The 72089-nt window shown below is 36.1% G+C and overlaps 1 protein-coding gene across 3 annotated transcripts; it reads left to right on the top strand.

Moving 5' to 3' along the window:
- The first annotated feature begins 24070 nt into the window (after positions 1-24070).
- On the top strand, positions 24071-53005 carry HPGD (15-hydroxyprostaglandin dehydrogenase). Of its 3 annotated transcripts, none has more exons than XM_074821406.1 (7): positions 24071-24119; positions 26776-26899; positions 30846-30952; positions 41502-41598; positions 48886-48962; positions 50928-51091; positions 52156-53005. In XM_074821406.1, exons 4-7 carry the CDS (start codon positions 41541-41543, stop codon positions 52289-52291), a joined length of 435 nt encoding a protein of 144 aa, XP_074677507.1. In that variant the 5' UTR covers positions 24071-24119; positions 26776-26899; positions 30846-30952; positions 41502-41540; the 3' UTR covers positions 52292-53005. The 3 variants fall into 3 exon arrangements, with proteins under 3 accessions (XP_074677507.1, XP_074677505.1, XP_074677506.1); XM_074821404.1 differs by lacking the exon at positions 24071-24119 and adding an exon at positions 26402-26564; XM_074821405.1 differs by lacking the exons at positions 24071-24119; positions 48886-48962; positions 52156-53005 and adding an exon at positions 26402-26564 and having other exon boundaries at positions 50928-51065.
- The last annotated feature ends 19084 nt before the right edge of the window (positions 53006-72089 follow it).

Below are 72089 nucleotides of genomic sequence, written 5' to 3' on the forward strand. Positions count from 1 at the left end.
TTGATACAATGAAAAATTTCTTCTAGAGACCAAAAAAATTATTTCCAGGAACCCAGTTCACAATCTACTTCCATGGCACATTCAGGAATATAAAACAGCAAGCACCACAATATGTGCTGAATATTTAACCTACTGTCAATGAAGGAACAGGAGCTATTCTGGACAAGTTCCTCCTTCTGCTTAAGACTGTGTTTCCCTCAGGTTCCACTTGATTTCTTTTCTGCCTCTAATATCCCTCCTTGTCCCATTTTAAGAGCAGAATTGTAATTTCATTATTAAAGTAGTAATGATGTAGTGGTTTTCTAAAAGAGCAACTCCATTAAGGTCTGTGAGAAAACTTTCTGTATCTTCATGATGTATGATAAATGCTAAATGTACTGCAGTTAACTGGAAGCTCCTTTGGGTAATCATCTGCATTTTTAAAAAAAGCATATAAAATTTTCAACAGCACAGTAAAAAAATTAACTTCTAAAAAGCATTTATGGCTTCAAGGACATCTGCAATCCTGAAGTAAAGAGTGGAGAGAGGTACATGACTAGAGACTCTTCCCTCGTTTGTGTTGGATGATGCTAGCCAGACTACGGTAGAGAAAAGACAAACATTACTTACATGCTGTCAACATCCCATCTTTGCTTCATTTATCTTTGTGGAGGGTCAAGTGTCAGACAGAAGTCACAGCATAGCACTGGGATAACATGAGGTGTCATCTCAGCAGCAGGAGAATTGGTGGCTTCATGTCTTAGGGAAATGGTCTTCCTCCACCTCTGTAAATTCACATCTGTACCTACCTGTACTAGAAACTCCAAATCCCCACAGGAGTTGTACACTGTCTTTCAATTTACTGCTAGCAAATGCTCATTCAATGAAGACTGAGCAATTCAAACTGATTTTCACCTCCCATCTTTCCTTTGTTACCTTTCTTCTGCTTTCCCACTCTGCTCCCAGTTTCTCTAAGAACAAGATTTAGTCAGGTGATAAAGCAAAGCATTTTAAATCAAAAGCATTTAAAGTTCTAAGGTTTTCCATTTCAAAAGATCACAGATAAATTTTGCTGTTGAGTTTATTTTTACATTCTCAAAATATGTGTACAAGGCTATTAAAACAACTATAAATATGACTAATGAGTTGTCAGAAGAAAGCAGGACAACATGCAATACTGTCAATGCGTTTCTTTTAATTTTTGATATGATGTTCCATGGAAACTAGACTTAATATGAATGTGTTGTCAGTGTATATTTTTCTGTCTGTTTAGTTTCTCCTAATAGCTCTTGAACACTTTGGCAGACTTTAAACAAATCTGGTGGTAGTTTCCATGAAAATAGATGGCCAGGGAGAAAATCCAGATCATGCAGTTTTTAAAAGTTTGAGAAAAGATGCAGAGTCCGTTCAGACATTATTAAACACAAACAAATCTGCATGGGAGAGACATCTTATAAATATGCCTGTCATAGAAAAAGTTGCTGTCATTTTTAGAAACCAAAACAAGTCAAATGTGAGGCACACATTTCTAGCAAAACAGGCTAGTCCTTGTGATCATTGAGCTATTTGGACCAAGAAACCACAATATATTTGAAAGAAATTAAAAAAATTTACCACTTTTTTGTGAAAACAAGCTTTTTGAAAATAAGCTATTCCTTGCTGGACAAATCAAGCATTATTATTTGCTGTCACTCTAAAAATTATGTTGATCCTCGTAAGAATTTAAATTTATTTTGGTTCTTTAACCATTGATTTATGCCCAACCTAATGTTTGCTGGATTGATTCACAGGATTGTAAATCATCTAGGGCAACACAATTAAAACTTTAGAAAGTGCTATTCAACTCTGAGTTAAAAAAAAATCACTAAGACCTCGGTGCTATGTTAATTCAGGAAAAGTTAGTAACTAAAACACTTTAACCTTTATTTTCTTCCAGAAAAACATTTTGTTTTATCTAACTATACTGTTCTTAATAGACCTTATCTTAGCTTTGTGTCAGGTGTTTGCCCCTACATCTCTGTTCCCTGCAAGAGAAAGACATCTTAGAAAATCTTCAATAGCTGGGTTTATTTTTCCTCAGGATAATGCTGTCAGCAGAGCAGAGGTTTACCTGCAGGGAAAACATTACAACATATAGCAGTACATCTCATATGAGTCTACTACATAAAAATCAGGTGCTTTTAAGTTCATATCCCCTAATGTTCTTCTACAATATAACTTGGGCAGAGCTCTAAATCTTTCATTAGTGACAGCCAAAAGTAAATAATCTACTGTAAGTGATGTAATTTTCAAAGTTTCTTTACTTTCTCTTTGCAAATATCGTAACAAATCTTGATGGCAGTTTTTATAGCTGACACCCCACAAAATCCATATTGCAAAAATAATTTGCTGTTTTTAAAAAAATGTACTTATTATCTATAAATATCAATAAAACCCTGGGTTCCAGTGAATTTATGGTCAGGTCACCCACAGATTAATGGGCTTTAAGACTAGGAGGGACTATTAAGATCATTTGTTATGACCTGATACACATAGCAGATCAGTAGCAGTTCAGCAAGTAAATGCTGCATCAAGTCAGCAACTTGCTCTTCAATCAGAATATATCATTGTACAGAAGAAATCAACTTCTATCAGTAAAATTTTAGGGGCTTAATGGGAACATGTGCTGGGAAGAGAGCTTGGAAGACAATCTTTACACCTGGATCCTTGCTAATAAAAGCAACACAACATCAGACTCATTCAGTAAACCACATTTAAAAAAAAAAAAAAAAAAAAAAAAAAGCTGGTTCTAGATAAATACACCTACAGGGCTAGCCTTTTTGATTCTTTTGGGCTATCCATCCTCACTCAGAGATGCAAATCCCTTTGCTTCAGGTGCAGGTGTATGCTGGTCATCTTTGCAGGATGACTACTTGAAGAACACTTTATTATTAGTTAGTAATATTCTTTTAACATCCAGTCCAAGCTTTTTCAGGGTCAGCCTATATCTGTTTGTTCTTGTGCCATCATTGTTCTTTAACTTAAACAGATCTGTTCCCTTGTGGTGTTTATCCCTGAGGAGAGCAATCTTATCCCCTCTCAGCCTTCCTTTTGTAAAGTTAAACAAGTCACACCCTTCCACCTCCTCTCATTAGTCAGGTTCTCCATTTCTCCTGTCACCCTAGTAGCCTCTCTGTAAATGAACTCGTTTCAGTTCATTTTTTCGCATGTATGTGAATGGAGTTTTGACTGTCCCAGATGACTGCACACCAAGGCCTAGCACCATCAAGACACTCATTGGCTCTCGTCCTGGAATTCTCCTGGTGGGGAATTTTTCAAAGTCACATTTGCCTTTTTTCATGGCTCCATCTCATTAGCAATTTACACCCATTACATAATCATCAATAATGCCTTATACTTCTCCTCCTTAACTACTTCCAGCTAAGATGCAAACTTACAGCAAATCTTTTTGTTATCAGCCCCCGGATCATGTGCTCATAACCTTGATGAAACGCCATATAGATGACATTCTGGACCAAATTTCTTCTGGACAGATCAAACAGTAGCAAGAGACATGCATGCATGGGTAAGAACAGTTAAAGATGAAAGCATGGAATGAAATTGCTAAATCTTCGAATTTAACCACAACAGGATTAAGCGTAATGCTTGCTCATACAATAATAAGCATTTAGAGAAAGAAAGAAAAAAAAAAAAAAAACACAACTTAGCAGCATTCAAGTGCAGAGAAATGTAAACAAATATTGTAAATCAATCTACAGTGGCTAGATTCTTTTTTCTGGTAAAATGTTTTAGGTTTGGTAGGATTTTTTTAAATACCAAAATACTGAATAGAGTGAAGTTATTAAAAATTCTCCATGCTTTCATACCTTAGAAATAAGGAAAGGATGTAAAGAAATACAATTTTCACTTCCCCAAATTTGAACATATGAATAGCAAACAGCAGCCTGTGTAGAGAAGGCTGTTTGAGATGAAAGGTGTGAGTTACTTCACAACTTGCTGAGTATTTGTATCTCCCACCTCTTAAGTGAACATCCTTAGCAGTGGAAGGTGCGCTCAATTTATCCTTGCCAACAGGAGTAATTAAAACACTGCAGTGAAATGGGAATCAAGGCACCTCATTCTATAGTGAATGTCCCAGTGACCAAATAGAGTCACTCTTCTCCTTCCTGATTTTGTTTCTCACACTTTTTTTTCTGCAGAATGTAATGCAAGTAGTTAAGACAACCAGTCGGCACGCAGGTAGTCATGGTGCTCTTTCAGGAGGCAAAGGACATGATTTCAAAATCTCTCAGACAGAACAGAACCCCAGAGCCCTGAGTCTATGTCTGAATACTCTAGCCGCCTTGCAAAAGGAAACATGAACTTTCACTGGTTTTGTGAATACACTCCTTATTTTCTTTTACTTTTCTGACAAAACCTGAAAAGTATTCCTTTTGAGCAGTGTTTTGCTGAGAAGTGGGGGAAGCTCATTGCAGTACAGCAAACAACAAAACATATTTTGATTCAATAGAAAACATTTTTTTCTTTGAATTTTCTGGTTCAGCAGCCAAAACAGAAAACTTATTTTTTGCTTCCTTTTCCATATCTTAGTCACCACAACTTCTTGCAGCTGCATATTTTGACACTTTGACAAAAACTTCCAGGTCTGCCCAATGGCCGAGGAATGACTCTCTCACTTGGAAGCACTGTCTGAGGCATGGTGACACATAGCTGCTTTTTAAAGGGGAACTCCAAGGTTGAGTCTGAGCTAAGTTTTCCCTTAATTTTTAGATCCTTATAACAGGGAAAGAAGCATTCTGCAGTGCCTTGTTTCTTATATTAAAATGCTCACTGCTATCACCAAGGAATACTGGCCTCTGATTATGCATGGAATTTTGTTATTATGCTATTACCTATGATGGAGTTATACCTCAGGCACAGCCTTCAGCTCTTTCAAAAACTGCAGCTGATCAGCTAGAATTTGCCCAACAGCAATTTAAAAACAAGACTGTTTCCTTGTGCATTCATGCAAATTTAAGGGCAAAATACATACCACATAAGGATGACTGCTTTTGCTAGCTTATACTAGCTGAAGTTTACACGTCAGTCTCCCAGATCAAATCCTGAATCTTTTCTTCAGTTTATTCACATCACTGAAGAAACATTTTGCATTTATATCAACCACACCATCTGTGTTCACCATGGCTTTTTGTCAAAGCCTTTTTGTTTAGAACTGTCACATCAATGTGTCTGGCTTGTTTAATATGCAACTTTTCAGTCCCTTTGGCTGTGGTCTAGGATGTCTTCAACCCAAAACATATCTTCTAGCATCAGACATGCCCCAAAGAAACACACTCCTAACTTCCTCAAAGAAGACCACTGCTTTCTTTTTTGAAATGTTCATTATGAACATTTTCTCAAGCAGCACAAACTGTGTTTTCAGTATTAGACAGTTTAGTTCCTGTTATTTTCTGTACAGTTCTGCAAGGTCTTGGAGGTTATCTGTCCTTTGTCCTAATTTAGAGAATGTGCTTTTGCAAGCAAATAGATTTGGCTAGAGATGTAAAGCTGAAGTCAGTTCAGTCTTTTTTTAAGAACTTGGGGTATATATGATTTTTAAATTCTTATCAGTTGCATATTAAATCTGAAGTCTCAGCAGAGTAATACCAGCCTGTCAAAGTAGTGACTAAATTTTTATTAACAGAAAGTTTAAATTTCCTAAAGAATGTTTCACAAGATAATTTTTTTTCAGACCAAATAATTCCTTTGATTTATGTAAGAACAGTGCAGGCATGAAGAGTTTTCAATTACACGATTCAGCAGTGATTTTGTAGTTGGCTTTTAATGGTAATATGCTTTATTTAGAACTTCTATTTCCCAAAACATTTTTATAACTGTGGTTGTTATTTTCATTTTCACAATGAGAGGGTATGTATGAGTTTACTTTGACTTGACAGCATGAAATTATATGATGCAGTGCATACAATCAAGTATATGATTGTGTCAAAACCAGAAAAAGAGCTACTAGGTTAGAGTTAGAGGAACACATCTTTTTAGGCCATTTTCATGGTCCCATCCACAGGATTAAAAAGTAGAGGCATATGTTGCTCAATATACACTAAAAAAGTTCAGTATGGGTTTTGTAGCAAAATTTAAAGGCTATTTCTGTCTGATGCAGATACTGTCTTGAATACACATAGATTTCATTGATGTCTGACAGGTTTTTTTGGTCATTTTTTCCCTTGCATTGCTGCTTCCTGATGAAAGGAAGGAAGCAGCAACTGATGCATCAGTGTTTTGGCTCCTGAATGCACAGAAATGCCAGTTTGCTAGAAGAGCACTCTGGATTTTAAAGCATTATCATCCACCTGGAAAACAGGTCTACAGTACATCTTAGGAAACTTCTAATTTGTCATGCTAGAGGTTAACATTTTGCGCTGCCTATGAAGTTTTATTGTCATGTCCTGAAACTTCACAGAAGCTTCTCAGGATCAATCATTCATGACACTGTGCTTTTCCACAGACCCTGCTGAGAGCATGTTGTTCATCTGTTGCAAATGCACCACCTGGTAAAGTGTTCTTTTATGACCTATTCTCCTTACCATATGTTTTTATTTATTTGATCCAAGAGGCAGTACCATCCTACATACAGTTGTTGGCATGGTAGGTGGTAAGTTGTACTCTGACAACATCATCTCTGTACAGTAGTGCTTTTCTCATGGCACCACATAGCCTGGTGACTGCCCTTTTTAACAAAAGAGACTATGGGGAACCTGTCACTGGAGGCAGCAGCAGCAACAAAGCATCTAATGTCTCTGCTATTCCCAAGAAGAAAGCATAACTGTGGTCAGCATCCACACACATTACAAGGCCAAGTTCATGGCTCCGGGGTGTTTGCAATGATACTTTTGCTGCCTCTGAAAAGACTTGCTAAGGTCTGTTGAGCCATGCTGCTGGAATGAGCTGATGAAATCATAAGAAGCAGCAGTAAGTGTTATATTCAGATTGCTAGCAGACACAGTTCTTGCCTCTGTTTCACCTGAAGTAACCTTCAGGGCATATTTGTTCTGTGATTGTTTTTAATTTGTTTTAGCATGTCTAATGTCCCCACCCTTTTGGATCACAGTCAAAACATCTGCACAGCTGGCAAATGGCCATTGTGCCATTCGATAGTGTTGGGTTCAAAAGCTGACAGACTTTAACAAGTGGAGATGGTCTCTACCAAGTAATATGTCATTTGATCTCCTAGTAGGGAACTCTTCTGGCTAGGTGCTGTGAAAAAAAAAAACCATTCTTGCTAGAACTGAAAGCAGACTACTGTTACAGAATTAACTGGTAATCTCTGGGAAATGGCCAGCAACTGTTTAGACTTTGGAGAAGTTATCTCAGGTGATCCTAGACTGAGATGCTTTTCTTCTTCCACATCATTAACGTTCTCAAGGTGACAGACTGTGCCTCAAGGTCAGCGTTTGGCTTAGGTTAATTAATATCCACTGATTCTTGGGATTCATGTTGCAAAACTTCCAGATTAGCTGTTCCACTTAGCAAGCTTCCAGAAGTAGAGGACTTCTTTCTTTTTCTCCTTCTGAAGTACTGCTCAGAGGAATGCTGCCTGTGAACAGCCTGTACTGCCATTCCTAGAACCATAAACACAGCTTGTGGCTTTGGGAACTGTCAAGTTGCCAGATCAAGCAGCAATATTGCATTATCAGAGATAGTTCTTTTTCTTTCTTGAGACTAGGAAAATTAATAACTCCCAATCCTCTTTTTCATCATTCAGAAAGTAGACTTATGTATGCAGTCAGCCTGCTCTTCTGGAGAATCCTCTTCAGTGACTGTTGCTTCTACTTCTGTTCCTCTGGGCAGTCCCTTCCCTGCGCAACTGTAAACAGGCACAGTTTCAAATGGACAAAGTTACAACTACAGTAAGGGGCAGACTTCAAGCATATCTCAGTTTGCTACAGTGAACCATGTGTATCACCAGTGTGAACTCACACAGTCAACAGACACATGCAATAACATGTAACAGAAGCAGAACTTCCTGAAATCAAACCAGAATGAAATAGGAAAGCCACAATGGTACCAAACAGACAACATGCTTTTCAATTAGCTCGAGCATGCTACTAGAAATTTTTCTGAAGCCAGTACGAAATATGTGGCTTTAGTTTACCAGTATTTTCTGTGGAAAAATGCCATTCATTAAAACTTTGGACCAAATTTAGTGAAAGCTTCTTGCAATGTGCAGAATAGAGTCATAAAAACTCAGATATTTGATCTTCACAGTATTCTCTGACTGCCTGAAAAATCTATCCTCTATTCAGGGGTGATACAATGATGTTAGCATTTAGGAACAAACTGAGGAGCTAAAATCCTGCTAAAAACACATAGAAGAATAGTCACTTGATTGTACTTGTACAGTAAAGAATCTATATAGCAACTATTGGCATATAGTCACCACAGCTAAATTAAATGCTAGTAATGAATCCATTAAGTAAACTGAAATGAGTAACAGACTCTCATGTGCCAGAGGCAACATTTTTTCAAATTTTTCATCTTCCAAATACAAATATAATATCTTCTTGGAGTCATCCTGAGGTAATAATTCATTTCATACTCTGTAGCTGTAAACATCCTGGTATGACAGACAAAATATTTAAATTATTTTTGATTTATCACCTTATATTATTCCATGGCTAGGATGCCTTTAGCATGAGTTGCTCTGAGGTGAGAGAGCACTAGGCTTAATCTATAATTACTTCACAATGGATTGAGAATTAATCATTTATGTGATCTCAAACATTTCACACTACCATGAACTCATTAACTCCTTGTCTCCACCTATACATATGTATGACACACATACACATGCACATATGTGCTCTGTAACGTCAGGATAATTCTTGGATCTCAGGATTGTTAAGACTATCAACAGGATGTGACAGTCTTCATGTCACAGAGAAACTCATTTACTTGCAGGAAATCTCCATTTGTTGCGTTAAGGCAGACTTGTTATGTTTTCACTGCTGCTCCAGAAAATCTGGGTTTCTTGAGTGCCCTATATTATATCTGTCAATAGGTGTCTAAGATTCCCTAAAGCATCTATAATGATGTGGATGCTATGTTTAAGCAGAAGAATCCTTGCCATTATTTTCTCTAAACTGAAGTAAAGGGTATATTACAGAGTAGAGTGAGGGTCAAATATTTAGTTCAGTACTTGACCTTTGAGCAATAACTATTTTGATGCTTTCTGTCAAGAATTCTTAGGGAACAGAAGATAACCAGAATAGCCACTGTTCGAAAGTCAGGGTACTGGCCTTCTTTATTAGTACATGTAGACAAAACCCATGATATACTTTCTGTTGACTCTGAACAAAAGAAAAAAAATAGTCATAAGGGCTAAATCTGCATTTTTGTTTGCCAGTGACTGTACTAAAGACAATTTATAAACATACAAAGTTCTTACAATTTGAATATGAAGGTGATATTTTCTGACATTTTTGGAGAGTATAGTTTCTTAAACATCTGGGCATAAGACACAAATATATTTTTCTTTGGAAATTTGGAAGAAATGGACATTTAGTTGCAACTTTTCTATCACATGATACTCCATCTGTATTTCATCTTTATGATTTACTAAATTTTGGCTACCACATACTGTGTGTTTATTTTCTCATTTTCTATATCTTTCTCTCTAGTTCTGAGTTTCTTATTCTAGATTAATTCTGATTCCACACGTGCCTTTCATAATTACAGCATTGAAAATTCAGTTGGATTCTGTGACCAAAAAATGCTGTCTGATTCCAGAAAAACAGTGAGAACAGTTGTCTCAAAGTAGGCCGAAATTCAGCTGTATTTATTTACCTCATTTTTTCCAAAAAAAAACCCTTTTTTAACACTAGTCACAACTAGTTAACATCATGATAACTGACAATCTCCTGCTGATATATCTTATTGGTTAAATGAAAACAATCCCAAATAAGAATTCAATGGACTCACAGTTCTTTCTACTTTACTTCTGCATCTATCCATCTTATTTCATTCTGTGCTCTTCCTGAAGACTGTTTTAGCAATATCTACATGCAATAATTAATCCCCAGTTATGACAAGATGGATTTTCTAATTGGAGTTGATAATTTCAGGATTTGTTTTATTCCCCACATGGTGAGAAAGCAGCCTTTGAAAGGAATTACTTTGTTTAGAGTTTAAATGAACCATGCTGGTATATATTTTAACTTAAAAGCTTAAAAACAAATAAACAAAAATACCTCACATAAGCCTGACCATTTCTGCAGCTACATAAAATGGTCATTTAGTTTAAAATACCCAGGCATACATCAGGAAGCACTACTTAAAGTGTCCTAGTTCCAAAAGAAGGGCAGTCCCCCATACCAAAACAGTATCACCGTACAGCCTCACAACTTTGTGGTTAAGACACTTTCTAGGGAGATGTGGATTTCAGTTCATTCATTTTATGGAAAGTCTTGAACCCCTTAGCCCCATATTCTATGGGAATGCTCTAATCATTCAGGTATTCCACTAAACATAAGACAGCTCATCTCTCCTACCTACCCTGTAAATTTAAAGAAAGTGGCCAAAATAACCATATTTTGTCCAAAGTTAATGTGAAGCAGGACAGGTAAATACTTGGGCAGACAAATGTCGATTTTTAGACTACCGATTAGAGTAAAGTTTCAAACTGCTGTCAGTCTTAATCCTAACAAGATGGCAGTCACTGAAAAGAGTGGAATCTTCTGCATTAGAGGAGTTTTACTGACAAAAATATAGTCCCTAACACTGTCCAACAGGGCTTTTGAGAATTACAGTCTTGGATGTAGATGTTTAAACCATCTACAGGTCCACTTTTGGTACTTTAATATTTTTGTGGATCATGAAGTGAAACTCCCTGAGCCTTGATTTGAACTAGAATGATTCTAATACTGTAGAGCTCTACTATGAGGAAGTTACTACCACCTTTGACCCCCACGTTATCTGCAGTCAGGCATGCCAGGAGTTACTGGTGCTAGTAGTACTGTATCAGCTACCATGAGGACTGCTTCCTCACTAACAATGGTTAAAAGATGTAGGGCAAAAGGCTAGTATAGACACATCTCTGATTGTTTAGGCTGATTATTTGTTCTCAGAGCAGTAGAAGGAAGCTATACAATGAATTTGTGCAATAAATTAAAAGTGTTAAGCAAAGTGTTTTCCCAATTACTGATATTTTTTCCAACTTTGTTGATTTCTCCAGCTCTCTCTGCCTTTTCAGTTTGCTTTTTTGTGTTAGCTCTGCCTGATTAGTCGTATACCTAAGTGAATCAGCATGAAATAATTCATATGTGTCTTAGCTTCGTTGGATTACATTTAGTCATGCAATATTTGATTTGTCTTGATTCCTAGATTCCTAGTGTATGATTTTGAATTTGCACATAGTTACTCTCTAAATTTTTGACATCTTTGCTGGCTGTTGAGACATCCTGCCTTGAACTGTCTCTATTCCAGATGCCAGATGTGGTTAGTAACTTAGAGCTAGAGCCCAGAAACTAAAAAAAGGCCAAAACAGATATGGAAAAAGAACCTACAGTGGTGCCAAGATCCACCCTCACTTTTCATCTGTAGAAGGTACTCTGAAAACTTTGAGTAAACAAATGCTCCATCCACAGGCCCAGCGCTGAAAAAAAATCACCTCAGAAAAACTGCCAAAAGGAAACCTGAAGGCTCCAGCCTAGCAGTACAATTGGCACTTACTAGCCACCTCTGATTCAACAAATAGAGCTGACTTTTGTGCCTTATACCTGGGAAGCCCCTACATAACCGATTTCAAGAGAACATATTTCTACCCTACAGAAGATAGACATGAATTAAATAAAAAGGAATAACCAGGTTTACTTGTAAAAGCAAAAAGTCCAAAATAAAATAAATAAATATATTCAGGAATAGACTGACAATAAGATGCATTGCACTATTTTCCTTCTTCTTTATGAAGAATACTCATTCTTTTACATAATTCAAGCAGGTCAATATGCATTACAGAGGCAGAGAATATTTTTAGCATATTCTTAATGTCTTGTAACTCTATAATTTGTGAAAATAACACATTTATGAAAGTCTGTTCCAACCAGTGCTATTCTCTTCCTTCATCCCCTATAAAATATTGGTTATCTACTGTTTTAAACCATATTATAAACTCTGTGGTTGAATTGTCTTTAGTGTGTGGGATCATGATCATACCAGATTCTCAGTCCTTAAAAGCATAAGAGCCACTAAATACCTCCAGCTTGTCTGAAATTAATTTAGAATCACACAGAAACTGGATTTATAGGCTTGATCTTAATCTCAGGAAATCCAGGAGGAGAAAGAACAAAAACTCTTACTGTAAAAGTGTTAAAAGTATCACATATCAAAATTCTTTCTTCTCATTTAAACAAGAATAATTTTATTTAAGGTATAGAATCAGATAAGTTCATTAAAATGCCCTTTGAGATACATATATATATGCTTTTCTTGGCATTGAACTCTATCAGCCCCACCTAATGTCACCTAAGCCAGGAAGAAAAACATAAACTCACTCTGTAAATACTGTTGCCCTTTTGCCAGGTTGTACCAGTTTGGGGAGTTTGTAATGGGATAATTTATCTTTCAAATAGAAATTAGTGACATGAAGATCCGGACTATTTCCTAGGTATAGAAAGGTATGCAGGCTATGTATATGTGTACAAACACAAAAATATATTTTGATTGTTAAATGAGAGAAGGACAGAATAGCATATACATAAAGTAGGTGAAAAAAATTCAAGCATTCTTCAAAAATAATCTGTTTTCTCTTGAAAAATGTTCTGAAAAATGTGTGGAATAGTTTTAGTTAATTTAGTAGTCCTTATAGTACTGCCATAATACCAAAAACATGACTGTACTCGTTCCGAACAAAGATCCACATATTCTAAAATCCTGTCTTTGATGGTAACCAGAACAGAACAGAACACATATATGTTGTAATTTTTCCACATTTTGCTCTCACCTTGAGTGATGGTAACTTGGAGTCTAATTAACATAAATTTGATTGATCATTTTTTGAATCCATGTAAAATTACCATGACATCCTATGTCAATGGGTTCCGCATTGTGCATGTTGTAATGATTCCACCACCATTAACATCTGTCTTTTAAATAGCCAAATATTCCTTTCTAGTTAGACACTGATGCTGAGAAGGGGTACTGGAGCCAGATGAACAGACACCCAAAGCACAGGGCTCAGCCCTATGTGATGCTTAGCATTCTTACTCAAAAGCTCTAAGCAGAAAAGTTTCCCCCTTAGATCACACACCTCATTCTCTCCATGAACTGTATAGAAAGTTTATGTATAGAATGCTTCACTTAAGTGATCTGAACCAACCAGCTGGGACTAGGTGCCTCATATCTTGGCATTGCTTCACTTACTTGGAGGTGGTTGAACAACCATTCTGTATATTGGTCACTAACTGTAGATTTATACACGTGATAGATAGATATATATATATATATATATGCATAACAATGCCAGTTGGCATCATGAGCCTGAGAAAAATGTTCTGTTGTTGTGGACTTCTTTAATTTCAGTGCTGGATTATGAATATCTTCAGATCACCAGAACACTTTAATTAAACTCTATTGAAGACTTCTGCTGCAATACTGTAAATTACCTTATTGATTTTGCTGTCTCAGCTGTTTAGAAATGGATTACGTAGTTCTTTACACCTAGGTTGTGTTTCACAAGCCAACACAAAATTTTCTTCCAAAACTGGAAGGATGATGCTTTTGTCATATCCTGGTATATATAATAAATGTTTGTACAGCGCACACTTCAGTATCTTGTGGGAGCTTCATGATTAAAAGCAATAATTGGAAGACATTAAAAATTATGGGGGGATTGAATAGATGGTTTCACTCATAGGAATGCAGTCTAGTAATATTATCTTTATTTGTTCTCCAGGCAGACAATCTGTCCAAACGCATTTGCCTTACAAGCCTGAAGAAACCCTGACTAGAATGGCTGAGAATTTGAGGTTCAATTTTATGGAAAATTCTCACATTTCACAACTACTTTTATCACTACAAAGGAATTCATAGTCAGGAAATGTCACAATTATTCATGGAATATGAAATTGAAAATTCTAGGAAAAAAACTGCTAGGAAATTGAAATATACAAGAAATATTATATATAACAGAAACTACACTATGGCATAACACAACTAATAGAATATAAAAGCCCAAATAAACAATAACAAAACAAATTCACATTCATTTTGCCAAAAAAAAAAAATCTTGTTATTACTAATGAATTAAGAACAGTCTTGTTCTAATGATTCTTTTCTTTGAAACTTGTCAGAATAAATATGGTTCCATAAGAGATTTGGGCTTTCTTAATACTGAAACACTGAACATCCCTACTTATAGAGAAGAGTCACTTGAAACATGGTGTGGTATAGGGAGCGAGAAAGGTGGAATGATCCAGTCTGATTCACTTCACATTTACAAAAATACTTAGGTTGTCACCAGCACTCATTCTGGTCTTACATGGTTCACAGATTTTTGGTACAATATTTCCCTGTGTTCGTTCTCATGTTCTTATTTTGGATTTTTAACTTCTCAGTTTCCTGGATTTTTTTTCGCTTGTCTTTTGAAAAAATGAAGTGATCCTTAATGTCTCAAACTGTTGTTTGAATAACTGCAGTTATTCAGTAATGTTACAGGGCATGAAATAATACAAATAGGAGCAATATTTCTCTTAACTGATAAAGCATTTCACAAATTTAGAAAATTTTATTTAATAGTATAATGCTAAGGTATTGACAATCACCATTCCAAGAAATGAAACTCAGTCACATAAGGATGAAGGTCTAGATCCCTAAAAAGATGTCTGTATCTCAGTAGTTATGTATATGTTTCATTTCTATAGAACTGTTAACTCTGTCAAAAACAGTGCATTGTAAAATTCAGTGGGGAAATTAGGTATCCCAATAAACAGTCTGCCTAGCTTGATACAAGATTGTTCAGCTCATTCACTGTACACATTTCTAAATAAGTTCAAAAGCAGTATGTAGGAAACAATAAGAGGAAGGTATTTTCTGTATCCCTACCTTTATACTTCACTTTTTATCTCGCCTAATGAAATTTCATTGTTGCCCTGTATCACAAGAACGTTAGAAGCTCTTAAGCCCTAAAACAGTTTAAATTTAGGAGGGTAAACAACACCTCTCAAAAGATAGAGATGTGGATTTGAACCTTCCCCTCTCTGTGATAGGAAAAAGAAAAGAACCACAGACTAGGCAAATATTTTGCCATGGAATTACTTTGAAAATAGGAGTTGCACAACAACAAAATCTAGCAAGAGAGGTGTTGCCATAGTATTATGTACAAAGCCCAAATCCGTATCTGTGCCCAGTGCTCATGTCACAGCATATAGGACCGGTCTGGAGACTGGAAGCTTTTATGCATGTACTAGACAAAGATTAACACACAGTTTATGCTTTACACATTAACACTGTCAGTGAGATGGTTTTCCTGGTAAAAACAAAAAACATCCAAAGGGTGCAGCAACTGAGCACTTGTTTGAAAACTACTGAAGTCCTTTTGCACGTGTAGCTCTGCATGACACGGCCAAAGTACACAAGGCATGCAGCTGAGGGAGAAATACACTCTATCTGTGTTTAAATCTACAAAAGGTCACAAGAATTAGGAATTCTTTTTAATCATCTTGTCCTATAGTTCATTAACTCTTTGAATATATCAGATAACATATTTAACCCATATAAACATGACTAACAATGTCCTTACCTGTTCATGTATGTTCATCTTCTCCAGGGTAACCACTGCTTCATAATCTCAATGTCAATATATTCCTTACTGAATCCCACCATCAAAACAAATGTTCCTGGGTTTAAATGGAATATCTGTGTTAAACCAATTTTCATTCAAATGTCTTTATGTACATTAGTTCCATTTTCATGTTATCTATCTTTATTTTTTTTTTTAATTTTAATCCCCAACCTTCTAAGACACTCCTACATACACAGTTTTAGCACTAAACATCACCTTCAAAATGTTGAATTAAATGAAAGGTTTAGGACATGTAATACTATTACATCATGCATTTTATCCCCAAAAGACTTTCTTGATTTATTTGTTCAGACTCATCCAGACTTCTCAGTGCTGCAGTGAAATATTAACCAAAACAAAGCAGAACTGGAAAGTAAAAAATAATTATCAATGCTGTATTAAAAAATTAAACATTTTTATCATATTTAATAAATATGAAAATTGAGTTAGCTGTCATAAAACACATGTTGGTGTCATAGACAAAATATCCTTTGTAAGATGTTATTTATTGTCACTGCAGAGCCTTTTCACCCAGCTGCTGTGTGAAATCATGGAAGGACATAGCTAGTATTGGGGCTCAGAACGAGAAATGAACAGGAAAGTGGAGCCTCTTCTTTGCAGGACAAGGTAATGACTCTTTAATTGTTCCAAACCAATGGAACAATGTGGACTATGAACTTCCAATGCTTCCTTTCCCTTCTTGTGGGAACTCCATTGGAGAGCAGAGCTAATTCAAATTCCTGACTACCATTCAATGGACAACCAAACAAATCTTACTAATCTCAGTTCTTACTTAACTTGTCTCTACCTGCAGTTTTCTAACTTGAAGAAAACATCTGTTATAAAAATGTCTTACTTTTGACATGGTAGAATTATAAAGAATTTTAACTGGACTAATTCTAATGAGAAAGATGAGACAACGTCTTAGATTGTGCTACCAACTCTGTTTATAGTTATCCACATAATAATTTCTAAACAAATGGTTCATGTTATTCTTTCATGAAGATCTATAATTGTGAAAGTTAAAAATAAAATAATCTTTTTTAGAAACACTAAATTTGAAGAAAATAGTTTGTGCAGTGCAGTAATTTCAGTGCATGAACAAAATCAAATCTTTTCTGGAAATTTTTTTTATTGTCATAGGCATACATGACCTTAATCTTTTCATACCATTCGTTTTATGAATGTGCATATATGAGATGAAATAAGGTTAAACTATTTTTGCTGCCAGTTGCTATCTGATTTACCTCAAGATGGAAATAATCCAATAATTGTTGAGGTTTTTATAATTCTGTACTGTAACTACTAATTGGAAAACATGAAAACATTAAAAACAGAGTATCAGTTACTCTTCTGTCAGAAACTGTCTGATTCAACTTCCATGGAGGTGCACAGTATGCAGTAGGGACCTAACTGGACAATACACACATCGCAAATCAAAGCAGATTTCTAAGTGAAGAAGCCTCAATATGGAGTTTCATGTAATCCAGCATATCTTGGTATTAGTGGGGTTTCTTCACCATTGCAATCAATTACTTTTCTAGTTTCAAGTAAGGGCATTGCTTTGTTGAACACCTTTTAGTTGCTGTGATGCATATTCAAAGGTTCCTTTTGCAGTTGTATTACTTCAGTAAAAGCCATTTTCTGAAAAAGCTGGCAAAGTGATCTGCTTTCCTTCTTTGTTTCTGCAAAGTGATCCTAGGTTGCTCTGTAAATATAAATGCATTATGTTACATTAATGGGCTCTAGGGATAAATCAGTTGTGCCTGTTTATAGCATATTTATGGCCTTAACTCTTTTGTAACCTGGAAGTATTTATAGCCTACCCATACCTGTATTCATATTAAACATTAAACAATAAACAAAAAGTATTTACATGTATTTTAATCTACTGCCTGGTGATTTAGCTTGATAACATTATAAGTGGAAACTTCCTTATCATATCCACAGAATCACAAAATGGTAGGTTGGCAGGGACCTCTAGAGATCATCAAGTCCAATCGCCCTGCTCAAAGCTGCATTCATTTAAATTTTGGTTATATTCAAGGATGGAGACTCCAACAAGCTCTTGAGGCAACATGTTTCAGTGTTCACACTCACAGGAAAGAAGTGGTTTTCTGGTGTTTAAGTGGGATATCCTGAATTTCAATGTTTGCCCATTGCCGACTGTCCTTTCACTGGGCACAGCCAACTTTGTCTGTTTCTTCTTTACACCCTCTTATCAGGTACTTACACATATTGATGAGATCTCCCTCCTCAGCCTTCTCTTCTCCAGGCTGAACAGTCCCAGCTCTTGCAGCATCTCCTCATATGTTAGTTGCTCCAGTCCCTTAATCATCTTAGTGGCTCTTTGCTGAACATGATCCAGTACATCCATGTCTTTCTTGCAGCAGGGAATCCAGAACTGGACATAGCACATCAGATGCATCTCACCAGGGCTGAGCAAAGGGGAAGGATCACCCCCCTTGACCTGCTGGTGATGCTCTGCCTAATGCAGCCCAGGAGGCTGTTTGCCTTCTTTGTTGCAAGGGCACAGTGCTGGCACGTATTCAGCTTTTTGTCCACCATTATTAAAATCACTGTGAAAAAACAGCTTCATAGTCAACTGCAATGGAACTTTATGTTAGATTGAACCTGTTCTTTAGATCTCAAATAAATAGTTTGATTTACTTCAGACTTCAGTCTTAATGGTGTGTTATGTATCTCCCTTTGAATAGGGCATTCTAAAATTCCAGGTCCTCATTTATTTCACACTAATTTCTTATTCAGTTTTCTGTGTTATTTAAATTGACATAATGGTGACCTTATTGAATACCTAAGTATGTTACCATATTTGATGTGGCTGTGATTCTGTTTTTATATGATTTCTGAAATGTCTTGGAAGACTTATTTATATGACTTCACATAAAAATTTTTGCAACACATTATAGGTTTACTGTCGCAACAAAACTATGTCAGGAGGTTTCAAGTTCCATAACATAGTCAAAGATATAATTTTTCCAGTAGCAAAAAAGGCTTTCCAATGCCTTTAATTCTGAAAATAGATACGTTTATTTCTGCATGTTTGCATAGCAGAAATATAAAATGAAAGAGAAAGATCTAGTTATTTATATTGTCTAAGAGGAATGTACTTACTAGCAAGATTTTCAGATATCCTAGAATGTAATGGCCAATTTGAACTTAGCTTAATAATTACATTGAGGATTTCAGTCTCTTCCTAACGGTAATATGAAGTAAACACTATTATATAAACAGGAACTAATTTGTAGGTCTCAGCAAATGAATTCAGCATGTGCAGATGATGCCCCTACATAAATTTGTACCAAATATTTTGGTTAGAGCTTTTAATATGGACAGAAGGACAAATGTGGCTGCATTCATAAAAAATAAAGGTGCCTATACCTTTTACCAAGCTGCATAGATGAGTATGTGAAAATCCTGAATGTGCCTTTGTAAGTCAAGATTCATCCAAGGATCTCAACTAGAAAGCCTATAATACATTATTCTCAATTGACTAGCAAATGCAGTTTATTCTGTAGTTGTAAAGATTTTAAATGATCAAAAATAATATCCAGTAATTGACTGTAAACTTCTAGTAGTTAAAATACTTCACAAACAGGCTACTGGCTTAGATTTTAGGTATTAGCTATAGTCTTCCCTTAGACATAGAACTACTTTATTATTCATTTTTATAGATTTTTTTTTAAATAGCTTCTGTTATTTGTAATATCTACATTTAAGGTTACATTGACCATGCCTGAAATAAATATTTATGTGTTGTTTTTGTATTTTCACCAACTAGTATCAGCAGTTACATTTTCTTAAGAAATTGAGAACTTGATTCTTGTAGTTTTATATAAATATTTTTGTTGCTGTTACTCAGTCTCTGATTCAATTTCATGTATTTCATAACACTAAGTTTAAAAAATAATTTAAAAGCAGGAAATTCTTGTAAACAAAAATGCCACGGTGTTGACATTTGAGATTTTCAACTCATTTCTTAATTTTATCTTAAGTGATAAGTGTCATTTCTAGTAAGTGCATCACTCATCAGCTCTTTTGTTTCCTTTTTCATACCTTTTATTTGAGTTTTGGTTCACTTTTCCATATTATTTCTGAATGTCACCACATCATTCTTCTGAGCAGATGGTCATCTATAGTACCTTACAAGTATTCTGTAGCACTTCCAGGTTTTTGCACACAAGACAATTGTGGAAGTTCTCTGACTTCCCTAAAACATACATATAACAATCACTCTGCAGCACAAAATACTCTGCCTGACCTCAAAAAAGCTCTGCGTGTGGTATTTTTTTCCTAAAACAGAACACACAGAAACTTATGCACCTAGACAGTGATTATGTGTAGAGAAAAAGAAAGGAAGGAGCCAAAACATTAGCTTGAAAGATAACTATCATCTTCAGAATCACCTACAGAAATTTGAAAAGCAAAATAAGGAGGATTCGTTTGAATCATGGCTTCTTGCTAATTCATTATTTTTCAAAGTTGAAATGACGGTATTCTGGGATTTCCCTCTTTTTTTAGTTTTTTACTTTTTAAAAGTTAAAACATAATCAAAACCGTATTCCTTCTCTCTTCAACTGGATATTAGTCAAAGAAAGCACATTAGTAGTATTTATCAAATGAGATAATTAATAAGACTCCAGCATTTCAACAAATATCAAAAAGCATGAGTTTTATCTATGTGGTTATAATCCTTTAAAGAAGTAGACAATCCAGCTGCACTAGAATTACACAGTTCTAAGAAACACAAGTTACTTTAATGGGTGGCTGGTCTGATTTTAATTGATCAGTCTAGCTTTTTAAGAAGCCTTTTACAGTTTGAGTTTAAGCCTACAACAATTTCTTTCCAAATGTATAGATACTTGCACTGCTTGATGAGTTGATAATCAAATGAATAGGGTAGACAGTCAGTCCTTCATATAGTGTGTTGCCAAAGTTGCAAGAGGCATGGGAGGGGTTCACATATTTTTGTTTTGTTTTTACTGCCAGCTGCCATACTGCTGTGGTGTTTAAAGACAGTGCCAAATACAGGGTTTTAAAGGTTCTCCTATAATTATATCAGATAGAGAAAGGGCAGGGCATGCTTTAACACTGAATCCTTCCTTATTCATTTAGAGCCTGGCTCAAGCCTTGAGAAGTTTAACACCTTGCAGAACTGCTTTCCTAGCAAGGCCTTTACTGCCCTGGCCATACATAGTCGTGCTCACATTCTCATTCTTCCAGTAGACTATAATTTTTCAAAATGTGATACTGGTTCTCAGGCATGGAATTAACCCCATATTCCATAAATTATCTAGTAACTTTTTAAAAGTGATTTAAGTAGTAATACTCATATCCTCAGTGAACACTGTGTTACCTTCATTGCTTTGAGTTTGTTTTTTCTTTAAAAGCATTAAGTATCTAAGGTGAAATACTAACAGCTTATTGTTCCCCAGTTATTTGACCTATGTGCAGGAAAATGGATTGAAAAATTTACCAATGTGATGCCTAAGATACAGGCTGTGGTAATGCTGAGCATGACAGTAGGAATTTGATCAAGGAAAGTCATGTGGAAAGCTAGAAAGACTCTCTGAATAGGTATACAAAACTAGATTCCTGAATCCCCTCGTCCTTGGATTCCTAGGCAGCAATTTCCTACCCCTCTTCACTAGATATTTTCCACTAGATAATTTTCTTTACTCCAAAATCTTTCTTTCAGTCATAGTAGATGTTTCCAAAGTGACAGGAAGCTCTCTATTTCTTAGCATTCCTTCTTCTCTAATGCCAGTGAAAGGCAATCTAAAAACCAGTCATCACCTTTCTTGCCTCTCCTTTACTGTAACATCCTCCCACATGCTCTGACAAATCTTTTGACAAAAACTGCATACTTTCTAGGTATTCTTAGAAATCTGGAAATTGCACTGTACAAGTTTCTCATTCCGTTTTTGAAAGTCTCCAGTGAATTCCCTTTTCTACTTCATAAAGCAAAGTGATCTAGTCTTCACTTTATGATCCTACTTAAGCTACTAAACCAAGCCTTTTTATTCTCATATACTGCTAAGGCATTAACTTCAATTTCTATTCTGACAATACTACTGACTTCAAATGGTATTTCTCACCTTTTCAAAAAAACACATTATGCTTTCTCCTATCCTGCCTGCTATTTTTGAAAAGACAGACGACAGGGCTGTTTGTTTGTTTTAGTGTCTTCCTCCAAATCTCACCATGGAACTCTTGACTTCTTGAACAACTCATATAGTATGAGCTCTGGTAATAGATTTTTCATAACTATTTTCTTATACTTTGCTTTGATGTATCCTGTGTTCTCTTATTTTCCCCAAGTACATGACACTTTTGCACATGTACTGCTGTTGTCCTGGGTGAGCAAAATAATCTAGCCACTGACCTAGCATGAGCTGATATGATGTTGTGCTGTAAAAATGCATTTTGGCAAATCTCTGAGCCTGTTGTTCATTCAGTTTTGTGTCCTCTAAGTTAGTTTGACATTTCTGGCAGCCAGTCTATCTGTCTTGAATTATCTTGTATACACAGCTAGGTATAGTATCTGAAATAAAGCATAGCTCCATAACCTCATCTTCTTATACAGTAATTCCTGCCTTTCTAACTTAGTACATACAGAGAGATCATACAGAAATTGCATTATGAAAAAAACTCTTGGACATGGAAAACTGTCTTATACTTGATGAACACTTACATTTCTTGTTGAGGAAGGTTTGGTCACACACATTAAGTATGTGATCTGAAATCAGTCTTTTAATTACCTCATGCAAAGCTAGACATTTGGGTCATTTCTCTAATTTTTTTTTCCACCCACTCTTCTCAGTTGAAGTTGGAGAAATGCACTAAACCACATACCAAAGTACTCATGCTGCATAACTGTGTTTGGATGCCCTCCTAAATGCATTGCCTGATAATCCATTCACAGGTGTGATAACACTTATTTAGTTTCCACAACAACTTGAATAACACCTTGCAGAGTATGAAGACATGGTAACAAAAATGAGGCAATGGGTTACTTTTTGAAAAACTATTTTTGAATGAACAGGGTAACCTATGTCTGTGAGAGATCATATTCCTGTCTCCTTTTCAAAAACGGATTAAAACCACCTGGAGTCTCTTCACACTTTGATTGCACTGTGCTCTGTGTGGAACAGTGAAGCATAAGCCATGCGCTGTGGAAAAGAATAAATGTAAGTAACTGGAGGGAAATGGAAGAGAAAGCACCACAGCCGTAAAAGGAAAACAAAAAAGACATTGTATTGCTAGCCAAAAGGTCTACTAGAAAACAGTCAAGGAAATCACATTCTGCACACAAATAACATGCAAATGTTAGTATGCATTTGGCATCACACTGTTAGCAGGGGGGTGTGAGTGAAAGATTTAATCTGTTTCAGCATCTAAACCATTATTTAGTATTATTGTTATTTCTTAACTTTGAACAGAAAGTGCAGATTACCTATATGGAATTACTTGTCTCTCAAAGCACCCAAATCAAACATTCATGGAGTCATTTAATGTCTTTTCATGCCTGCAATTTCAGGTATTATTTGTTTGTGATATTTTTGAGCCTAGTTAACATATTGGATAACAAACCCCTAGGGTGTTAGTGCACCTTTCAGTGAAAAAATCATGAATTGGTGATATGAATTGGTTTGATTCTACCATTGAATAATGCAACATCATTTTTAACTATCTCACATTTTCTTAAATGAGCATATCAGCTTCTCTCACAGACACAATAAGGTACCTAAAGCATATACTCAGTCTTCTGTAAGCTGGCCACTTAGGAAGATAGATCCTTTATAGTATGTTATTGCCTATTGTGACAGCTCTTCCAAGTTTTATGGGGAGTACAGCTTTTTCTTAAGGATAGATTATCTGAAAAGGTAGACCACTGAAACATTAAAAAGTGGAACTCCTCATGCTTCTATGAAAGCTTTCATGAGAATTGAAGACAAGGTTCAAAAGCTGTCAATTTATGAATCACAGGGAAAAAATATTTCATAACTATCCCCCCTCCCCCCCCCCCCCCCCCAAAGTTTCGGGAAGAAGACTGAGATGCTAACTCTGGATTTCTAACAAAATCAATGTCTGCAAAGAGCTTTCTCCTATGGGCAACATTTTATCTTTTATGCAGTTGGTCATATTACAGACTTGGGGTGGTAAAAGACTATGTTGCAACAAAGTTCTTAAGAGTACTTCTAGTGAGCTTAGCAAATCCAGTGTGGTTTGAAGGAGCAGAGCACACACATCCCTTACAGCCAAGCCATCTCTGCTGGCCCCAGGGGTAAGTCACAGAGCCATCTTTCTATTACTTCCTCCTGGATTTGGAGGATTGGCACATACTGTTCTAGCTAGGAACACTGTCTCTAATATCAAATATATTTTGCCAAGGTTATGGGTATTGACGTGGAGCCTTTTTTTGCCATCTTGCAAGATCTGTTATTTAGCTTCTTGAACTGAATAATGGAAAGAGTGCATTTGGTCAATAAAACCAGAGTTAGAAACTCTGGGTTAGTTTATCACAATACTTTTAAGTTATTTCAACCTATGATACCCAGAATTATATTCAACCAAGCTGAATTTTGGGACACAGATTTATAAGATTTGTTTTACGGAAACAGTGTGTGCACTCAGATCTTAAAGCATTCCAATGTCTCTGAAGAGTCCAGATTGTTCTTAACATTCGTGCCAAGTTATCAACAGTTTAGAAAACCGTTGCCAAAGGTCATTCCAACTACAGCTGTTTGGAACTACAGAGGGGTTTATTGATCTTTGCCTTTGCACTTTAAAAATAAAGACCATGACAGATGTTGATCATGACTTGGCCAAAGGCTGCGGGGACGGACTGGGGGAGTGGTGTTGGGTTTATCAGGGTTGGGTTGAGGGTGAAAGACTTCACTGTAACGCTATTGTTAGGTCACTGTGTGGTAATATTGTTCTCATGATGTGCCTTTGACCTGGCACTGTACTTATCTCTCAACAAATTAGGGAAGCTGGCTCAGCTGATTGAGAAAGAGCTTGTTAGGCATGGCAGTTTAGGTGGCACAAATTTCACAGCTCCAAAGCAATCTGGAGCCCTCCCAGAAACACAGGTATCATAGTCAAACAAATCACTAATCCCAGAGGCCAGCTCTGACTGCTTTTATGAAGTACTGTGAATCATGATCTTTAGGAAAACTAAATGGCTGCTATCCAATTTAGCAGCTGGATTATATTAGTTCACATTTTTAAGGACAAAGGTTATAATAACAAGATCTTGTGTTACTCAATTAGGAAACATAGTTACCTTAATGGTTCTGTAACAGTTTGCTGGTGTTAGGAGCCATATAATTTGTTTCTTCTAGGTAATACAAAAGAAGGAAATTCCATACATGAAGGCAGTCTAGTAGAGAACAAGCAGCTGGGATAAGAAGACAGTGCAAAATAGGCACAGTGTTGCTGAGAAGCAAGGCAAAATGGCAACAGACATTGATAAAGACGAAGTCTAAGTCAGAGTACTCAGGGCCTTGAAAGCACAAGCAAAAAGTTTAAACCTGATATACCAGGCAAAAGAAAACAGAGAACCCAAAAGACAAGTGTGTGTGTTAATACACACACTCACATACATGACATACATATGTTTATTGAGCTTAGGGCTGGAATGATAGATTTTTCTTATCTACCCAACACTCCACAAAATTGTGTTTTCTATAGGATAACATTTGTGAATCTTGTAACAGGTCAATGAACAAGAAAATTGATTTCAGCTTTTAGATCATTAAGGTTGCACTTTTTTCTACTGTATAGCGATACATCTGAGTATTGATAAATTTTAGTTGCATATAATTCACAATATGTAGCAGAATTTGGCTTATAAACTGTAAAAGCAGTTAAATGTATTTTGAAGTACAAGCTATGTTATCTACAGACCTGAAAATTTCTAGAAACCACTTATCTTGATATGCCTAAAGTTCATAATGTTCGTAAGTTCATAAAGTTCATAACGGCTGCTTTTTCATGCAAACATGTTCTACTTACTGGCAGAATGAGAGAGAGAAGGCTGGTGGGGTATTTTGCAGTGTGAAAAAAGCCTCTATGTTTGTTTTTTTCGAGGCTGAACTTTCCTTCAATTCCTCACGCTGCTGCTCACTTAAGTTGGGCCAACCAAAACGCACACAGCCTCAGGAGCTGCCAAGAGCCCTTATCGAAGCTTATAGCAGCTTCTCACGCGATTTGCGGAGGCGCAGAGGCTCTTCCCCCCTCCGAGGGGAGCCGTAGCTGCCCCGGGACCCCTTCCCGGGGGCCGCCGGACGGGAGCCGGTCTTCGCCGGACAGCCCGGGGGGCTGAAAAGGGGCTGAAGCTGGTCGCCCCTCTGGCTCTTGGTCTCTGGGGTTCACCCAGGCACTCGGGAGAACGCTTTAATGACCTGCTCCACCCCTGCTCCCCCCGCCCAGGCAGCTCCGGGAGGCTCTCGGTCACACGAGAGGGGAGCGGGGGGGAATGACCCGCAGCGGCGGCGGCAGGAGGAGGAGGAGGAGGAGGGAAAGAGGGAGGGCAGGAGGGAGGGAGCGAAGGAGGGAGGGAACCGGGCAGGTGACACCGCACTAGGTTGCTCCGGCTCGGCGGGCGCGGAGCCGGCGGCAGCAGCGCGGCGACATGCACGTCAATGGCAAGGTGGCCCTGGTCACCGGCGGGGCGCAGGGCATCGGCAGAGCTTTCGTCCAGGCGCTGCTGGGCAAGGGCGCCAAGGTGAGCCCCGGGGGGAGCCACCTTCCCTCCCCTCCGCCTCCCGTCGCTCCCCTCCGGTCAGCATCCGCGGGCGCGGGGGGGCCGCAGCCCCCTGGGCTCGGCTTGGCTGAACTGGGCTCGGCCGACCGTCGGTCCGGCCGGCCGTCTGGCTGTCTGTCTGTCCGGCCGGCGCTCAGGCTCTCCCTCCCTCCCTCCCTCCCTCCCTGCTCAGGTAGCGCTGCTGGACCGCAACTCCGAGGCCGGGCGGGAGAGCAAGGCGGCCCTAGACGAGCAGTTCGAAGCGCAGCGGACGGTGTTCATCCAGTGCGACGTTACGGACCAGGAGCAGCTGAAAGGTAAGAGGGAAACTGTCAGCGCTGTGCTCCGGCCTAACATGCAGCAACCTGAAAGAGCCCGGGCTGCTGCCCCAATAAGTGTGCAATTAAGGTTTCTGGAGGACAGCCTACTCCCAATCGCTCCTGACAGTGACTCAAAAAGGATTTGTTTCTGAACCTGCAGATGTGAAATGTTACTACCAGCATGTGTGTATTTCACCGTATTACTTGGCACGTTGTAAAGAAAAGCCAAAGAAATCATTTCCATTGAGTGCTGTGTGTGATATTTTTGCATGAAAGCCTCTGCAGAAGATAATTGTTATTTTATGAGTAATATATATAAACTTTAAAGCACGGACTTGCTTTTTATGAGGCTTCAGTACAGACTCCAAGCTGCATTCCCTCGTCACAGGAGTAATAAATTCTGCTCTGGGTTGCAGTGCTCTTTCCATACAGCACACTGACTTTCAGCATGTGCTGCTGTAGCTGAAAGCAGAATTGGCAAAAGATGGCACACTTCTTTATCGTGGTGTTAAACAGGGGTTGATAACACCTCACTCGCATTTTGCAGATGCAAGGAATAGCAAGGAGCTTCCCTTATGTTTTCACTTAGTGAATAAATCGTGTTCCCTACTGAGTTCTTAGAGTATCGTATAATGTTGATGTACCCATCACAATATTTCATAACAGGCACATCACTTCATCAAAGTTTCATTATTAAGTGATACATTCATAGGTAGTTACTCAGATTCAGATTTTGACATCACTTCGATCAGTACCCTTTCCCCAGATTCATTTGTGTCAGGCTAGATGTGAACATTTTTAGTTCTGCTTTTATTCGCTACGCTTCACTGGCAGCTTTCTCAACAGCAGTAATAGAGCATATCCAGTGCTGGTTCACAAAACATTGCAGCTCGTCCAGAATTCAGCAATATTGTGCACTGCTCCGAGATAGCATGATTATGCCTAATTCCAAAGCTTTGCCTTGGTTTGTCTGTAAGAAAGATGCTGGACTTTAAATTTGAGATTGCTCTAATCATCAAAGTTTTTATCAGCTAGGTTGATTATTGACTTTTTCCTCCAAGTGGGAGGAGTAACCTAGGAGCAAGAAAAAGCATCCTAGGGGTAGGAATTGCATGTGCTGCAGCATGGGTGTTACCCCAGTGTGCTTTCACTCCCATGATTCCTCCTCTCTCTGGTGCCAGGCTAGTGCAGGACCAACAGGGTGTGCACTGGGAGGTAGAGGGAGCAAAACAGGTCAGCAAGGGAGGTTTTGGAACCAAGTTAGTAGGAAAAGAGCTATCAGGGTAGGATAGGAATGGGCTCTCGCGAGGAACAAGAGCAACAGCGTGCGACTGCTGCTTATGCTTCTCTGATACCGCATTATTCCCATCACAGCTTTCTTAGCATAAATTTGCAATACTGTTTTATTTTCCTATTTTTTCACTTGTAATTGCAAGCCACCTCTTAATAAACTTAGATGAATTTCACTCCTAGTGTTTAAAGTTTTTAGTGGATGCATCAAGTCCTGTACTTGCTTATTATGTTAAAGGTCATGCACATGAATGAAGTTCCTTCTCATTTTAACTTTAGCCCTTTCGGTATGAAACAAGTCACAGCACTAGAACTAGTATCTGTAGGTACATACATAATGCTTATGGGTAGGAACTCAGCTGCTTCATCTACATTCAAGTCTTGCTTGTGCTTTTTTCTCTGGTGGCTCTTTCACATAGACTCACACAAAAATCTATCTTGTTCCACTTTTGAAAAACCACCATACATTTATTTTTGCTTTCCATGAATATTTAGGGAGCTCACATATAACTGGTGTTTGTACTTACTTTCAACTGTTTTTCTTACTTCTCCTTTAAAATGAATCCTCCTCTTTTCATTTTTCTTCATTTAGTATGTCATATGATCATCTGCTTTTAATTTTTATGATTCCATAAGCACTAACTAGTCTGCAATGTAAAGACAGAATTATTCTACAATTTCGAAAGAGAACAAGTCAGTTTACACTGATGTGTGGGTAATAACTTTATTAAGAATTTATAATGAGATTCTTCTTTTGTGGATAAGTAATAGATGGGATTACTGTGGGCAGGTAAACTTTTACCAGAAATATTACAAATTTGATAATCTTTCTCTATTTTAACATAGATATGCAAACAGCTAGAAAAAAAAATAGAAAATTACAATTAGTCAAGACTGTGCGAATTTAATAAACAAATAATTGGCAAAAATACTATAATCCATGGTGTTTTTTGAAGGCAGAAGATTCTATTAAGACTGGGGTTGATGAAAGATGCTGTTCAAAGAAAGCTTACAAAGGAATCTGAGAGACAGTTTCCAAAATCTGGAAGCTAATTGAGGACCCCAATTGTATTTATTTTCCTCATTGAAACTAAGTTAAATAATCAGTTCTGCTCCTGATAAAGCCAAAGGTTTTCATTTGCCCTTGCTGCTGCAGCATTGGAAAGATAAGAAGTGATTGAACAGTTAAGTTATGACACCTAAGAATGAATTAGCAAAACATTAAAAAACCCAAAAAGCCAGACAGCCAAAAATAGAGGCTTTAGTAATATTAAAATATTCTCATATAGAATAAGATTATTAGAAAAATCTATACAATAAAGGCAATTGGACAAATAAAACCTTTCCCATCAGCTGCCCAGCTCTTGTTCTGATGACAAGATGATGACTGAGATGGACCTGCAGCATTCACGCAAAGAAAAGGCTGTAAGAATACTGACCACCTGGTGCAGGAAAAAAAAACTTTGTAAACTCCTGCAACTGCTGCAAAAAAAGGTAGATGTCTCAAAGCTGCTGCTATGCTCCTGACTGACACTAATAGCCAAAGATTAAAGATCAGAGAATTAAGATGGTCCTGGGATCACCTTTTAGTGAAGTGGTTTCATTAAGGTCTGTCAAGCATAATTTCATTATACCTGAAATACTCTAGATTTTTTGTCAGTCACCAAATGATGTTTTTTAAAACAATATGGGGGGTGGTGGTGTCTTGGCTTACCTAATAATAAATATTTAGTGACAAGGAACAATATTTGGAGGTTAAAACAAGCAAGCTATGTATACCTGTCAGATAATGTCTGCAGTCATGGAAAATCTTAGTCTGGAATGAACAGCTGGAAGTCATCTCATCCAACTACCCTGTCAAAGCAGGGCCAGCCTAAATGAGTTTGCTCATCACTATGACATCATCATGTTTTTTGATACACATCAAACTGAGTTGAACACTGTCACCTGGGAGAACACAATGTCATTGTAGAAGATTCCCAGTTCTTTATTTTGAAATTCTTTGGAAGACAGGTCATTATTTTCATCAACAGAAGGAAGATGATTTGAATTTGAGAACACATTATTAAAGATACCTGATGAGTAGGATGTATAACAGTTTATTCGTAAATGGAAAAATTTAAACAAGAACTATGATTAATGATTTGTAGTTGAAAGGTTTCTATTAGTTATATCACTGAATAAGAATTGTGTTCTTAGGTTAAATTCAGACTCAACAAGAAAATTGTTGTGAACACATGAAGCTTTTTTTATCATTTAAAATAGATGGTGCTAAATCCTGAATTCACTAGCTGTATCAAACTGTTACAAATCAAGATATAAATGCTTAATTTATATAATTAGAGTGCCAAACATCCCATCTAATACAAAATGTACAAGTGCTAAGAACTTTCATTAGCTCCTGTTATCAGGCATTATAAAACTGAATGAAAATGCAACTATGGTATCTTAATCCTTTCAGTTTTCCTGAATATGTTTAATACTGGTGAATGGTTAGATAAAGAATTTAATTGCATGTTGCTCATTAATAGTTAAGAAAACAGTGAAGACATTTTGGTAGACTAATAAAGCGTTCGTTTGTATGCATGCATTATAATTTTATATCTTACTCTCCACAAGTACTAAGAAATTTCACCCTTGGATCTTACCATAGGCGCTTTCAAAAAAGTAATTGAACATTTTGGAAGGCTGGATATTGTGGTTAATAATGCTGGAGTGAACAATGAGAAGGACTGGGAAAGCACTATACAAATTAACTTGGTAAGCATTATCTCCTTTCACACGTTCATACTTCAGTATGTAATGCTGGAATACATTTAACAGCCCTTGACTTGTACAGATTGTGCCATATGACCGAACATTAATTACTGTATTGGTAAGCACAGCTATTGAAACAATAACCACTTAACTGCATATGTACTAACCAATAAATGTAGAGGTACTCAGGTTAACACCAGACAACATTCTCTTTCTATAAAACCCAGTGAAATCCCAGGTAGGTATAACAGTTTGGTACCCAAAGCAGTAGAGCTGCATCTATAGGAGGCCAGTCTGTTTATATGAATGTTTTAGATTTTGGTTATTTGTGAGACTCAGCTGGCCTGTGTTTAAGTTGCCATTTGTTGATATTACAAGAAAACTTGTTCAACCAAGAGCTCCACACTTTCTTCACCAATAAAGCAAGCATACAATGTGAGCTTCTAATATATGCTGTTTCACCATCATCACTGATAGAAGCACACCACTTAAGAGCACTTACGTGCTAAAACCCAGTACATTCAACAAGCCTGTAAAATTTATTATTATTTCTTTGATATTGTCTGATACCTCATCAGGTGAGACCACAACATCTGTTTCTCAGTTGAAAATTTTTTAATTTAAGCTCCACAGGAAAGACTGAATTCCTAGGTTAATAAAATTCTGACCAGCTTGTATTCTACCACCTGTGAAGTTCTAATTTGACAGTGATTCAGCAAGTCACCCCTATGACCAAAATGTGACAAAGTCTTATAACCTAGATCTGCAAAGAAGTAGCAGAAGGAAAACTGGAAGAGTGCAATATGGAGTTTTTTCCAATCAGTCATTTGGAATTTGTCAACGCAACAAGAAAGCTCAGGATAAGAAAATTAAAACTTTGTTCTTGTCAAAAGTTTTAAGGACAAAGATACCCTAGTCTTTGAATACTAATGCCTCCTTGAGAACAAACTAACAAAAAAACAGCCGGGGCAAGTAACACAAGCTGTATATGAGACAATTTATATAAAAATTAATGGGAAAATATGTATTTGGAAGAAAAAGTTAGATTTAATAATAGTTTTTCTTGATCTTTTATATCTATCCAAAGTCAAACTTGCTTATTCTTGGAAAGGACTGGACTGAAATCACCGACAAATTTTCACAATAAGAGATATACATTTGTTCAATTTCCTTTGGCTTTTCTTCACATCTTCTTCAAGATTTAACTACATATATTTCTTCCTCCCTCTTTCATTTCTAAAATATTCTGGCAAATTAGTTATCAGAAATCTTCATATTGTGAAGTAACAGGCATGTGACATCCTCAGAGTTATGCAACATCAGTATCTATTAGTACAGATCCCTTGAATTCAAAAGAAGACTTTATCTGTGTTCTAGATTACTTATTCATCTTTATATTTGTCTCTGGTTTAACACAGGGTATAAATTACTGTAGGAAGCATTCACCTGTCAAATTTGCAAGCACAGAGGATTAGTCATCACTAGAAAAATTGAAGTCCATATGAGAAATACATTTGTCTGTGATTCATCTTTAAATTTAGATCAAAAAATGAAGACATATCTGATCAGCAAATCATGAAGATATTTAATGTCCAGATAAATATCTTAACAAGAGTGATGTCCAAACAATTTTTCAATGCCAAGAGCTTCAAACAGTAGGCATTGAGAACCTACTTCTACTATTCTTTTTGTCTTATCACTAGTGATTGGGCTGAAGCAGACCATAGGTGGGTTTGAAGCATTTCAAGTAGCAGGAAAACTGGAATCCAAGTCTTAGAAATCTATATGCTTAACTATCAAGCTACTGCCCCTAAAAATTGGAAAAAAAAAAAAAAAAAAAGGAAGATTATAAAGTTTATACATTGTTGTATAGGTAAGTTCACCATAAATGTCCTAATGACTTATTCATAGTCGAAAGTCGAAAAATTTCATCAATACGTGATGGTGACTGGAATAAGAGTAGAAGTACAGCCATATGGATTAAATCAAAGACACACTAAGATCCAGATATCCTCATTTATCTTTTGATTTGAATATTCTTACCCTGTCTAACCTTGAGTCAAATAACTAGCTTATTTCTATAGGGCATTTCTATCTAGATACTGTAATTTCCATAAACCAAGATATAACTTGTTGTATTTTTTGCTTTTTAACTAAAACAGTGGAAGAATGACAGCTGCTGCATGTAATATGTTATATTGGTCAGTTTCATAAAATATTTTTTACTTCTTGTAGAGAAACGAGCAAAATATGTAAGAAATACATGATTTTAAAAGGTCTCTATTTCCTTGATGTAGGACATTTTAAGTATCCTTTGTATTATCAGTAAGAACAGGAATAACTTCTATGGCCACCCATTTTGATACACACTATGCACATATTTTCTATTTTAAAAAAGGGGAAAAAAAAAACCTCTATTCCAGTCTTCATCTTAGTGACATCATTTATATATTGATATAACAAATATTCCCTGCCCCAGTTTAAAGTACAAAGTACAAAAGTAGAGCAGTACAGAGCAAGATAAATCAGAACAAACACATATGGGGTGTGTTCTTTATGGCTAAAAGAGTTCACAGAACCAGTTGGTCTTCAGGAACGTTTTTAAAGGAGTGCAAGGAAGTTCCCTGGTAGCACTGCTTGAGAAAGCATGAGGAACAGAAAAAAAGAAACAGGTTTAAAGAGTTGGACTTCATTTAGAAGTAAAAAGAGGGGAAAAAACACAGTTCCTACCTCTATCCATTACAGTTTCCTGAGAGCAAGAAAAGACAGCTTGATAAAGATGGGTGGGAAAAAAGAGTATCAAATGCTAAAAATAGATTTCTGTAGTAGTGCTTTCCACTGGTTTGCTGTATTTTGTGCTAAACATCGTCAACCTTTTCATTACTTTATTAATATTTCTACTAACTTTTTTAGTTAATGCCATCCATTCCTCACCTCAAAACTCCAAAGCTGATAGTGTTGACTTGGTCAATATCAGCTTGATCAATGGCAGCTTCAACCACTCATATCCCTACAAATGTACTTTCTCATTATTATGGTATACAAAAAAAGATCTTGCCAACCACACAGGAATTCCATTTTAAATGGATATTACCAATGTAGTAGCAACAGTCCATCACACACACCCGTACCCATGCACAGAATAGCACAAGGATATATGACACATACATTCTTATCAAGAGTCCTACCTACAGTCCTCCAGCATGACAAGAACAGTGTTTCTTGCATTAAACTTCATCAGAACTTATGCCCAAGGAATCCAGAAATTTTATAATCTGACTTTTTTCTCTTCAAGTCCCTAAAGAAAGAAAAGTGCCCACATTTTTACGAGCCTTGAACATATATGTTAGTTAAACACAGTTTGGTGTTCTAAGAAGCTTCCCTAATTTTATCTTGTGTTGATGATATGGGCTTTCTGGAACCACTGTAATTATACTGGCTGCTATAATTACAGTATCTTTTCTCTTTACAAATGCACTTAGCACATTTTATGCTACGACAATCCCAAAATTTACTTGGAGGTTCCTTTTTTTTGCTCGTATCAGAGGTTTCTGAAAACTGACATAGATTGCAGTAGACAGTTACATGTAGCATTACTGGTATTGCATATGCTTACATTTTAATTATTACCTGAATCAAAAGTACAGAAGTACTTTACATAACATTTTGACTATCTTATTGTTTTCTTATTCCAACAAATTAATTATTTTGTAGGTATATTTCAACCAATTCCCCAAATGAAATTTTACAGGAAAATCACAATTATGTCCTGTTTATGTGATGTTTTTGCACATTTTAATACATTATTCTGACAAAACTTTAAATTGCAGGCCATAATATGGGCATGCCAAAAAAACTCCCAGCCATATGGGATCCAATTATTTAAGTGTTGCCCAGAGCGAAGTAGAATTTAAATATACATGTAAAATGCGTTCAGGTGCATGACAGTCTCATCCTTCATTACTGGACAAAATGTGACATTACCAAACAATTCCAAGTTTTTACATTTTTCATGGGTTTCATAATTTATTTCCATAAATGACAAAGGTAACAATTTTCTGTGAATTTAGAAAAGACTTTTTTGAAAATGAAGTCTACATAACTCAGGGTTTGTCCCTGCAAAATATTTAGATTGGTACTACAGAGAAGAGAATACAACACTCTGTATATATGCATGGCTCCGTTCAATATAGCTCATGGTGAAATAAAGGTTCCAGCAACTAACAAACTTTGCAAAATCAATTCATTTGCTCATCAGTAAGGAACTATTCTTCAAAAGGCCAATTAATGTCTCAGCAGAAACCAGAAGGGTAACTAGGCAAACTTCAGAAGTGATTCATTTTATTTATTTTTGGGAAAAAGACTTCATGATCATCACAAGGCTGTTCCATTGTGCAAGCCATAAAAGGGATCCGTTAGAAGTATGCTGCAACCTCCTATTCCACCCCCCTTGCTCTTCTTTCCCAGTGTACCACAAGAAATGACAAGGACTGAACTTTCATCCCAAAATAACGTGACCAGGACACATAGATGGTTTCAGCAGCCTGGAGTTACCACCAGGTCCCACAGTACAGACTGAGGCAAGCACTGTTCCTTAACTGTTACCAACACAGAAACAAAACAAAACAAATGGTGCTATCTGCAGAAGATAAAATGGCATAGGTAACTAGTTTACCAAGCTTACATTCTAAGACAACAGAAATACACTAACTCTGTTGTTCAGTGGCTTAGTTGCTTATTCTTCAGCATAATTTGATGTCAGAAAGAGGACTAAGTGCCTAGGGACAGATGTGGCCACCAAAAAGTGAGAAGTACCACTTACCTTGAAATCAGTGGCATTAGGGTCAATCCTCTAAGTACATAAAGCAGACTGTAAGTATAATTATTTTTGTTGTTCATATTGCACTAGGAAGGACACAGACTTACCTTAATTGCACAGTAAGTCAGTGAACTTACTAGCTTACATTTTTAAGGTATGTTTACAGTAAGCAATGTTGAAGTACAATGAAAAGCAAATTTCTCTGAACTAAGAACTACTTAAGCCCAGCTACTCAAAATGCAAGACTATTCCTATGTCCTTCAGAAATAGCTGGGGAGGGAGGGAAGTAAAGAAAAGTGCGCAGTAAAAAACTAAAACATAGTATCTCACTCCCACATTGTACAAAAGCTACTGATTTCTAGCACATGATCAAATCCTATTGCACATTCCTTTCTGCTTTCTTCCACTCCCTCCCTAGACTTCTTGTTTTCCACAGTTGGAGCTGGAAATTCAAACTCAAGAGCCTGAAATTTCATTTCATATAGCAAGTAAACTGGCCTCTACATAGGAATACCAAGGAACTTGCATGCTTGCTACAACCAGTCTGCTTCCTAGAAAATCTACATTAAAGACAAAATCAGTCCCGCCTCCCTGTCTAGCAACAAAATGCTAAAGTTTTCCATGGATATCACCAGCAGCACTTAGTTTAAGACTTTTGAAGTTTGTCTTACGCAGTTCATAAATTACTTTGAAATGTTTCCTTATAGATAGCCATCAATTTACAACATCACAGTATGAAAGTCAAATGATCTTGGGTCAAATTCCAGCTCTGTGCTAACCTGCATTATGAAACCACAAGTCAATGGCTCTTTCATTAATTTTTTTGTTCGGTATCCCTAGCACTGAACTAGATTAGCTCAGAAGCCTACATAAAATGCTAGGACTGATTACTGATTGCCATTTTCTTCTCTCAAAAGGATTAATATTGCCTTTTTACCTTGATAAAAATAGGGTAGTAATCTTCAGCGTCGAAGAAATGCAGACATGGTTTCTCAGCATAAAGTATTAGTGTGCATAAGGAGACAGTAGAAGTATCAGACAAGAGGTGGCAAGGGAAACCTTATCAAATACGTATAAGAAACTATGTCAGTTGGAACACCTCCCTTGAAACACTAGAAAAAAAGCACTGTGTACTAAATTACTTTCAAAGCAATTGTCACTTGCAAAGGATGATGATTAATGATGTTCTGGGCACCATCACTGAAGAACACTTCTTTTTTTTAATAGATTGAGCTAAAATGAAACACAGAACATGAAAATTGAATTACAGGTGTAATGTTGGAATACAAGAACATTGTATAACACTGGTTCCTAACACCAGAAAAAAATTAATTAGGTCTCTATGAAGACTTGGAGTCTTACTAGAATCAGAGTTTCAATATATGATTTCTTTTAGAACAATAAAATTAAAACTATACAGCTGTAGGATGTATAGAAATGTCAAGAATCATAGATTTTGTAAGTTTTGTTTCTGATTTTGACACTGATACCTACATTGCCATTTAACGATTTGTTATATAAGTTACTGCTAATTGATATGATACTTACAAAAGCAACTGCAAATGTTTTGAGTATTTGTACAATTATTTTGCAAAATTTACCATGCTGTCAGATACTAAGTTTTGGGTGTATTACTGTATGGTACTTCAGAATGTCTGATCTCCTCTAATTCAAATCTGTAATTTATGGAAGCTAATGCTAGTAGATATTCCCATACTCACCATTATAACTTCATTGGAAAGAATCCTAACTTTTCTACTGGCAGTTGAAGAGTAAAATTGCCTCTTTTGGGAGCACAGTCAGACCTGCAGTGCACTTTGATGGTCCATCTTCATTATGTGCTACAGTAAAACACCATGTTTTGGTAAGAAAACAAACAGCAGTATCACTAAGATCACCATTTTTTCAACAGCTAAGAGGACAACTGTTTAGATTATTTTCTGATTTTAATGATACTAGTTTTCAGTAGCCAGGAGCAAAAAAATTAGGTGAGAGTCAGCTGTCCCAATTTTCACTTTACCTGAATTTAATTGCTAATTTGACTACTTTCCTACTCTTTGTTCTTGACATGTTTATGGACAACACCCATGCAGCTAAATGCAGTTGTAAACAAAGGAACTGCAAAAAATTCAACTCTAAAATGCAATGTGCTTTCATGCAAGTTAAGTCTCCCAGTATATTTTCGTCTTAAAACAAGTCAGAAGATTTTTTTTTAATTAGGTGTTTTTAAATTTAACTTTGCCAGAATTTCTATTTGCAATAGACAAACTATGAAATATTGTTTGTTAAAAGCATGAAATTAAATTATTATTCTTAAAAATATACATGCAGAACTATACAATCTGAAGACACCTTTAGTTTCTGTCAGTTTATTGAAAGGCAAATTACAGGCATTTTTCATCATATCCCAAAACCAGGAAACCAGGCTGCACAAATCGCAGCATTCTTGGCCTGTCTTACTTTCTATTGTGTATTTCATGGTATAGTGAAGTAATAGCTGATAAGCTTTCTTCTAGAGTTCAGACTAAGTATTCTGATGTCAACAAATAGGAATCCAAAGTCACATTTCATATGAGAGGAGGCCTGAGGCTGCAATTAATGCACCTGCAAAGATGGATTTCATAACAAAAACAAAACCCATTATGCTATTGTTCTTTGGAAAACAATAGTCCAAAGACTATTGCTCTTTGGAATATCTCTTTCCCGTTTGAGTGTTTGGCACCCAGATATGAGAGCCAGCTTTGCTTTATCAACTCACCTGGATAAACAGGCTCAACTGAAAAGTGCCACTAAGACTTCTAATCACACATTGTATGACTTTTGTACTACAGTAAGTTCAGCCACTGCTGTTCTTCCTTGGAGAACTATGGAGAGGACCTGCTCTCCTGGGGAGATGGGAATTCTGGCAAGAGAATGGGAGATCTATCACATGATGCCTTTCATTTGAAGTACCATCTGCTGAGTGTGCAGACAGCTAGGTTCTTCTCACCCTGTATATTTGGTTCAGAGTTTATCTCCAGAATAATTATGTTATCAGCCCAAACATCATAAATAGCCATGTCACCTGAGATCAGCCACACTGGATGAGAAGATTTTTGCAAGGATAACAGCAGGTGTAAGGGCAATATCCGAATGAAAGTCTGCATTTATTCTGAAGACAACCTCTCACAATATCTACATAAAGGAGAAGGCTTCTATTCCTACATAAGGAGAAGGCTCTATTATCTCTTCGAATAAGGCTGGATGAATAGAAAAATCCTCAAGGAGCCCAAGCTACTTCATTCTCCAACTGATTTCCTCTAATCATCCTAGGTGGAATTCTCTTTTTCTGTTCAGTGGGCTGAGCCACTGCTCCAGGTCATGATAGGACCTGCACCTGCTCTCCACAAACAGCATTAACCCCTTCCTTTCTAAAATGTCTCTTGTACAGACTATCATATGTATATATTAAAAAAACACCACCATCCCTTAAGTCCAAGTCTAATTTCAGTTGAGCTGCTGATGAGTTTATGTTCAGAAAGAGTATACACAGCAACACTACCGGGCATTAACAATCTTGTTTTTCAATAAATCCTTTAAAATTTACATGTCACAATCAACATTAAACAGCACTAGATAACATTTATAAGGGCTCTGCTATTTTCCAGGACATGCAAGAGAAATCAGATTTAGTTTTGTATTTTTCAAACCACTGAAGATAGTTCTTTGGAAACTTTCTGTTAAAACGTTTAATCAACATTCTTTTGATATTAATCAAAACATTTTTAAAAAGCATGTTACCTGAAACAAAACTTTCCAAGAGAAAAACAGAAAAATGTTTTTATGAGAACTTTTGTTTATGAAAAATTTAAAATATTATTTCTGAATTTTGAAATATTCATATTTTATTATTTTTACACTATTCCAGGAAATACGTATATTGAAAATATATTAATAGTGAAAATATCACATAAATTGCTGCAGCTATAGAAAATGAAAAAAGCTGATTCATTATCAAAATGTGAAAACAAACTTGGTGATGTTTCAGGTTGTTTTATCTGTCAATGGGCAACTTCATGTTACCTGGAAAATGAACAAGCAATATTAATAAAGCAGGACATCCAGTCTTCCAAATCTAATTCCTGTTAAAACCACCAAGCCTGAAGGATAACTGAAACTGGATTAGTTTTACTCTATGTTTTTAACATGTGTGTCTAAAACTATCAGCTAATAAAAATGAAATATAATACGCATCTTAAAATTATTCCAATTTTGGTTTGGGAATTTAGATAATGGTAGAAAAATACTTAATCTTCTGATTTTAAATGCTGTTTCTATCCAGGACAACTAGACATTATCCATTAGATTTTAGGCTTATACAGCATTTCTACTGTGGTTTTTTATTACTTTGGGAAATTTCCGTCTCCATGATTCACAATTCTGTAGACCTTCCCTGGTCAAAAATCTCAGTGAAATAATTATGCACAGATGTGGAAATATTTGTAGGACCACTTGATCTTTTGAACATTTTAATATATTTGTGTCAAATAAACAGCATTAAACAGTAACAAAATACAAATGGAGTTCTCATTTAAAAGCTGAAATACTATTTTCCTAAGAATAAAAATGACTCAGTAAATTTGTTCATTTTAAGTAGAAATTGTAAACCAAATGTGAACTGATTATGGGGAGATCTAAAAAAATCAGTAAATAATTATGAAACTCATCACTAATGCAGTAATATTGCAACATTTCACTAAAGTTAGTATCTTCCACTAGGAGCATTGTCTGCTGCCTTTCTATTATAACTTATTAAAATCACAGGTAAAGTGACTTACTCTCTGGGAGAGCCTCTCTGGATTCATTCAGGAGGCTGATAACTGCAGGCTTGGTGTACCTTTAGGCATCTTAATTTAAATGTCTGAAGTCCAGTGAGAGGAATCCCAGCAGAACTTCTGACTGCAGTAGGGTTCAAGAACAGATCTTAAGGAATCAAGATTGTACAGGTCTCAATAAAATTTCTTCCTCAAAGTTATTTCTTTTTAAAAAAATATTTTAAAAAAAAATTAAAATCACATGTTGCAGCTAATATTATGCAAACAACATTTCACATCTCTTAGAATGCTTTTTTACCTTATCTGTATTTGTCTGTTTGGGCTAACTTTCATTTGAGAGGAATGGTAATACTCCAGTAACTTCAGTCAGAAAAGAATACAAATTTTAAATATCCTGGGATCAGAAATATATCACATAACTTAATCCTAAAACGTGTGAATTTCTCATGCCTTGAGCCAAATGGAGTTATAAGCATTAGCGTTATCTTCAGATACAGTCTGTACATTTTTTTATAATGTAAAGCAGCATGTCTCAACAAAAATGCTGGGATTTGGATGAGTTCATCCACCACTTATATCCTTAAAGTATGTGTTTCATCTATAAATTATTTACTTTTTTTTAATTTGATTTCTTTCACAGCTCATATTTGACATTGTAACATTTTAGTTTGATTATTGATATCTTAATAACAGCAATAATTAAGCTGCTTTTATTTCTATCCATTGCAATTGTGCTTCTGAAGTTACTGGGCTGTATTACTGTGGAGTGTCTTCTGTGTTTGTAATCTTCAAAGTGTAAATAAGATCATTGGCAAAACAATACAGGTTCTAGGCACCACAAGAAAAGCAATTTTCAGGTTTTAGGAGAACAAAAGAAAGATATTTTGAATATAATTATCCCTTTCCCTCCCTATATCAGACATCTGTGATTAGAGGAACCTACCTCGGCCTAGAATACATGAGAAAAGGAAATGGAGGTGATGGAGGAGTAATCATTAATATCTCATCCTTGGCAGGTGAGAATATAAACACTTTCTACTCACTGGTTTGTTTCTGAAATAAATGAATCATACTGATCAGTCATACATTTTATCCTTTCTTATGGCTCTTACCTGTTTATTCCCACTTTGACCTGGTTTTCATCATAGCAACAGAAATAATATCACAGGACAACTTTCACTTGCTTTTTTAAACTCTATTCAGTGAAAAATTCAGTTATTTTCCTAATCTATCAGTCTCATATTTAATAATCTTGAGCATGATATAAATAGTTTTTTTCAGGTTTCAATACTGCTACACATTGAGGAAAACTTAACTAGCCTCAATTCATTATGCTTATTCAACACTATTCAATAACTGCTGAATTAAAGCATACATACACTGTACTGTATGTAAAAAAACAAGTCTAATGTATAGACCTAATTTGAATTCAGGATTACTTTAAATCTGATTATATTTATATTATAGAGTATTTATCGGGTATCAAATATGGAAAAGCAGATCATCTTTTTTCACAGAAAGTGAGGAAGCAGTAGCAGGTCCTCCATTCAACTCCTTAGGAGCAGAGCTGTAGGTATATTTAAGATTAGACTGTACACACCAATGTACACATTAGAGTGCCACACACCAAAGTCCTCTCAGATGTGATCTACCTCTGCTTGAGAAGCCATAAAATTAACACTCATGTTTCACTGAGCTCAAGCAAACATGTTCACATACTTATCTATGTTATAACTCTATTTCAATTTATTGGCATAAAAATAGAATTATATGGCTTCTAAGTCAGGGTTATTGCTGCTCAGTTGTAAGGCAGAATTCTGCACCCTTTCCTGTAGGTACGTTCAGTGTTGCAGTGGCTGTGCTTACATCAAAAAAGCAGAGCTGAAGGAGAACTGGTAAATAATGTCACCTGACACCCTTCCTCAAAAAAATTGTGGGGAAGTATTTGCATTGTGTCTTGTTTGTTTGAAGAGTTTGTTCTCTCTTGCTACTGTCATAGTCTGAGAAAAATAATACACATGCTAGCTTAAACTTGGATTGTCAGTACTTTCTTTTGTGCAGTATACCAAATTATAGTAATTTTATTCCAGGGTATTCCTATGTGTTTTAACAATGAAAAGCCAGTAAGACAGCAGTGGCCATAGTTCCTGAATGTGGATAGGTGTGAATATTCTGACTACTATTAAATTCTCTTGTAAACTTTGGCTTTTGTGATGAGAAGTCCACCCTGTTGATATAATGCATGTGGATCTTGAGGATCTGACTTAATACATGAACATATCCCATACCGGTGAGGGGTTCTTTATTAAAAGTCTCCATGTGCCTTTAAGTCAGCACTTGCAATACTGCCTACTGATGCCAGTAAGTTTATCTCCGTTGGCTCAGATGGACGTTGAATTGGGACCAAATTAACCCAAAGGAAACTGCTATTGCAGGACAAGAGTTCATCAACACAAGTAAAAGATTAAACATTTTCACAGAAGTGCTGATGCCCATGCAGTGCTTAAGAAAGGGCAGAGGTAGCAAGTGGTTTGATTCCTTTGCTAACTAGTCTCAAATGCACACAAAATTATTTTATGACCTAACAGCTTGGCTGTTCTCCGTTTGTTAAGAGCTTATAAGTGACATTTTAATTATTTGATTAAAATTTTCATTTATTTATTTACTTTCTTAACATTAACATTGTGCCATAATATCTGTCAAAAACAAAGTGTTCTTTGCTTTGTTTGCTTTTACATGGCTTGTATTTAGCAATTGCTTTCAAGGTCATAAGGAAAAACACATTATAAAAACTGACATGCACTAATTTTTGTTGTTTATTTATTTACTACTATTTGTGCTTTGTAACTCTAATTCTCCTTTCCAGTCTGAAGGTCCAAGTCCTGCGGTTTATTCCATATATAACAGATAAACTACCATTGGCTTGTTTAACATCCTCTTCTAGTGTTTTCTCAGAGCTAGCTTCTGTTGATCATTAAACTTCTGAGTGGTTTTGATCCCCCTGTCCAAGTGCTCTATAAGATTTTATCAGATACACTCTTCAGACAGCAAATAATATTGTGTCTTGCTGAACAGCAAGATGAGTTATATTTAGTTCTTACATAACATTCAATAATATTTGCTTTACACATTGATTAGTTTCCAGTTCTTTACCATGGGAATTTTGTCAATTATTTGAATTAGGGACAGAATCAAGCCTTACTGGTTTATATTTCCAAACATCTGTGGAACTATTTAAATGCTTCCTATGAAGTGGATGCTTAAAGTGTTCAGTCAACTGGATGAAAGCCAGTGTCCACCTTGTCTTTCCAGTATTGAATCTTCCTTTCTTTAGTGTCTTCACAAGACAGGACTAAGTAAGAAAAGGAAAGAAATATGTGAGTACGTGCAGCAAGCACCCAACTCCTAATCCACTATGTCTCCAAGCTATAAAACTTTCTTAATTTTAAGGGATTTCTGCATTCATAACAAGAGGAATAATGTCGCTAAACAACTGAGATAACGGGAAATGTGTTTTACTGCCAATTTTCCCCCACAAAAGATAATGCCAATGACTGCAGGTTTTTACATTGTAATAAACTTCATTTCAAATTTAGAGTAAAAGGTTCTAAAATTTATTCTGTGGGAAGCTACGTACATTAATTTAAATTCTGTTTAACAGAATAGATACAAGCAACTGAAAAAGCATACAAAATTACATTTAACTCCTGAGATCATTTACATAATTAAATTTAACATTGTCTCTTACCTTTTGGTGGCTGGTACCTATACACTTTCATTAAGTAAAGGGGAAAAGGGAATTCATGTGTGTTCATGCACTTTTGTTTTGATAGCCTTCATACTTTCAAAAAGGTATTTCATAAAACTGAATTTGCATCTGTCGATTCTAGCAGATTAAACAAAAAAATCAAAGTATTCATAGAGGGCTTAAAAACTGGTAAAATATTTAGCATCAAATCATGATAGCTTTTTATGAGAGATTGTTCAATGTGTAGTGTATCTGGATACCTTTCTGTTGTACAGCCATATCGGCAGTTTGATTGCACTCAACTTCAGGCACTCAGGCTTCACACTCAAGCAACCACTTTGTCCTCCTCCTACAGCAAGCTTCAGCCAAAATAAATACTTAAAGTACCCCTCACAGTAAAGAGGCTTTTTTAGGACCTGATCCTATGTATATTACAAGAACAAAGCTAAGCATATGGTTAACATCATTGAGTAAAGGCAAGAATTTATCTCAGTGATACAGGAGAGCAAAGGTGTAAATGGCTGCACAACTGTGGCCTTCAGTTCAGCATCATGAAAGAGCCTCTGGTCCCTCCCCTTTGTAAAAAGGAGGGTGCTGCGCAGAATCCACAGGAATGAAGTTAGAAAATTTAGAAACTATTCCCTTGAGACTTCAGTTCACTGTTAAAAATTTCCTAGAAATGACACAGCTTAGATTTTTTGCTAGGATTTCTGTGTCTCCTTTGTTTTGACACAGATCACAGCAGTATAACGGACATAATGAAGGTGATCTTGTACCTCTCCCTATTCTTAAGAATAGGGTATTATATAAACCCCTTTAATCAGTTCTCTCATCACTCTCTAGAACCATCATACCCCTAGCTTGTTTCTCTAGTTACATATATCCGCTTTTCAAAAGAAGCTTTGGCCTTCAAAGAACATTGTAAGCATATTCGATACTGTTTATCCAAACTTTTGCCTAAGGGCAACAAAGGAGATTTCTGTAATGTGGTTTGGAAATACATTTAATTTAAATAAATATGGCTAAATCTTGTAATGTAACTTATTTGCAATAGGCTTTGATAAGGATATTTTATAAAACAAACCTTATACTGAAAGGAAAACACATTACTTCAGCAATATTTTCCAGCACATAGAGAAGCACACTTTTGATTTTCTTTTAAATAGGTTCTGTCAGTTTGCCAAAACTTACCTTTCAGCATTTTCACATATCTCCATAAACAATGAAAAATTTAGAATTTTAGGATGCCACACAATACTGTGATTATCACATTAGTGACCGAAAACTTAAATATTTTAATGGGATGTTTAAATGTTTTAACAGTGAATATATTTGTCTAAAGTATAACTGGGAATAGACCTTAATCACCGCATAATCATAGTGTAGAGGCAGTGCTTTCTGATGAACCCAAAGCCCCCATGAGGTGAACAGCCATGTTAGAAAACAGACTATGATTCTTTATTCTCTGTGCCACACTCATTCAAACATGAAGTACACTCCTCCAACAATTAATGAAACTTAAAGATACCAACAGAAATTACATTTGTCTCAAGCTGCCTAATATTTGCATAGAGCAAATAGAGGGCAGAAAGGTCATCTAAAAGCTAATCTATCTTGATTCAAAGAAAGAGACTTGTTCAAATCTCTTGAGGGCAACGTGTTCAGTGGGAAAGCATATCTGGGGAAAAAGTGCTTAATTCTGTATTCATCAAAGCTCTTCAGCAGACTGAAAGGAAATACTGGTTTCAACAAAGCTCACTGATACAATTCAAGCTTATTGATACAATCCTCTACCTTCAATACTAATTTCTCAAAATGTGGATATAAAAACTATTGACCATGACAAATAGGCAGTTGTAGTGAGAAGTCTGACACCATGTCTCAAATGGTAGACTGTTCTTGATCTCGTAATGACAAGGGCACTAGGGTACAACCAAGGGCAAGAACTGTCTTTGTCAGTCTGCCAGGAACTGAGAAAAATAAAAAAGAGCAGTTAACACTGATGCACAGGATTAGTGCTGGTCTGCTTAAATTGGTTTTCGTAAACCAAAGAGCACCTTCAGTCATCATGAAATCATTTGCAACTCACCAACTAGTTCTCAATGAAGATTGTTTCAGGGGAGAAGGAAGTTCCCTGTCCCCTTTCATGTAACAGTTCAGTGAGGTAGCAACATCAGAGAGAGGAAAATCTGGGCATAGTTGCCTTCCCTTGCAAAGAGAGATTGAGAACCACATGTATCACTTTCCAGGAGTACATTGCCCCATCACCATCCATTTGAACACCCTCCCCTTCCTTCCCCCATTATTTTGTGCATAATGTTCTCCAGTCTGTTTCACTGCAGTACCACTTTGCATAAGATAATTAAATATTCATGGAAGCAGCAAATCCAGTCCGGATTTTCTAACAGATGAATGCCCTAAGGAATATGCTATGAAAACATATTTTTTCACTGATCAAATAAATACTTTATACACAAAGTATATATAACACAAAAACCATTTTTCATAAAGCAAGTTCTCAATCAGAAGCATAACGCCTTAATCCAAGCTAAGTTGATAAATACAAATTTAAGAGAACAACCAGCCACTAAAGTTCTTCATTTCCCACCACTGAACAGTGCTAATACCAGTGTTGCTTTCATTGGATCACCAAAACCAAGATAAAACCTTGAAGGTGTCAGGGTTGTAATTAGAGCTTTGTGCCATCTTAGAAAGTTTTTTCCTTCAGACAAAATGAATTTCAGAGCAGTGAGCCCATGCAAGTCTCTGGCATACATAATTTTTCTGGCAAATCCATACTTAAAGCGGGGTAGTGTGTTCTTCATCTCCACTGACAGAAGTCACACCCTTTCTTGATTATATCACTTAAAGATATGAAATATGAAGAATGAAAAACGTGTCTGAGATATTAATTGGGATGACTCCCATTAGAATCAAACATTAAGGCATCAAAATCGGTATCCAGTTTTATAATACCACATTCAGGAACACATACAAATTTTATCCCCTAACTTTAGAACAGGCTGTGGTTTGCTATTCACAAGACCTTAGCTTTCAGGTGGAACTACAGCATGCATGTGGTCCAGTTCAGTTGTCATTGTCTAATGGAAATTGTTGGCATAATGGGCAGAAATGTATATACACTCATGGTCTGTCATCCCTTCTTGACCAGCTTTTTACCATCAAACAGTCCTACTAGAATTAAGTTCTTAGTTTTCCTCCAAAACTTCTGTTCTCTCTTCTTTCTCTACTATAAATAGTGATTTTATGCTCTCCCACTCCCACCATAAAGGTTCACAATGTTAGCAGTCATTTTTTATTTTGCTTCTCCTTTTCCTTACAGAAAATAGCAATGATACTACCCAGGATTGTTACCTCTTTTTCCTGTTCCCTTCTAAAAATTTTCATCCTGGCTTTTCATTCCAGAACAGGGCCCACTGTAGGAGGTACCATACCATGAAATCATTTTCAGCCAATTTCATTCAATCTAGAAAATGCTTCAAAAAGCTTCCCTATCTACATCTCTGCTTTCATTTCTTTTTGCTCACTATTTGAGGTCTTCATCTTATTCCACTCACAGTGTTTACTCACTTATCTCTATACTCTCTCTGCACTGAGGTCTTGTGTTCACCTCTCAGGGCTTTTTCCATTTGCTTATTGCAAAATGGCTTCCCTATTTCATTCAAATGTCTTTTAAAAAACTATTACCTATGAAATATTACCAGAATAGTATTGTAAGTAAAATAAATTTTACAATGCCTCAGATGGTGCATCAAGTCTGAATTATTTTGTTTATAGTTGCTCCTTTAAGCAAAAACTACTATGCAAAAGTGTATGTAGTCATAGTACTAACCACATTGTCAAATAAATAAGCAGTAACAATATTGCATGGGCAGATGTGTTGGCTGACTGCACTTCAGTCAGCTGTGCAGCACACTCATCTCTCACATTAGGGCTAGAGAAAAAGTTTTGTCTGAGGCTGAGTTTTGTTACTATTCCTTCTGTAACAACATCAGCAAGGGATTTAAGTCTGACATTATATTTATGTTTTGAAATATTACAAAGATAATATTCAATCAGTTACAGTAGTCAAAATGGATTTTGCTATTTCCCTTACCTTTTCCCATACTTCATCCCTGAAAACACTAAATGATTGCAGGTGTCCAGTTTACATATCAGCAACTAGGGTGTCAGCAATCAAAGTTTATCTAAAATACTTTACATACCTTAAACACTTCACAGATTCATAAAAGGCTCAAAAGTTTCATCACTGTTTTCTTCCAGATCCTTTTAAGTCATACTTCATAGATACAACTTTTTCTCTTAAAAGTTCTACTCTTTTGTTACTTTTATTTTGCCTCCTCATTTTTATCCATTTCATATCTTTTCCCAGCCTACCTCAGATTACAAAATTTGCAAACTTTTACTAATCTATTTTCTTGCATCTCTATACATCCATCACTTATTTTTTACATTATAGACCTATATGTGTGTTTAAGGTAATCACAAAGAGGAGTACTCAACATCTTTATTCAGCTACCTTTTTATTTTAAAGGACTCATGCCTGCTGCATTCCAACCTGTGTACTGTGCTACAAAGCATGGTGTAATTGGATTCACACGGTCAATAGCAGTAAGTATGTGTTTTTGAAAACAGTATCAGCAGCTCCTTGGGAACATGCCAAGTTTCTCATGTTCCCTCATTATTGTCACACAACTGGGACTAATTTTCTTAAAGCAAACAAAGTGTCTGAAGCAGTGGAGGTTCCCTCCTTTTGCAAAGGGAATCCAAAGATCAAATATGTAAGACGTGTGTGTTTATGGCCGATTTGAAGTTTTGGGAGCATGGAAGAAAGATGTTGTAAAGCAATTTAAGGACAATGGGAAGAGCCCAAAAGTCAAATTCTTATCCAAGCTTTAAAAATATTTTTCATAACTCCATCCCAGTCATTTAACATTTTGGTTTCCTTATTTGAAAGTCAGGTTGATGACTTTTTTATGATAAATAGGTACTAAAGTGTACAAAAAGGAACTTGAATGCAAAAATGTCTGCCATTATTTATTCTTACCAACTCTTAATATGCTGAAAACGTAAAATGACACATTCAGGATGGGACATGTTACATGTTATATAACCATATAGTAAGTCTTAGACTCTGACTCCAAAACTGTCTAGTTAAATTGAACAACCAGTATGATAAAATAACTTGGAGGGAGCAGATATGATTACACTTTCACAGCCTAAGCTTAAAGATAATCTACTCATAGGATTTACAATATAATTTCCAGAATAAAGCACCTGAAATGACCATTTTGATAGTTTATCTATATGTTACACCCCCACCTTTAACTTCTTTTTTAGATTAACCTAAACAGATTAGTATGAGTAAGTGTTGCATATAACATATTAGCCACAGCATGAACCTGACACCTGTTTTTCCATTTTTGTCATCTCATTATAATATAAACATCACCATCTAAATTCAAAAATAAAGGCTCTGCTGGAAAATTAGAGGAAATTCTGTCTCTATGGAACATGAGAATGACGAGGAGAAAAAGAATAATAAATTTAATGAATCATTGTATTCACCAGGAAAGGCAGTACAGCCTAACACTGGGCAGGTATGAAACAAAACATCAAGGACTTCAGTTTCTTTTCTTCTCCAGACCAAAAGGGCAGGCTACCATATCATGAAAATGACATACGATTTATGTAATACCAGAAAGAATTCCTATTAAATATTAAAATAAATAGAACTCAGTGTTGAACAGTTATGGTTATTCTTGGATATATCATGTATAGTTCACAAGTTCTGTGCCATTGCTAAGAAAGTTCACCAGGCATTCAACATATGCCTGGATGCTGATCGGACTTCTTTGCTACACACATGCATTGGTAGCACCACAAAGGAAGGGTCCTACCACTCCCAGAACAATTTGTGCTGCTTTCTTTCATCATGCTTTGGAACTGCTTCCCAAAAAAACTCCTGCCTCTTTCCTGGAGTTCCCAGGGATGTTCCTGTGGAGATGCTCAGTGACAGATTCATCCCTTAGCAGGGACAAAAGAGCAGCTGGAAAGGTTTAGCATTACAGTTCTAGCTGCAGAGACCAAATCCTATTTCTTTTGATGTGAGGGAGGTAAATACATTCTTAGAGTTAAATCTTGATTTGACTTCAGATAGTTTTCTTTTAATAAGAAAGTTCTTATAAGATTGGAAGCATACATTTGAGAGAATTTTTTTACTTGGCTTTGCTTATAATAGTTACATCATCACCCTAGAACACTGTTAATGACATGCCAAGAGCACTAATAACAAAAATATTAGAAAAAAACAGCTGCATGGAAAGAAGAGTGTTGATTTCTTGTAGAATTGTTCTCTCAGCAAAACAGATGTTTTTTCCTAGTAATCTAGTATGGTTACTAGAGAAAACATGCTTCAAACTTAGTTGGTGAAACAAAACAATCAGTATTAACAAAATTTGCTTACTAGGCAAGGCTGAAAAGCATTTAGTGGTAAATCTCATTCTTTGAAAAACTACTTATACAATGCTGTTTTAAAATGCTGATGATGAATGCCTAACTTTTTCTCTTTTCTAGTTAGCGGCTAATATGGAAAACTACGGTGTGAGACTCAACACAATTTGTCCAGGATTTGTCAACACACCAATTCTTCAGTCAATAGATAAAGAGGAGAATATGGGACAATTTTATTCATATAAGGATGAGATCAAAAATATGATGCAGTTCTATGGCGTGATGGAGTAAGTCAAGTCAGACACAGTGATTTTTTGCCTTTTGTTAATGAAGAACAAGCACACACACAATAGCGCTTTCAGGAAAATTAAAGGGAAATACTGCCTCAGATAAAAGTCTATCAAATATGTTATCCTATATACAAGGAACAAATGGCAGATAACTAATGCTATTTTAAGAGTATCACCCACTCGGTGATACTTCCATTTTCCCAGCAAAGTGCAAATCAAATTCTCAAGTTAGAGAGGGTAGGTTTAGTTTTTAATGGCCCTTGGTGTTCTTCCATAAATTTGTTTAATCAACCTTGCTGTGAGATACAGGGTATATGATTTGTATTATATTTCCACAAAGTTTGCAAGTGAACCAAGATAGAAATCAGACCAAGAACTGACAAAACTAGACTAAGTTCATAAGAGCACAGTAATGACGATGGTGGATCAGATCAAAGAGTTATCAAGACCGTTATGGTATTGCCAACAAAGGCTAAAAGCAGACAGCTAGGAAAGAGTGTGAGAACAAGACAAGCATAAAGTGATATTTTTTTAACATTTTCTCAGCCTCATAACAATTAGCTGGTCAGATACGTCTTCACAAAAGAAATTCTCTGTGTTGTTTCACCCATGTTTTTTCATATGTAAAATTTATTGCACCTATCGACTGCACGTGACAATATTCTCCTTACACTGATTTGTGTGTCAGTCCTGCTGCAGAAACAGGATAAATTAACAGCAAAGAGCTGCAGAGGATTGTGTAAAGATTCCTTCTGTCCATTGCCCTGACAGAGAAAACTTTGATAGGAAGCCCAGTGGCACCTGGATGTCCACAGGGATTTAGAAGTAGCTAGAACAAACAAATGATGATCTGTAAAGTTGCTGCTTTACGTTATATGTCCTGAGTGAGGAGACTGGATTTCTCTCCTGAAACATATCGCTTTTGCTTTTCTTGAAAATAAATTTGTTCAAATACCAGTTTGTTTAATTTTCAGGGTGTATAGATCTACATCGAGTTTATTTACTTGTCCTTTTCACATGTTCTATTACATCATGATTCTGAAATAATTTTTTTTTTCCAGCCCATCAATAATTGCTGAGGGACTGATAACAATAATTGAAGACGATACTCTAAATGGAGAAGTTATGAAGATTACAGCATCCCAAGGGATTCATTTTCAACAATACAGCCAAACACCTTTTACATCAAAGAGATAAATAACTGGTTTATGCTAATTATTTTTGGCTTTTCTTAAATTTTAAAAAATTTTGAAGAGAGTAATTTTTGGAAAAAAAAAAGTTAGTGTTGTATTTAGAACAGTGACAGCGTTCAAACATTCGCATCCTGATAACAAAGAGATGGACAAGAAAATCTGGTGTGGGATGATGTTGCCATCCTATTTTAATTCTATAAGCACTAGTAATAGTATTTATTCAGTAGATAAACACAATGCTCTGAAGATTTTTTGATTATGTAGTAATAGAGGCCAGTTTTTTTCCTTCTAGTAGTTCTGATCTACATACTCCAAGGGTATTTTGGTGGACTTTGTATAATTCTTTTCACTGTCATAAGTGTCTGCTTATTTACATCTTGAATTCTTCAGACCAGGAATTCAGTTCAGGAATCTAGAACACAAATATACCAATAAGGAGTTAAGAATTTACTTTTTATTATGAAATGTAAAATAGAACAAGAGGCAAAATTCTCTTTCCTCATTTATACATGCAACTAAATATGTTGCATATCATACAAGAAAGTAGAGATTTTTATCTTCTTGGATTTTAGCTATTTATAAAATCGTCTAGAAATAATTTTGTTTTCTTTTATAGATTATATATATGAATTTTCTCTCTCTGTATATACAAGGATGAATACTTTGGCATTGACTGAAATGTAGATTTACTCATTAAATAATTTTCTAAACCTTTAAATTTAATTTCTTGCCTTGATTTATTAAAACTTCAATTAAATTGTGAATAATCTCTTTTTTCATGTTTTATACATGTCCATTTTGGTATCGTGATACATATTCTTAGATGAGGTATGTCATATAGTGTCAGTGAAAAATGAGCTTCCTGCCTCCTGAGTGCCACTGGACCTTCTGAATCCAGGTCAATCCCCAGCTACATTTATGAAACAAACCTTGGCACTCCGTGGGTTACATACCTGACAAAAATAAAATTTTACATGATAATTTATTTAGGCTCATAACATAAGAAGATTTAATAACTCCTCGGAAAGCTGGGAAAAATTAATATTTACCCTCCTTAGGAGCCCTGACTTTAATTGATATAAGCATTGGTTTTTTTCAGCCTTGCAACTGAAAGAGTGGAAACACTAATATTTACCTTCTGTGGAAGTCAGGGAGTAATAAGACTATGGGAAGAAGAAAAGAAACAGACACACATACCTTAAATTACTCATCATTCTCCCCCCACCTCCATTTTTGGCTATGTTAACACTATTTTTAAAACCTATTTTGAATGCACAGATGATGCTAGCCACACCAACAACATTCCTGAAAGCATCTGTATATCCCTCTGGACTAACAGCTACTATCTGATTTGATTGGATTAATTTCTACTTTTGTCTCATTAAAAATAGAGCATTTCCTAATATGTGACAGAGTAGTGCAAAAGATGTGATATAAACTTAAAGTCAGCATGTTTCTTTAGTTAGGGTCCTAACACTGGTAATCATCTATCTTTGTCTCTCTCCTTGTTAAGCCATATATCAATGTAGTTTATAAACAAGGGAAGGTTTAATAATTATGATAGTATATGCAAACCATGTAACTAGCAAACAGCACACTAAGTTAGATAGTAACTCAGCAGCTTCTCTTAATAACATATGTCAAATAATGATGGGAATATTTTAAATGTCAGTATGTATGCTGACGATATATTTTTGCCTTTACTACTTTTGTTCATGTCTACTCTTTGCTGCCCCAAAAGCAATACCTATTAAACAGGGACAGTTGAGTTTTCCAAGGGATCAATGAAAGAATATATAATTTATGAATGTTAGTAATAAAAGGCCAGAATTCTGATATATGCTCCCTGAAGGAAGAAAAACAAAAAGAAATTTAAAGGTAATTAGAGCCAATCACTTCACACATTGCACAATTAATTTGTGGAATTGCACTGGTACAACATTCTAATTCTGTGAATTGGCAATACTTTAAGCATGGATTCCATTTACATGGTATATCGACAGTCACACAAGACAAAATCAGATTAATAAAATATGCAGTTAGACTCCAGGACACCAGGAAAATCTAAGACTATATCTGGGAAAGAATTAAAGCCATATCTTTCTTGTATGTATAGGTCTTTTCTTCTGAATTATTTTTGTAACTTAAAGACAGATGTTTTCAAATCAAAGCCATGCAGAAAACTTCATGAAAGGCAAATACTGCATTCATTTCCATCTGATAATCTGATAAGGAAGTCTCCAAACGCAATACATGCTCATTTGATCAAATAAACATTTATACTGAGATAAATCTCAAATTATTAGCACATCTGGAACTCACTGAAAGAGACAAGGAAGTAACAATGAAGTAAAACTCTTGATGCAAATTCTAATAGGAAAAATATCCATCAAATTTCTACCTTTTAATTAAAAAAAAAATGCCCCAAACCAGATATTACAGTTTTCCAGTTTCAGTTAGTCTGTATTAAAAACACATCTGAGGGTTTTATCTGTACAGGAAGAACAAGTCCTAAATATGTTTTGGAAAGGTTTCCTGTAAGACTTCCCCCCCAACCTTTGGAAGTCTTCCAGAAAGCAAGAAAAAGAGCATATGTTTGATTTACAGACAGAAACACCCAAAAAAACAGTAGGTAGAAAGATGAGTTAAAGGGAGAAAGTGAGTTTCATTTTTGCACAAAGATTGTTTTGAAACTTCATTTTCAGTTAAAAGTCTTGACATAATTCCAAGACTTAATTTATTTTGCCTGGGAGATCATAGTTTTTAAGATGTCTGTTCCAGTTTTATAGGGAAACTCAGCCAGCAGTAAAAATAAATATTTTAAATGAGATCCACTAATTGCCAAGAACATAAAATGACAAGTAATAATCTAGACTCATATAATGATCATTATTTGTAATGAACACTCACTCCCATGTGACACAAGTTTACTTTTCAATGGGTCCTTACAGTTTCAAATAGGAATCTTTTAAGGCTAAAGAATAAATATTACTAGTGAACTCCATGTTTCAGTGTTTATGATCCTACATGAAAGCCCAAATCATACAGCATTTCAACTGCTTTGTGACGTGACAGTGTTACTTCATTTGTATTATTTAACACCTTGATTCAAGGAAATATTTTTGAAAAAGTACATAATCACAGTCATCAACATAATTAGGTGGATAACACATTATCTTCTCAACAGCTCAGAAGGACCTGGAACTGACTTGTATTATGTGTATCATAAAATCATGTGCATCAATTTTATTATTGAGAGTAACAAAGCAGTAACAAGTCCTCCTTGTAGCTTCCTTAAATTAAGGGAAGTCCTGATATGAGAGGCTAGACTTCTTCCTCTTGCTTAGAACATAAGCTTTGCAAACAGCAAACCAAAAATAAACTTTAATAAAACCAAAATCTGGTTTCTACTAAAATCTTGAATATGAGCCCAATCTTTAGAACAACAGCATTAGATATTTAATGCTATGGCTTTTGGGCAGGATGGGGCTCTTCTGACAGATCATTATTTCCTTCCTCAGTGTTGAACTGCACTAAACTTTCTCCAGGATGATTCTCCAGCTTGAACTTCCCTTTTAGCTAAGTCTCTTTGCTTTGCATCAAGAGATGTTGACAGTTTTCAGCTATAGCTCCAGAAGTCCAGATGTTTCAATGAAAGTGAAGGATAATACCATATGACTTCAATTTTTTTTTTTTTTTTTTTTTTTTTCCCTCCAGTACAAAAAGGAACAGCTTAATGTCAGGTCAAATCTGTAATTCAAACTGAGAGGGACAGTAAACAAGAAGAGTTATGTTTTTACTCTGAAGGGAACAGTAAACAGGTAGATACCAGGTTGAGTGAAAATATATAAGATGCAAAAAGGCTAAACCTAAAACATCTTTAAAATAAGTAACTTAATACCATTGTTTATGTGGAAAGCCATTATTATGAACTGTGGACCAAATTTAAACCTGAATGTTTTCTGACTTGTATAGAGACAGTCTAACACACTATTCTCAGGGATTCAGAGGATAAAATGAGGATCTTCACAGTAAAAAATAACCTTTTTCATTAAGGTTATTTCAAGCAATCATTTTTTAAGCAGTGAAACATTTGCAACAGTTACACATTCAGTTCTTTTTATTTTTCCACAAGCTCTGTGCTAATTCACTGCTGGCATCTGCTGGGCAAACCTTACAGAGATTATTACTGCTGCAGAGGCAGAATTAATTTCTTGCTACAGAACTGCACTTTTTCAGCTTTCACTTTCATCAGAGGGTTCCTAGCCTTCCTGTTTTCACTCAGAAGAGAGGCCACACAGGACAGGATGATCATCTAGTGACAGGTCTGACATCTGCTCCAGGATTTCTGAATGGTTTAAGGCTCTAGATTTAGCCTCATGAGATTTATTGTAGTGACATCCAAGAAGAATGCAAAAGATCTACCCAAGCCTTATTTATCACCTTGACCTTGCCACCTCCTTCTCTGCATCTTTCCATTTGGACTACCTTAAACACAAGCATCACAGCAGTGAACTACACTCCAGCTACACCAAAACACAACTGCGTCTCTTCAGGAGTCATCAAGAACATATTCACTTAAGACATCACTCATTTCACTGATTTCAGACAATCTGTAAGGCCAGTTTATTAGTTCACATGATGCTCACAGAAATGGCCTAAGGTATCTCAGCATCATTTTTCTCTTTGCAATGCGAGCTTTCCTCAGCAGCCGCAATCTTGAGAAAGTAAAGAAAGAAGAATTGGAAATCAGGCTCTCAGTTACACAGCTTTGAACTCTTTACTATAGGACATGAGAATTAGCACAGTTCTGCCTGCTTCCAGAAAAAAGCACAAAGACAACTTTGAGTGTACTTTCCCACAGCTGTAAACAAAACCCACAGAATAGAAGAGGAAACAAAGATATTTTTGGAACATAGGAGTGTAAAACTCTTGAGAAAAGTAGTTGTGTTTTAGTTCATCTAGCCATTCCTATTTACATAAATGACTAACACTTCAGAATCTTGTACAGCGTTTGACCTTGGAGATGTATTGCTGCAATTAACACTACAAACAGTTAACCTCACATACACATGAATACTGCAGTTCACAAGAAAGACCCACAGATGGGTAGAGAATGCTGAAATCTCTGCCACTTATTCTGGAACAGCTGTTACAGAAGTGAATCATCTTCCTTGTACAAAATCCTTCTGGCAATTTCACTTCAAACAGATATAGTGTTCCTCTGTGGAGCTTTTTTCTCCTCTGCATTTGTTTAAATACACTGCTCTCAGCAATGCTTACAAATTATCTGACACTTATCAAAACTACTGCTGTTGTTTTGATTTAAGAGAGTTACTTTCCTTGGTATGTATTAATGCAAGGCTAGAGAAAATGCAGCTAGATCTTCATACATGCCCAGTGCTACACCAACACTTCATCTTATACTCACGTTTCCTAGAGGAACAGTACATATTGACTTCATACAGGGACTACCACACTTTATTTTTTACACCCTCTGTACATGACTTTATATATATATATACACACACATATATACATACACACACAGATCTCCACATATATGTATCTATATATCTATACACTCACAGAATACACATACAATAGAAATTATCCTTTGTTCTAGAGCAACATACACTATTTATGCATGTATTTGAAGCTAGTAACTTTTCTAAAAGTTGTAATGCATTATTTTTCAGTGATGTTCATCTGCCAAATCTGTTTGGTGAAGTTCATGGAATATGCTTAAATCTATATAAACTACATTTCATTGAGCAGGTTTTACCTTGTCTAAGTCAAATTTGCAACTTCATTTTTCTTCAGTTCCTGAATTATATCAAAATTAGAATTGCTCTTAATTTAAACATTCACACATTAACTAATGTATAATCTTTGACATATTATGTCTCTCTAAAATTTCATCTGCTGAGGCAAATCTATTGCCTTATGTTATAATACCTTCTATATTATTTTATATATTACCATAGATGCATCAGTGTCACAGTCACTGAAATACTTGTGATTCTATGCACTGGACATTTCCCAGATATTTCATGACAGAGTCTTTGTGGCAGGAGGAATTTACTTTTTTTCTTATGGGTTTTTCTCCTCCTGGTGTCTGAGCTGCTAGTATTACTTTTTACTTGTAGAAGTGGAAAACAAAACAAAACAAAAAGCCAAATCCCTCCAAAAAACCAACTTCCATTTGAAAACTATCCATCCAAAGAATAATGACAAGTAAAAAAGCAGAAGAGAGTATACATTGTCATTGCATTTATTGAACAGAACTGTCCACTAAGTGCAACAGTGACTTCTGCCTAAAAAAAAAAAAAAAAAATTATGTTACAGTGTGGCCAAAACCAAAAATGTGTTCAGGAGGCCCATCTCTAGGACTGTGTTCCTTGAAAAATCATCAGATATATCATCTGAATAGTCTCATTACTCCTTGTCATTACTCCTAATATGTCAACCATTCAAAAAACCAAACACAGAACAAAACATTTCCATAAATTACAAAGTTTGTACTACTAAACTGAATTGAAGATAAGCAGCTATTTCTTCCAGTACAGATATTTGTCTAGGACACATACATGGTGCAAACCCTGTGGCTAAAAGAATAAGATTAATTTGTTTGAGCAACAGTTTGTACACATATTGGTATGAACAGTAAGGTTGGTTTTGTCCACTAATTTTCCCTTGAGTTGTCGTCATACCATAAACTGTTGGGAAAAAAAAATATTTATACAGTTTAAGGAAGAAAAAAGGTACAGTAATCACTCTACATGCTAGAATGAAATTCAAACTTATTTTCCAAGGAGAGTTTCTTAGAACATTTGACCATGAAAATACATTGGTAGCATAAATTAAAATACTACAGGGTGCCAACAAAGATCTGTGGGGTCTGTTTCACAGACACAGGGACTGAAAACATTAAAGTTTGTTAATGGAATTTTCAATTAGTGATAGCTTGAAAAGCAATCACAGTTGTTTAAATAAATTAAATGTGTTTAATTTCTGTAAATTTCAAGCCTTGGTGCTGCATTTACAACAAAATATTTTTGTTCTCAAATGGAACTTCAGCACTGAAACATCAGTCATTTTACAGAAACATCTGTATATAAAGTAATACTTGAAAATGCACGCTCAGCTTCAGGGAAATGCTTAGATCTCATCCACTTCAGTGAGACTGAAACCAGCGTACTAGTTAACTGAATCAGAGTCTAGCTCTGCACTATAGACAAAAAGTCATGAGATAACATATAGCACTGAGGCATTAACTGCATTCAGGTCCTGCAGGCGTGGAGCTTTCCCTCTTTGCCAAATCCTACTGTGAGGACTAAGCATTTTGGACAGCACTTGTAGTCAGGGAAGGCGAGAACTATGCAAGAATCCCCCAAAGAAATGAGTTGGAATTTTCTGCCTCACTCCAGCGTCTCCTGCACGATATTGCTCACTGCCTTCTGGAGAAAAGCAGGCTTCACTAGCTGTCTTGGTCTTAGTTAGCTCTTTGCCTCTAGCTTCCCTTAATTTCCAGCTATTCAGAGAAACATTCAGCTAAAAGTCATTTTTGGCCTATCCCAGAAAACTAAAGTTTATCTCCAAATCTGTTGGGTCACAGCTTCCGAGCTGCACAATTCTGGAGAAAATGCAGAAGAAAGTGTCAACCTACAGGACTTGGGCACTAACTAATGGTAAATGCTGCTCCAGAGTATGTGACAAACCATAAAGATTTGCTAATGGTGGTTGAAAATATGCATAAACTGAGAGCTCACATTTAATTTCTAAATGAAATGCCAATGTCAAACCAAATCGACCACAAATACTCTTTCCCTCCTCTCCAGGGAGAGGTGACCGAGTCCCCAGTTCTGGAAGTCAACAAACAACATTCTAGAAGAAATTAAAAGAGAAAGAGCTGTCATAAAATGAGACTTTACAGTCACAGGTGCATATTAGCACAAATCTACTGATAAAGACTCCACCATTATAGTATAGTACTCATTCTAAATTTTTGATATTTATAGGGATTTGCTTAAGGGGGCTTGCTAACAATTAAGTAGGCAATTTTATGCTAGAAAAGGCATCCTCGGCAAATACTAATACTAAACACTCATTGCTACTGACTTGCAGAATCATAGTTATTGGTTTCTAATTATTTACTTTTTTTTTTCCCTTGCATGCTGTTATTTTATATATGTTTTAAACACTCAGAATGCATGACCAGGCCTCTAATCACCCACAAAGCAACCTACACTACTGGATCTTCAATATTTGCCTGATACTGAAAATCAGACTTTGTAAGTGAACAGCAGTTCTGACAGTGGTGTTTGGCACCACCAGGACTTTGAGTCTGAGTCCCAAAGCAGAAATGTAAATTACAGTAATAGAGAAAAAGAATGCATTTTGATTTGCAAATCTTTGATTTAGATTTAGCATGTATTCATGTCTGATTAAAACTCAGAGACTGAAATAGAACTATTATAATTTGATTTCTAAAGCCTACTCTAATTTTTCAACTCATTAGTAATCCATGCATTTTGATCAAATTTTCACTCTCTAGTAATTCTTTAAAGCATATCTTTGAAAGTGAGCTGCAGAAGAAGTTCTATGGTTAGACAGATTCAAACCAATTCAGTAGCTTTGTTTATAGGGCAGCTGCCAAGACTTGAGTCACTAAGTCAGCCTGTGACATGCCCGCTTGTATAACTTGTATTCTTTGGCAACATTTGAGGGTTTTACATATCTGTTGTTGGATACATAACTCTACTCATATATCAAAAAAAAATGAAATGGAATGATAAATTTGTATAAAATTAGTTTTAAAACCGTACTCATTAAATCCAGTGGAGATCAGTGTATTTTTTTTACATCCTGCACCACCCTCTTACTTGGTAGCCAAAGAAAGGGGGAAAACTTGAAGCTGGTAAAAAGCAAACCTCTTGTCATACATCACACTTTTGATCAAAACAGCTTTAAAAATCCACCAGGATACCATATCCCCTCTGATAGCAGAACTTGGTAGATATACCAAAAGAGCAAACTCAATCAATTCATCACAAGTAGTATTGACTTTAGCCTCTTGCATACCAATAGCCACCTCTGTGCAAAGAGAGAAAGCACATTCTGTCTATCTCCCTCTCTCCATCTACTTAACTGAATTAGGGAAAGGACAGGGACACTTCAAGCATATTTCTTTGCTTTTTAAGCTAAAGTCAGATGTAATATTGAAATAATTGGTCTCCGCCATTCAGAGATCTGTTCCACTATTTTTCTGCAGATTTCATACCTCTGAAATTCCTAACTAAATGGCTCAAGAACAACAACAAAAATGTTTTGAGAGATTATTTGCTTTGTTTCCTCTAATGTTTAGCAAATGGTTAGGCTTTTTAAACCATCAGCTTTTAGTCTTATACACAGCATTTCAGTTCTGGATTAAAAGACTTTCTAGTCACCAACTGTTATTTTTTCCTCCTAAAACAGAGGTTTATTCAGTGGAACAACAAACTCTTATCAATTTGATGACTCTGGCATCCTCTTGAGGTGGTATAATACAATCCAATTTCATATCAGATTGTAAAACATGTCAGAGCTTGCATAGCTGTTCCTACTTATCTTTCTCTGGAAAAGAAAGGAAATAGTTTTTTTTGCTTTCTTGTCTCACTTTGCCTTTGAGGATTCCAGTGAGCCAGGTTGAAATCCAGAATATTAATTACCTTGTATACCATTACTTCAACGTGATCTGGAGGAAACAGATTTTTCTGGGTTTCCTGTTCTAAACGATGTGGGTTAGAGTCAGATAGAATATTAGATAGTTGAGGACTGGAGCTCTCTACATGCAATCAGTTCTTCCTTATCTAGTAAAGCATTGGTTTTAATTTCATGTTAGTGCCAGGCTGAAATTAAATTATTATTTTTCATATTTTACTTTTCCACACCTACAACTTCACATTTTTACACTTTGAGGTAGGGTGTCTGATGGCCAAGGATGAGAAGGTGAAGTAAAGGTAGCCATTAAGGAAGCGAATCTGTAGAACTTTTCAGGTCACCCTAGAGGACACAAAATCAGATTGTTTCCCCCATATTTAGAATCAGAATGGTATTGGGTTAGTTTCACTTGAAATCTGGTGAAACACGTTCACCAGATGACTAAATAGGGAAGAACTTAGAGGAATTTGTCACCCACTGGCTGGAGATCAGTCCATAGCCTGAGAGATGAAGTCTCTCTAGGCTCTCTAGGGAAGAACATGAACCAGTTCCAGTGAAGAGAATAAAGGGTAAGGAGACGGACAAGAATCCACCCAAGCTGCACGAAAGCCTTGTTAGAGGCATCTCCTCTGGGACAGAGGACTCTGTGATGTTCTAGATCATCTAGATAATCTCATCTAGGCTCCCTTTCCCATGAAAGGTTAGATGATATGATCTTTCAAGGTCCCTTCCAACCTGGTCAGTTCTATGGTTCTGCACATTACATTTTTAACACTTCCTACACAGGTTATACTGTGGTTCTTCTGGAACGAGTCATTTGCAGACCACCATAGCATCCCACAACCAGCCTGAATGTTAATCTGTTGACAGATTGCTCTGACAGATGGTGACAAGCAATGGCTAAAGACCTACTGTACAGTGGATGGCTAGGAATTTCCTTTCTAAAAGAAAGTAAGTTCTAGGCTTTGAGTCAGAAGGAAGAGAAGGGCAAAATGTCTCTTTGGATGCAAAGTTCTTGGTTTCTCTTGCAATCACTGAGTTTGGCTGCAAAGTTACACTTCCCATGCCAGATCCAGAGGTTTAGAAATTATACACAGAAGAATGGGCTGCAGGATTTTATCTTGTACCAAGTAACTGGTAACAACAGTGCTAACTGTAGAGTAACAGGGAAAAAAAAAAATCAACACAAAAACCTGAAACCAGTTGTGAGGCTGGCCACTGCCTGAAATAGTAGAGGTTCTGTTTCCATGTGCACATCCTGATCAATGAAAGGAAGTTTCTATTTATGGCAGAAAAGCTCCAATGCTGCTAGCCACATGAGGACACCAAGCACAATGCCTTCATTGTTTCTGAGTTACTCCTGATGAACAGAAAGAACAGATCTGAGAAAAGAAAGGGGTTTTTTTGCCTAAATTGGCCTGAAATCAACTGTGAAGAGGAGGTATCTAACATTTCAAAGGGCCTCCCAGGCAACAATACACTGCTACATTAAGGAAGCTCCAGACTTGACAGACTGGAATGGGGTAGTATAATCTGAATGCTTGTATATCCCTCCAACATCAACTCTGCCCAGCAGGAGGTCTAGGCTCATTACTGTATTTGCCTTCCTCCCCCTTTCTTGGCCCATGCACTGGCAGGAATTAATCAGCTGATCTGGAGTAGGCAACAAGTGCATCCTTGGCTGGTCCTAATTCTACAGCTTGCAAATCACGGCAAAAACATGGCTGTAAACTTAGAATGCAAGCTAGCAAAATGGACTGAAAGTCTAAGGAGGAAAATTACACTCATAGGCCCCTGCTGCAGCATTTACTGAGATATAGCATTTTTTGGCTTTGCAAAAGCAGACAATTTTGAAGATGGAAGACAAATCAAATGGAATTACTTTAGTAAGGCAGGCTTGCTCACATAAAAAGATCAAATTTTTAATTAGTAAAATATTCTCATACCTCTAATTTCCCTGTAATCTCTTATTTCTCAGAAGATACTGCTGGCTGGGCTAGCATCATATTCAAAAGACTTTTAATATTTTTTAGCATTAAGAGGAAAATTAGAAGTTTCATTTTATCCAAAAGATAAAAAATGTTTCATATGAAAATTTTATTGCCAGTGATAAACACAATCCTGAATTTGTTAGGTCTATTTGAGACTAGGAGTATTAGATACACTTATGTTATTTTCCTTGGCAGGCAGGGACCTCAGGGCAAAACGCTTCTATTTCAAAGATAATGTATGCTGTTACATCATAGAAAGTACTTCCATCATTATTGACCTGAGCTCATATTGTTTATTCTCAAAAATCCATAACGTGTTTGGAACCAAAACTCACTTTGACCCTGCATAACTAAGGGCTGTGACTACCCCATTGCATAGGGGTAGCAATTTTATTTTTTAACTAGTAACTGATATTCAAATATGATTTCTATTTTCTCATGAACACTAGTTGTCATGCATTTATCATACTACATTGCAAACAGATTATACTTCAATATACAATATATTTTATAAGGAAAGAAAACAACTGGGGAAATAGTTGAAAGAACATTTCTTTCTATTAATATTTAAAACCACCTACGTAAGAGAGCACACCATACCTTCCTACTCTCTTGTAAACACTTAAAGTAGCCAGGCAGGTTTTTGAAGGTCACATTGCATTATTCTGGATGAAGCTCCAGAAAACGGCTGAACTGCAATGTTTCTGCTATCATATGTGGCAATATGTAGTAACAAGCACGTGACCTGTACCACAGACTCTGTAATTCATAAGTTTTTTCAAAAAGAAACATACTTCAGAGAGCTCCATGTGTGTCCTTGTTGGTTTGGGGTTTTTTTTCCAACTTACATATAATCACTTTTACTACACAGGCTGCACGAGAAAAAAAATGGATAAATGTATACTGCCTTCTGTTTCTCGTATAACACAAGTAAGCTTATTGAAAAGCTATAGCTTTGGAGGTCATGATTAAATACACAGATAGGGCTGAAACTTAGGATGACAGGTTAAAAGGGAAAAGAAAGCAGAATCAAGAACCTGACTATACCCATGCTGCCCCTGTTCCTTCAGTGCCAGACATTTATCCCATTTGGTCACATTACAGGCTTTCTCAATGAGCTGTTCCTGTAAACAAGCCAGCTGCTGATAAAGTGGCATAAGTAATCCAAGAGCTTCTCCACAGTCTTTTGTACCTCACAATGTGTGACTCAACTTTCAGAAAGTTGAGCCAGTTCATACCACTAGGGAGCACTGGCATCAGCACTGGTATGGGATCATGGAGGCACAAGGATGACTAGCAAGCCCACATCCTGACCACGTAGGAAGATGTTCATAAGTACATGACCAGGCTTGCATGTTCTGCTTTTCTTACACTTGGCCTGAGGAGGAAAGCCTGCTGGATTAACATTTAATAATATTTAATTTCCAAACCACAGAGGGCACTTGCCAGTGTAAAGCTGCTGAAATTTGGGGGGAATTAAACTGTACATTTATAATTTTCTCTCATTAGGCTTCAGATTTTTTCTCTTCCTTTTAACTGTCTGCTGCTAGTTTGTTATAAAAAAATTCTTTTGTTTCTCTGCACTGATTTGAATCATAGGATACTATGTATCCTTGGCTTCCAAACAATTTGTGATTTCTGATAGGTTATGAAACCATTTTCCAATAAATATGAATGCCCTCTTTCTCACTAGAAACCTTGAATCAGTCAATGCTACAGAAGAATATGAAAAGTCTATGAACCAAATATCAAGAGAAGATGGAGAAAAAAAATTGCAAGCAAAATACCTTGTGAAATTCCTACTTCCTGGGACATTTCCATGTGACATTTATTCTCAGCAGCAACAGTACAGCGTAAAATCAGTAGCCCTAATTTAAGTAAAAAAGTTTGATGCAAAAAAATTACATTCGTTATAAGACTTCCTGCTACAAGGTTTGCAGACATGTCCTTCTTAGAAGGGAAGAGGGGGGAACAGGGAAAACTGATGAAGTACTAAGTGGTTGCTAGGCAGAGGCAGGCTGCTCTTTCTCTGTCTTCTCCCAACAAGCTCTTCTCAGCAAAAGACAGAACAGAAACATGAAAAATGGTTTCTGTTTTGAGTATGTATAAGTTTCAATAAGGCCAAATGCCAGGTTCTGCACTTTGGCCACAACAACCCCCAGCAGCGCTACAGGCTTGGGGAGGAGTGGCTGGAGAGCTGCCAGTCAGAGAGGGACCTGGGGGTGTTGATTGACAGCTGGCTGAACATGAGCCAGCAGTGTGCCCAGGTGGCCAAGAAGGCCAATGGTATCCTGGCTTGTATCAGAAATAGCGTGGCCAGCAGGGACAGGGAAGTGATCTTACCCCTGTACTCGGCACTGGTGAGGCCGCACCTCGATTCCTGTGTTCAGTTTTGGGCCCCTCACTACAAAAAGGACATTGAATTACTCGAGCGTGTCCAGAGAAGGGCAACGAAGCTGGTGAAGGGTCTGGAGCACATGTCATACGAGGAGCGACTGAGGGAACTGGGGTTGTTTAGTCTGGAGAAGAGGAGGCTGAGGGGAGACCTCATGGCCCTCTACAACTGCCTGAAAGGAGGTTGCAGAGAGCTGGGGATGAGTCTCTTTAACCAAGTAATAAGCAATAGGACAAGAGGTAATGGCCTCAAGTTGCACCAGGGAAGGTTTAGACTGAAGATTAGGAAGTATTTCTTTACAGAACGGTTGTTAGGCATTGGAATGGGCTACCCAGGGAGGTGGTGGAGTCCCCATCCCTGGAGGTGTTTAAGAGTCAGGTTGACATAGCACTGAGGGATATGGTGTAGTTGGGAACTGTCAGTGTTCGCTTAATGGTTGGACTAGATGACCTTCAAGGTCTTTTCCAACCTAGATGATTCTGTGATTCTGTTTACCACAGGCAGGTAATTCTGACTCATTCCTTCTCCTCTTTGCTAGATCACATTCAAGTGCCTCTTTCATCCAGCAGCTTGTGGAGCCTCTTATTCTGTCCTTGGGTCTATCAAACCACTGACCTTGATCCTAACCTCTTTCTCAAACTGCCCATACTGAAGAAAAGGAACATTCAAAAGTGAACAGTACCCAGCAGCTTCTGGCTGGGATTGGCAAAGGGATTTAAAAATCAGACTAGAAAACAAAGAGTGAATAATGAAAGTCATAATAAATAAAACTGAAATTCCAAATAGCACAAAAAGATACAATAGAAACATTACACAATGTTTTCTGTTTTCAACTCTTAGTCAGCTCTTGTTTTGACATAGCCCCTAAACGTTTACATGACTAATACCATAACAAGCCCGAAAAAAAAAAAAAAAAAAAAAAAAAAATCTCTTTCTCAAAACACTTACCAAGAACTTCTCTCTCAGAAATATGACTTTTGCTGAATATGGGTTATGTAGGCAGCCTAGAGGAAAAAAACAAGACTTTTCATGAGAATTGTGATGAAACTTGCAGTGATGATTTTACACTCCTTTGGCAAGTTTCCCAAAAGATAGCATCTTGGATTAGTTTTTAGAAGACTCCCCACCGTTTCCACAAGACCTTGAATATCTTAACTTTAAATTTCCATTGTTATAGCTAGTAATAGTCAATCTTGACTTAAGGTTGTGTTGTAAACTACCTTATCTCCTTTTAACATCAAGACCCAAATTAAATTTTCCCCATAGAACTTGATAGGGGTAAAATGCCAGTATACTGTCACTATAATGCTTGGAAAACGTGCGTGAATTTTGTCAGCTTTTTTCTTCAGAAAACTATTTATAAATTATGAAAAAAAAAATTGGAATGAAATGTTACAAATGTAAGTTTTAAAAATTTTCCTTTCAACAAATCTAATTTGTTTTTTTTAATTCAAATGCTTCAACTTAAAATTAAACATTTTGTTTCTCTTGAGACAAAAATTGTCAACTGTGAGCTTTTGTTTACATTCTGATCAACAATTTCTAATCACCAATGAAATGAAATACTCATTACTTAATTTGCTTGCATGCTTTCCTCCAGAGTTCACTGTATGATTTCTGGAATGCTGATTACTCTATAATTTTTCTCTGCACTATCCATAATCCTGCTGGGGATCCAGACAGAGAGAAATGTAAGCAATATTAAATAAATTATAGAAAGTTCAGATAGTATTTTGTATGGCAAAATTCATATCTGCTCTTGATGGATATGGAGCATTGAAACAAACTTCTGGGTAGCTCTTCAACCACTTGTCCTGTCCTTTTTATACTGCGCTTTGCATCTAGAAAGCATTTAATTGGTGGAGGAAAGCAAACCAACATTTTCTATGGGAAACACTAAGAAATGAAACAACCTGCAAGATTACCACCAACCACAATCCCATTCCCAGCTACCCCACAGAAGATTATTTCACTTCAAATGTTGTCATTTCATATGCTAAGAACTTTGATTTGCAGATTGAATTTTAAAGCATGAGTTCCTGTAATGTGCAAACTGTTTATCTCACCAAAACTTCATTTCTGTTTGTTCTGGAAGCTGTTTGTCTGAATCTAAAATGAAAGCAATTGGTTTGCCCTCAGGGTTTAGTACAAACAAAGATTTAGGGAAGAATTAATTTAAATGCAGAATAAGTAGTAAAGGAAGAATCTTTACAGGTAAAATTTCATTTTTCAAAACATTCAGAAACAATCAATCAGGAACATGCAGGAAATATGCAACTGTAAAATGAGATAGCCAGATAAGTAATAAACTCTATTTCTTTTTGCTGAACATGATAGCAGTTTGAATTTGCAAGAATTAACTGTGAAATACAACATGAAAAACATGTGGTTGAGTCAAAAACACAATAGCAGGATGCTTAGCTAAACTTTAGCACCAAAAAAAGTCCTTATAAAGAATATATTTATAGAGGGATTAATGAGTATCTGTGTAATATAAAAATATAAATGTTAATAAGATAGGGTACTGAAAGTACTGTTGGTTCAACTGTAAATAAAAGCTGAAAATTACCTATTAATCATGGAAAATAACACATGTAGAGTTAAACATATATACTGCACATGTAGAGATAAACATATACACTATCTGATCTGTACTAAAGAAGGTAAAGTTCTGGAGATTAAATTGTTTTGATACATTATCTCAGCAGGGTTAATTTGTTTCATATATATGGTGTTTGTCTGGGGTTTTTAATCAATCTACTGTTCTCCAGTTAATTATTAAAAAGCCCAAAGCTTCTGCATATACTTCTTATAGTTGAATAACAGAAACAGAAGCAAAGGGGTTTTCTAAGCAATTCTGTGAGCATACTGTTCAGAGCATAAGAACAGGGACATCCTACGACATTATTTGACTGTTAAGAAAGGAAGTGCTTTTAAGAAGTTATGTAATTCCATCTCAGACGCTGGTGTATTAGTGGTAACATCCTAGAAAAATTAACAGTTAGGAGTTATGCAAACAAAAATCATTCATCCTTTCAAAAGTTCTTGTTGTGCCTAAACCGGGGGATACCTCCATCACATTGCCCAGACATTTATGCGAGCATTCAGTATCTCCCACACACCATACCTATAATCACCAGACTTTTATTTTTTTTCCTATATTTAAAAAGCATCCAGGAGGAAAATTATTTCCTGGATTTATGGCCTGGAAAATCACAATAGCCCTGAGCTATGTTCGTAATGACATTCCTTATCTGTTGCAATCTTGTCTTCCTTCTGCTGGGCTTTTGGGGAACACTTTATATAGTAATTACTCTAATCTTGTTCTTTTTCCTAAAACACTTCCACATTGAAAAAATGGATTGTGATGCAAGAGAATTAATTTACACTATTAGAAACAAATCCAATAAACTAGGAAAATCTATCAATTTCAGTCACTGTAAACAGGGCAGATCCTGAATCCCAGAACTGACTACAGTTCGGCAGATCTAAGTGGGAATATTCAGTAGCTGGTTTATGGTGTTTAGTTTTTTTAAACAGAAAAACAGGGATAAAAATTGTTATGAAAGTCAACAAAAGTGGGACAGCATAGTCTTATGTTCCTTCCACCTACAGGGTGAGGAAAGAAAAATTAGTATAAAAGTTACATGTCTAAATTGCATGCAACTTCTTCTGCATGTTTTATGAAGTAGTACTCTGGTACACAGACTTTTCATTTAGTCTTTTCAGATCTGTTTACTCCATTAGAACTAAAAGCAGTCTGGAGTGAAAGTACTTCTCTCTGCTTTATGTAAACAGTGAATGTATCAGAGAGTACACAGGAATTGTCAAACTTCCATATTCTGTCTCTGATAGCAGTCACTATCACTGTCAGAAGAAAGCAGGCAACAGTAACAAAATATCCCTATCAACATGGAAAGCTGTTCCCACCACTGAAATTGATTCATGCCTACAAGAGTTCTATCCTCAAAATAACTGTAAAAAAACATGAATAATCTTGCTACCTCTACAAAGCAGCAGGCTGTTCTTTAGTCCTTTGGCTTTGATGTTACATCAAAATTCTTGACCTTCTGGTGTATTTAAAAAAAAAAAAAAAATCTAATTTCTCCATCACAGCACAACACAATCTCCATCTCTTGTTCAATTTTATTGCCTAATGATAGAAGACCATTCTTTTTCCCAGCTGAGACACACACACATCTAGTGCAGGGTTGCAGCAAACAGAAATAAATTATACAAAATTTCTACTCTACAATCACCCTCAAGATATATCAGTGAGGTTCAAATTATGCAGTGTGCTTGGTCATCATTAAAATTCAGAATAAATTATTACACAACTTCCTATAGAAATGTATTAGCAATATCAAAGTAGTTTTCCTTATACTCTCTACTTTATTAGCGACTATCTACAGGCCTTTAGTGAACCTAGTGCTGCTTCTCAGCATCAGACAACATAATTTGGGAAAGTCATTCTGACCTTCCTAAAATGCCTCTAATTTTTAAGGCTTGCTGTGAAACCAATCAAAAGAATGATTTCATTTTTTTTTCCACAGCTCTGGTACTCTGTTTACCTGTAAGAAGTCATGTCTTCTTCAAAGTAATCTCAAATATGAATTGAAAAAGGAACTTTTTCAGTGTGAGTGTTGAATATTCCCACTGGGCAAACTGCAAAGAAAATTCAGCATAAAATAAGTTTAAATAAGCTTTATAATATTATTGTCCTTTGTAAACTCATTTAACTTTCTCCATCAAAAGCTTCAAAAATGTTATTCTCTGATATCTGAGGTCACATAAATCCAATTTCTTGTGAAAAACCCATAGTTTTCAAAGAAGATAATGAAAATGTGTTCTCATATTGAATGGGAAATAAGTGATCTAGTAGAAGGATTTAGATGAAACTTTGGAATGAGTTTTCATTTTATAGTTCACCTTAATACCAGTTTATGTTCCTCTTGTTGCTGGGTATTATTACATCAGATAATTAGAACATTAGTAAAGGATTTCAAAGTTAACTTTTTTCTTTATCCTTGGCATCCAGTGCTTATATGCCATTCAAAAAAAACCTAGACAGGCCTGCTGGATTAGGTCATCCACCATATCTCAATACAGGCTGCTCCTTACAGACAGGATTTGGTGTAGTTTGTTCTATAAAAATCCACCATGTTGGGATTCCCACAACTTCTATCAAATGTCCTTTTCTTCGTAGATTTCACTCTTAAGAAGTTTTGTGTACTCAAATCTTAGTTTTCATTTTACAGATTACATCTCGTTGTATTGGCTTCTAGCTCAGTGGATTATACCAAATAATTCCTCTTATTCTTTGTATCTGTACATGCAAAAACATAAGAAACTACAAGTTTATTTTTGCTTTTTTTTTTCCTTGTTTTTTTCCCCCACTTTTCTAACCTAATAATCAATAATCAGGACAGAGATGAAGGTCACGTCGCAGCTGAGTGCAAAAGAAGGAAGAAAGCAAAGATAGAGGCCACCAAGTGCTCTTAAAGGGAAATAACTCACAGTTAGCATGAGATACACTGGGAGTCAGCTCAGAGATGCAAACTTCCAAAATAACTTACACTGCCAACTATTCTGTTTAATAAATAATTAGTAACTGACTAATCTACTTTAATTTTCCAAACTAAAAACAAAGTGAAGACTTATTACACAACAAAGAGGGGAAGTAAAATGTTCACATTATTTTCACGTAGCATTTT

Source organism: Strix aluco, chromosome 4, assembly GCF_031877795.1.
Source record: "Strix aluco isolate bStrAlu1 chromosome 4, bStrAlu1.hap1, whole genome shotgun sequence".
Taxonomy (NCBI): domain Eukaryota; kingdom Metazoa; phylum Chordata; class Aves; order Strigiformes; family Strigidae; genus Strix; species Strix aluco.

Bases quoted from the DNA above. Each gene is read 5' to 3' on its own strand.
- HPGD (XM_074821404.1), top strand. From the start codon at position 26,472: ATGCACGTCAATGGCAAGGTGGCCCTGGTCACCGGCGGGGCGCAGGGC. The intron at 26,900-30,845 runs GTAAGAGGGAAA...ATCTTACCATAG, and splicing joins GGACCAGGAGCAGCTGAAAG to GCGCTTTCAAAAAAGTAATT. The intron at 30,953-41,501 runs GTAAGCATTATC...TCCCTATATCAG, and splicing joins GCACTATACAAATTAACTTG to ACATCTGTGATTAGAGGAAC.